Source organism: Channa argus, chromosome 7 (assembly GCF_033026475.1).
Source record: "Channa argus isolate prfri chromosome 7, Channa argus male v1.0, whole genome shotgun sequence".
NCBI lineage: Eukaryota > Metazoa > Chordata > Actinopteri > Anabantiformes > Channidae > Channa > Channa argus.
Window position 1 is genome coordinate 25,233,059 of NC_090203.1, and position 56,914 is coordinate 25,289,972.

The 56,914-nt window shown below is 38.9% G+C and overlaps 2 protein-coding genes across 6 annotated transcripts; both read right to left on the reverse strand.

Moving 5' to 3' along the window:
* Positions 1 to 20,895: 20,895 nt before the first annotated feature.
* On the reverse strand, positions 20,896 to 48,698 carry hace1 (HECT domain and ankyrin repeat containing E3 ubiquitin protein ligase 1). Of its 5 annotated transcripts, none has more exons than XM_067510988.1 (24): positions 48,389 to 48,698; positions 46,870 to 46,924; positions 46,569 to 46,658; positions 42,826 to 42,930; positions 42,536 to 42,611; positions 42,257 to 42,388; positions 40,201 to 40,283; positions 39,867 to 39,963; positions 39,511 to 39,612; positions 39,294 to 39,391; positions 38,406 to 38,556; positions 37,433 to 37,737; positions 36,058 to 36,126; positions 35,838 to 35,925; positions 34,171 to 34,282; positions 32,269 to 32,366; positions 32,069 to 32,156; positions 31,820 to 31,969; positions 31,440 to 31,636; positions 29,811 to 29,942; positions 27,082 to 27,180; positions 25,880 to 25,950; positions 25,681 to 25,794; positions 20,896 to 23,177 (listed from the first exon to the last, which is right to left on the reverse strand). In XM_067510988.1, the coding sequence occupies exons 1-24, from the start codon at positions 48,477 to 48,479 to the stop codon at positions 23,075 to 23,077; spliced, it is 2,706 nt and encodes a 901-aa protein (XP_067367089.1). In that variant the 5' UTR covers positions 48,480 to 48,698; the 3' UTR covers positions 20,896 to 23,074. The 5 variants fall into 5 exon arrangements, 4 of the variants coding, with proteins under 4 accessions (XP_067367089.1, XP_067367088.1, XP_067367091.1 ...); XM_067510987.1 differs by having other exon boundaries at positions 39,294 to 39,400; positions 48,389 to 48,697; XM_067510989.1 differs by having other exon boundaries at positions 23,143 to 23,256; positions 39,294 to 39,400.
* Positions 48,699 to 50,929: 2,231 nt separating this feature from the next.
* Positions 50,930 to 55,866, reverse strand: lyplal1 (lysophospholipase like 1). Its single transcript, XM_067511232.1, has 5 exons — positions 55,692 to 55,866; positions 53,930 to 54,029; positions 53,270 to 53,439; positions 52,696 to 52,811; positions 50,930 to 51,214 (listed from the first exon to the last, which is right to left on the reverse strand). The coding sequence occupies exons 1-5, from the start codon at positions 55,864 to 55,866 to the stop codon at positions 50,972 to 50,974; spliced, it is 804 nt and encodes a 267-aa protein (XP_067367333.1). The 3' UTR covers positions 50,930 to 50,971.
* Between the last annotated feature and the right edge of the window lie 1,048 nt (positions 55,867 to 56,914).

Below are 56,914 nucleotides of genomic sequence, written 5' to 3' on the forward strand. Positions count from 1 at the left end.
TAATCTACAGAACCATCGATAAATACTTGAAATACTAAAAGGATATGAAAATCGAACGGCCAATTTAAAACTAAAAAGGTGCTTAAAAAGGTGTGTTTTGACTTCTGATTTAAAAGACGTCTGGCGCCAGATGCAATTGTAATGGAAGATTGTTCCAGAGAGTACATGCTACTCCAGAGAAAGCATGGTCACCTCTTCTCTTGTATCTAGTGCGAAGGACTGCCACCAGGCTCTGCTCCTGTGAGCACAATGATTTAGATTGCCTATATGGCTTTAGGAGGTCGAATAAATAAGGTGGAGCAAGATGCCTTAAAAACAAAAGTTAAAATCTTAAAATCGATCCTGGATTTGACTGGTAGCCAATGGAGAGAAGATAAAACCAGGGTGTTATGTTCATGTCTTGGAATATTTGTTAGAAAACATGCGTTCTGTACCAGCTGATGTCGATTTGGAAAGTCCACTATATAATGCATTACAGTTGTCCAATCGTGAGCTGATAAGGGCATGAACTGCCTTTTCAAACTCCCCTCTGCTCAAAAACAGCTTAACAGCAATAAAAGCTGGAAAAAGCTGGATTGACAACAGTGCTAATGTGATTTTCCAGGCTTAGATTGCTGTCCTGGATGACCCCAAGATTCCTCACTACATAACATACATAATTAGCGAGGAAGAAACATTTCTATTCATCTGACCCCAAATAAAGTATATTCCATTTTTTTTTCATTTACAAAAAGGAATATTTGTGCCATCCAGGATTTAATTTTGTTTAAACAAAGAAGAGGAGATTTTGTAATGAGCCATTTTTTTGCTCCAAGTGGGAGATAGATTTAAATGTTGTCTGCATAACAGTGGAAGGAAAGGCTACATAATGAGAATTGGACCTAGAATAGATCCCTGAGGCACACCGTATTTCAGTGGGGAGTGAGATGATGAGGTATCTCCTATTGTGACTGAAATAGACCCTACCAGTCAGGTGAGATTTAAGCCACGTGAGCACATTGCCCTAAAAGTCCACCATGTGAGCAAGGCAGGAGTTTAAAATTTAATGACCTAATGTATCAAATGTTGAAGTCCAGCATTACTAAAAAACTGAATTATTATTGTCCAAGGAAAGCAGGATGTCATCATCCACTTTCAAGAAGGCAGATTCAGTGCCATGTCTTGATCTAAACCCTGACTGGCATTTTTCCAGGGTGTTATTATTCTCAAAAAGACAGAAAATGTCAGATTAGACATTAGAGCCTTACCTGTGTCCACCTACGCTGGTTTCATTAACACATATTTAAAGGCCTTTTCACCTGTGTTAAAAAATTAGAGCCATATGATCTATTCACATGACAAGCCTCCATCAACAACATCACATTGTGTAGTTATTTAAAAATGTACTAAAAAATTCAATGACATGTGAATTTGCAATATGACAGCAGCTAGAGTATCCATTGGAGGCCTTCTCACTACTACTAAATAATTCCAGTATTCACTAATTTATTACAGACAGTATTTATTTGTTGAATGATTTGAATTTGTATTCACAAATTCAGTATATTTGTTGGAAATAAAAAAAAAAAAACATGTCCATTTCTTAAACAGTTAGTTTGTACTTTCAGCCAGAAGGTTTGTATCCACCCTGGCAGTATAAAAAAACCCATTCAGGTGGGGAGTTATGTCAGCACTCCTGCTCGGTGGCGGCCGTGAGCAGGTGAGTGCGGCCAAAGCAAGAAATGTCACATCAAATCAGGTCTGAAATGCGGCAATATGCAGCCTTAATGGAGATTAAAAGCTTTCAGTGTCAGCACTGAAGAGCTCAGACTTACCTGTGTTCAACTACGCTGGTTTTACCACTCAACAACAAAAACATGCAAAAAGCCTCCAGCTGCTTCACATCAAGGCCATACTCAGGGTCATTTTCTCTTGATTTCCAAGAGTGAAATCATCAATACATCACGACTAAGGTAGTTTGACAGCTCTGCTTTGATCCACTGGACTGGCACTTCCCCTACATGGTATCTACTTTAACAGAGGAATTGAATGATCAGCCCGCTTGGATAATGTCAAATTCAAAAGTGACATAGGTATTTTTTCTGTGTAAGCTGTTAGAGTTGGATGTCAGTCAGTCTGTGATTATTAGAGATTTTCACTCCAGGATGCATTCAAAGGCTAATCAGAATAATTACTTTAATGACTCTTCTTTTCATAGAGCTCTGGGGAAGATCACGACTTCCTGTGTGGTCTGGTTTTATTCCGCCTGATGAGATGAGAGTGGGATGAAACACAAGGATGTCAAAAGAGTTTCATAATTTAAAAAAAATAATAATATGAACCATATGAATAATATGAACCATTACTTGAACATGAAAATTGGAAATACACTCTTTGCCCTTTAAATAAAATAAATATTTGCTAATCATTGCCAAACTGTATAGTAACCCTATGGCTTCGAGCTCAACAGTGACAGCCATCCTAATAATTCCCATACACGATGATCCCACAATGCATGATTGATGTCCAGTGTGCACATAGGAAACAGTTAGGGGGATATTTTCAGAAGAGGAGCTGGGGATCGAACCTCCAACCCTACGGTTGGTGGATGACCTCTGTAACTCTTGATCACAAGTTGCACTAGCAGGAGAACCAAACCACTACACTCTGGCTTCAGGTATACATTACAGTAAGAAGCTACAAAAGATACCAGTCAAACAGGAACTGTTTTGTCTGATTAGTCAGTAGTTGATCCTCACCCCCTCCCCACACCGAAGTGTCTCACTCTCTGTAGATGATGATCACACTAGCGAATAACCCAAACCAATTTTGCCCACTACTTTTAGGACCATGAATATGCATGAGGCTGTGAAGAGGTGTTACAGAATGTAACGCACATGCAGTTTGTTTTAATTTCAAATCCGTGGTTTACGGCATAACAGGCATTCTTTACAATCTTATAGGCAAAACAAAACACAAGATTGCTTGTTGTTATGATATGATATGACCTTTGCCTGTGCTTAATAATATCTGTAACCATTTCTCCTCCTCAATGATGCAGCAGAGATCTTTTTATTTTAGCCAGTACCAATCCTTTGAAATATGCTAGGATAGACATTAGTACCATTACTACCCTGGACCTCTGTAATCCTAATCAATATATGTATATTTCAACAAAAATATTAGTGTTTGACACTATGATACATTATATTTAAGACACATTTTAATATTTTATAACATCGAAATTCATTCAAGAAATGTTACTTTAATATGTCATCTCAGTAATGTGAAGATTTAAGAAGGCACCAATGGAAATTATTAATGAGAAAGCTTTTAGAGCATTTCTATCGCAGTAGATAGACTCTCAGAATTTCAACACTGGGGACATGAGGGGTACACTTTCTAAATTACACAGGGGTCCCAGGTACGTATTGCCCAGTGTGAGTAATGTCAGTACAACAGTAATCCAACAGTAATCACTGGCCCTAGCTGGAATTGAACTGTGTAGGTTTTTAGTGTTCATGCAATAACCATTTTGCTTCCAGGGTCCCCAAATCATCTTTTTTCAGCCATCCTACCAACTCAGATTAGGTATACGCACTGTGGCATATTTACATCACAGACTATTTCCACTACACTTTCACAATCATGGTCGCCAAAGGAAAAGTCTGACTCACTTTGATGGCCTTGTCAAAGGCCTGCCATCTACTCCCTGATTTTGGTGGTGTCCACTAACCTGCGCACCTCCACTATCTCAGCAACTCACCTGCCTGTTCCATCATGTCCATTCCGTAATAACCCTACTCTTTCATCTCACCTACTTGCTGGCTGTGGTCATCACCATACCTGAAAGTGTCAAGCAGTTTGAGCTTGTCTTAGCGTTTCCAATTTTACCTGGGGTTTTGAAATTTCATTGGCCACCCAACGTGCCCTGCCAAAGTGAGATTAGATTAGATTAGATTAGATTAGATTAGATTAGATTCAACTTTATTGTCATTACACGTGTACAAGTACAAAGCAACGAAATGCAGTTTAGGTCTAACCAAGAGTGCAATAGCAGCAAAAGCAGGATGGTGGTAGGTGACTGCTGTAGAACTTTCGGCACATGGGTAACTGACCAAATCTGAAGGTGAACTAAATCACTATTATAAACAAATACATTTTTATTATTGTTTAGATTTAGGATGGTTTCATATTTTAATACAAGGCTGCAATCAGGCAGATTAATCAATCGATGCATTTCAGCTTGTCCTGTTGGAATGTGTTCCGGATGTTGATTTGGCATTGAGAGTTTTTACACCAGATGCCCTTCCTGATGCAACCCTCCCATTTTATCCAGGGTCAGGACCGGCACCAAGATAGCCCTTTGCGGCTCGGACTGGATTCTGTCCAACACAGTACAGTACTACTGTACTTTGACATAAGAGCCTATTGTATACTTGTCACATCACTAATTATTTATTTATTTTCACTTTCGGCTTATTTTATAAGCTTGGGGTTGGCACAGTGGATCATGTGGTCCATTGAATTGGCACAGGATTTTGTGATGATGATTGTGATGAAGATACACTTCATGATACAACTCTCCCTATTTTTTAATGGGTTTCATTGGCTAGTGTTGGGCAGTTTAGAGGTCTGAGGGACATTTTGACATATGGCCATATGGTTGACATATGACACAAGGTTTCACTTTTTTTTCTATTTGTACACCAATGTGACATACGGCCACCATAGAAATACACTAATGGACTTTTGTTATGATTTACTTCAGCCTATAAGTACTTTATCTCACCCACCCTTTCAGGCCACTCAGCTCACCGCTAATGCTATTTGGACTGTTCCTGCTGATGTTAGAATTCCTCAAAAAAAATTAATTTTATTTACTTTTCCCAAAAAAAGTCAACATAAGACCAAGAACAGTGTTTTTCCTATTGTTTTTCTGTTCATGTCACTTCACCTCTTGCTTTTTTCATAAACTGCCTGCAGTATGAAGCTGAACTGTTGTTGGCGCTGAATGATGGCATTGTTCCAACTTTATGTAGGCGCCTGTAGGAATCCTGTGACCTGAGACCTGTAACTTGAATTTTGTATCTGGGGTATTTTTTTGTATCAATAATTCATTACATGGCCTTATTATTGCGATTAGAATGGTGACTTTTGGTCTATGTGTTGCTCTAAATCGTGTGATGGTGATGTTATTAACGAATTAATGAAATGAAATGAAAAGGTTTGCATCTCAAGGATGACTGAAGACATAAGAGAAAGGGGTATATATATATATATATATATATATATATAGAGAGAGAGAGAGAGAGAGAGAGAGAGAGAGAAGGGGGGGGGGGGGGGGGGGGGGGGAGACAGATAGATACATACATAAATACATATAGATACATACATATACATACATATAAGTCTATCCATACATACATACAGGCCCAAATAAAATTATTTCAGTTTTGTCTGAATTTAGAAGTAGGACATTTTAGAACACCCAGGCCTTTGTCTTTTAGTCATGCTTGAAGTTTGTCTATTTGATTAGTATCTTCTGGTTTCACAGATAAATATAGCTGGGTATCATCTGCATAGCAATGGTGGTTTCCTACAAATGTATTGGTCCTACTAAAGAGCCCTGTGGCACTCCATAACTAACTTTGGTGCATAGGATTTGTCATTGACATGACCAAATTGGAATCTGTCTGATAGATAAGATTTAAACCAATTTAGTGCAGTTTGTTTAATCCCAATTTCATGTTCCATGTTGTGGTCACTGGTGTCAAATGCAGCACTAAATGTCTAACAGAACAATTATAAAGCCAAGTTCACTATCCAAAACTGATAAAGAAGATAAGAAAAACTGCTGAATGGATGTGGATGTGGGTAGAGAAAGGAATGCAGACAAGATAGATTGGTAATTCTTTAATTATATTGTATTGTATATTTTTGCAATAATGGTGTACATGCCATCATACACACACAAGGGAACGCCGAGTCCATCATTTATCATGATCCTGTACCTGTGTTTAGTTTTGTACCGGTTAGTTTCACCTGCCCCCCTGTCCCTTTGAACCCGGCTTTCCCTTCAGTTCTTTGCCAGTTCGTTCTTTGTTGCTTTATTGCATGCCTGGTTATGCTGCACATGCCTGGACATCAAGCTCTGGATCTCTCCCTGTTTGGATCTGTTAGGTTCTGCCTGACCCATTGTTTTGGACTCTGTGTCTCTGGTTTGGTTTGGTTACTCTTTTATGTTGTTAGCTTTTGTTTAGCCTCGGCTATTAGTTTGTATTTTGCACTTATTCACTGTTTGAGTTGGAGTTCTGTATACTAGTCCCTGTTAATTTACCCTTTTACTAATGGGCCTCTCTTAGTTACGGTTCCGTCTGGTCCCTGGGTGAACACTACTTTTAGTTCTGTCTAGTCTTGATCCTGTCTGTCTAGTATGTGTGCACCTCTTTTTGGTTAGTTGCCATTTTTGTCTGACATTCTCCCAGTATGTTTACAGTCAGTTTCCTTGCTCCCCCGGCACAGTCTCAATTTAATTTGTCCTTCCCTTTTGGGTATTTAAGTTTACATTTTCATTATGTTTGGTAAATGTTACTTTACTCTGCGTGTAATTCCTTGTGGAGTGATTTTAAGTTGTGTTCACCCTCCGCTATTTCCTTAGAATAATCACCCCATTTACTCTGATCTTCTTGCAGTCTCCCTTTCTGGGTCCTTAAAAGCAAAATACTCAACGTGTGATATCATTACCACTTTGTTCCCTTTAATTACTGAAAAATATGTGCAAACAGTAACAACGTGTTCTAAAAATCTGCATTATGCAATCTGCACATAAGCTTTTGCTATATAAGGTTGTTTCTTGGTACAATAAGTCATACAACAATAAGCCACAACTTTAATACCATCTGGTAGTGTTATTGTTATGGTGGACAGGGGCCTGGACACATGTTCTGCATGTATATTGGTCTAACTATTCACCTCTCCTGTAACCCACTGTGCTTTTTGCGGAGCAGATGAGGCTTTTTAAATATATTCTGGTGGCACACATCAATCATATGGCGATAGGAGATTGTGAGCTACCGCCAGATGATACAAAAGTTCATTTGTCCTGTCCAGGACTAAATTAATTATCCAATTACTCTTTTCCAAGTGACTGTACTGCCCAGATAACTTCAGAGCTATTTACCACAGACTGCCTCACCAAGATAAAAGTGTCAGTTGCTGCATAATCACTTCACATGGTTAACAATCAACATGATACTCCTGAGACTGCCAAAAACTCCCAAACATTTGAGAAGCCATCAGCAGATTCAACCTTTTTCTTTTATGCTCACTGATTATTATCAAGTAGTGATCAGCAATTCACTTAAAAACCCTAAGAAACTGAGAATAAGACAAACCACAGATAATTAATAAATAACTTCTTGTGTCCCACATTCATTCTCATGTCCATCTTGAGCCTATCTTCAGCCACTTGTTTCATTACTATTGCAACAATATATTTTTTTTTATCTTGCACAAAGCCGTGTGCTCCCGGTATCTAGTAATAAGGATATTTCTCTCCAGAAAACAAGGAGGGAAAGAGGTTTATACATCTTTTCACTGCTTGTAAACAAATGGCTGCTGTCTTGTTTTTCATGGAGAGCTGTTATTTTCTTTCATATACTATATATATATATATATATATATATATATATATATATACACACACACACACAAACACACACACAGTATGCTATAATGGACATCAGTGCCTTGTGTTTTTATTTTTTACTTGAAATGTCATTGGAGTTGTAAATATTAAAAAAAGATTCATTAGGTTGGGACAGCAGTGGCACAGGAGATGGACTAACCACAGGTTAAGCCATTGAATCTCCAACTCCACATTAAAGGGCCCTGACTACTAAAGCCGAAGTTGCCTCCACAGCTGAAATGGCATTTATACCATAATTAGTACGTCTTAAATTTCCACAAAGGGCCTGTAAGGTACAATAAATAAAATTTACACAAAAATTACATATACATACATTTTATATATATTAGTATAATAGTATTTATTAGTATGTTTTAGTATAATTACTGCTCTGGTCTGCCAAAAAAATGTTTGTCTTCCCAAAAACTTCCCAAAAATTCTGTCTGGTCACTGGTAAGCTAGTCATTAAGCTGGCAACACTGATGGTGGTAGCAGGTACATTGATTTTGCCTGTGAGCTTCTAACCCTGATGGTGACCCTCTCTCAATGGTTAAAAGGATGAGCCTCGCTCAAAATGAAAGCTGTTCCCTTCAGCACTGCTGTTCAAAGAGACTGGGTCACAGGAGCCCTTGACACCATGTCTCCACATTAAGATAGTGTAGAATATTTCAACTAGAAAGTCACATACTCTTGCTTTAAGCTGGACCTCTGCCAATCACACGGGTGGAAGACAATTTGGCTTCAAAGGTTTTTGCAATAAGTGATTTCTTGACACAAAGCTGGAAATGGGGAGGTGTAAGATCAAGAAGGCACGTCAGTGGGCTGCAGGCCTGATGAACTCACCCCGAGGCCCAGTTCTACAAAAATGTTACTTACAGTTACTATACTGAAGGGCACTCTGATGAACTGCCGACCTCTCTGATGCGATCCAGCTATAATGTGTATTCATAACTGCCGAGCAAAAAGAGGCAAGGCCAGGGTGTGCGAGAATCCTCACACAGTGCACTCAAACAGATTACTGAGTAGTTAATCGTGCGCTTTGATGAACTTTAGAAATGGCATGCGAGGCAGAAAAAAAAAACATCCGATGATAACCTACAATATAACCCTGACCTCTCCTCTGAGACCAGAAGATGAGGCGGAGGAGGAGGATCCAGGCATGACAAAAATAACCCGAGGCATTTGCTCTCTCTATCTCTGCCCTCCAGTGTCCACATGAGACACTCGGAGTCAAGGCTTCCACCAGAAGATACAGCCAACTGGACTGTTTTCCTCAGTTGGCAGACAACAAGGAATCCTGCACTTTGTTATATTAAGTTTTTAATTTAGTTTTTAAATCCAACTTATTTATGAGGCCAACATGGCTGAGTGGCAGTTCTAATTCTTCCTTGGCCTCACGCAAACGGCAGCAAATGCACTTTAGAAGTCACAGCCGAGACTGTGTGATCCACTGTGTGGGAAGCAGCTGTGCACTGCACAATAAATGAGATGGGGTACGTAACTATTAGCAGCTATTCTTCAACTGTAAAGCCTTTTCTCTTGTAAACTTAAAAGTGACACAGTGACAAAGTGTTCAAAAGGATTTGGAGTGACCAAGGCCAATTCATTCGATTTGGGTTTAAGCTCAAACACAGATATGCTACAATACAAAAGTTGAGAATATTAGGTTTTTTTTGATGGTATGTAGAAGAGAAATAAAGCTATGAGACTTTCCTGAGCATTTCCAAAGGTTCCCAGAGAAAGAAACTCAAATGAGCCATTTCAGAGCTGAAAATGAAATACCACATAAAGGGTTGTTACAAGAAAAGTATGTTTTTCTTCAGTTTGCCCTCAGCTTTCATTACATTATACGTTCAAGTCTCAGAAGAAACTTGTAGATGATGAACCTGTCGAAATTATGCAGGCATTTGTGCATATTAGCAGTTTTCTAACGGCATAAATGAACACAACAATGGTTTGTTGGCCTGATGAGATATACAATTACAACAGTGATTTCCAACATTTCCTATTTGATCTACCCTTAAAGCCATGTCAGATGGATCCCCTCAAATGTGATTTGCATTTTCACCTTTGGCATAAAAGCATCAGCATACCTGTACCTTTATTTACAAGGTCTTTTTTTAATCGAGGCTGCCAAGATATTAGACATCCGTGATTGAGTTCAGAGCACATGTTCACATCACCACATCATAGAAGAGTCTGACTCTTTCCTGAGTCCCTGATACAAACTCTGACTTAGGGACAACTGTTAGTTTTGGGTCTGGATACACCCACCCACCTGTAAGGATTTAGGTCTTTGCTGGGTTTTGTTGCTAATGATGTTAATAACCGTTTCATTTTATGTTTCTTGTACTATATTTATGAAAGTCATCTGTGTCTCTATGATGACTGGATGAATTTATGAATTGCTCTTATTTTACAATGTAGTTTCTAATGTATTTATTGAAACATTTTTATATGTAATTTCATATGTAACCTCTTCTCAGGTCTGCCCTGCTAAAAGGATATTTAATCTCAGTGAGACTTGCCTGACTAAATACATTTAAAGGAAAATGTGAATATGATTTGAAAGTGTTTGATGTAAAATGTGCAAAAAGTGAAGGAACACAAAGTGTTATCTAGCTGGTTAGACCAAAATCATTTTCTGTTGTTCCTTTAACAGCAAGGTTTGGTGAGTGTCTACTAGTCAGATGGTTTTTTTTAAAACAGCCAATTGGCTTAAGTGTCCAAGTAAAGTTCTTCACTCAGACTTGATTCAGTGCAGCATAAAGCAAAGTCAATCACGTCTCTCCCGTGTAGGAATGAGGCTCAACAGGACAAGCAGAGAGGAAACGAATGGAAAGTGTGTGTATTGAAACTTTAGCTAGGGCTCCTGTGGACCAACGGGAGACTTTCCTTTGAGTACAAGCAGACAGAATGGCAAGCGCTCTTCAGACAAGCTGACACATCCTGAATATTCAGTGGGACTGACAATGCAGAGTTGTGGCAAAGCCTTTTTCTCTTGTTACTTTGTGGGGCTGTGAATCAGCACGCCCTCTGCCCCCTCACAGGCTCCATCTCTGAGGCCTGGCTGACATGGTTCTCAGTGAATTAATGAGTGAAAGCAGCTCCTGTAACAAGGATGCCAAAGCATGTTAAGGCTGCAGGCCGATCCCGTTAAGCAGCAGTGAGAGCTGCAGTGTGCTTCAATGAGGAGTGGTTGGGCTGGAGGAGGAGGACTGGAGGGACTGAAGGGGATAAAGCTGTTATCTACATCTGCCGTAAACACCACCTGTGTGCAAAGCACATACCTAACAAAGGGTTTGGTATAGCACCAGAGAAAAGATGTACTTGCTATGCTTTGTGCTCTGATCGAAGCTGAGCACTTACAAATCAATGTCAGCTTCATTAGAATGGCCCGTCACGTTATGAGTAAAATGTGTTCATTATTAATTTAGTTGTTTCTCGTTTTTAAAGAGGTCGTCTTCTGCACATTTTTGGTTTGATTCTCGGGCTCTAATAAATAGTTTATGTTGATTAACAATGACATAAGCAGTTTATTTTTCATTTTAGCTTGTCTCTTTAAGGCCCCCTTCCCCCCAGGTCCAGTCTGATTGGTCAGCTTGAGGAAGCCTGCCGGTGGGCCAAGCAAAGTGGTCAGTCAATGATATAAAATGAGACCAGGTGGCCGTGGCTGTGCACAATGTGGATGTACAGACCCAAAGTGAGGTGTGTTTATGGACTAACCACAATTATATGTAATACTGAGTACATTTTGGGAGTTTAGTTCAGTTTATGTCCTTGTTTTATGTATGATCTTCCCCTTGCAAAAAAAGGTATATCAAAGAGCAGTCTCCAAAGCTCCTTGTCATTGGTCGCTCTCAGAATCTTTCTTAAGCAGTCGACTTTGTCCATGTATCAGCCCCATATAGCAAGTCTGATTTTTTTCACTTGAGTTGAAGTGGATCTTTTTTTAAATGCAGCATTTTAATGCCAGATGTTTGTTTTGACGTCCACATCTGTACCTCCCTATTTATTAAGGACTCCACTTCTTCAAGTCTGCCATCTTCAAATGTGGTTTCATCTTCATGATCTTTGTTTTTTTTTTCCCTTGTGGATAATACTGTAAGTGTAATTAAAGATAAGTTGGCTGAAGTATTGTCGTCTTATCATGCATTTAGTGGCAACTATGCAACAGTATCACCAAGTAAGCAAAGTCTAGATCACCTACAGATGCAGGTACTGAAAGTATCGGTCTCCGCTGCGTAGGTTTGTCACTCTTACGGTGACTGCTCATCTTGTACAGTAAGAGTTACAGCACCCCAGTGTACGTGCAAATCAGTTTCTACCACTATGTACCGTACGAGTAGTATTGTATTTGCAGGTACTGAAGTAGAAGTTATTTACAGTATAATATACAAGAGGAATGAGAACAGCAAACTTTCGCAAAGTTTCAAGGAACCTAAATATGTTGTAGTTAATTTAACTTTATAAAATGATGCCACAGATAATTGCTATTGAGACATGATTGCTGTTTTTAATATAGGAGACTTGAGATATTTACATTTAGTCATTTAGCAGAGGCTTTCATCTAAAGCGACTTACATATGAGGTACAAGGCAAGCAACAATCTAAGTTGAGAAAGCAAAGTCCTATCAAAAAAGCGTTTACATTTCATGAAATGGCAGTGCAAGAAATAGATTTAAGTGCATAGGAAGGTGCAGAAGAGTTCTGTTTTCCGCAGTATTTTAAATATTGGGAGTGAGTTTGCTGAGTTTGGTAACTCATTCCACCATCGTGGGATCACTGAGCTGAAGAGTTTTGCTTGGTGTCTTCTGTGCGGTGCTGGGACCACCAGACGTCGTTCATTGGCAGACCGCAGCAGACGGGAAGGATTGTAGACCTGTATGAGGGAGTCGAGGTAAGCAGGAGCTGTCGAGTTAACCACCCTGTGGGCGAGAGACAGAGCTTTGAACCTGATGCGAGCAGCTACAGGAAGCCAGTGTAGAGATCTGAAGAGTGGTGTGACATGAGTCCTTTTTGGCTGATTAGAAATGAGGCGAGCTGCCGCATTTTGGATCATTTGCAAGGGTTTGATTGTGGATACCGGTAACACCATTAACAAAGCGTTGCCGTAATCAAGACAAGATATGACAAGGGCCTGTAAAATGAGTTGGGTTGTACATTCCGTGAGGTTGGGTCTGATCTTTCTGGTCTTTTAATAGTCAATTCTTCAAACTAAGAAAATTATAGCTTTTAATTTAGTAGGATGAACTTGCTCCTGTTGGAGACACTTTGTAAGTTAGTATGAGTAGTATAGTGGGGCAGGGACTGAGGAGCATTACATTGCACAATACCTGTGAACAGACTTGAAACGAATCTAATCCTAATTTTGACAATGACAAATTGTTCTGATGTATTTTTTTCAACGAAGCTAATGAATTTCTCAAAAGCAGCGTTTTTAAGGGCGGCTTTGTGTGACCCCATGGGTGATGTACAGTTTAGTTTCTCCATGTCTCTCAGTACAGCTGCAGTACCAGCTTCTGCTTTCTTTTTGACTGCGTTGTAGGATTCAACTCTCTAGGACACTCGCATATAGAGTCAGCAGAACTGATTTCAGGGAGATATGAAGGCGTTTCTGAGAGATTTGTGCTCCTTACTGAGACAATTGCCACTGGAATATTGTGTAAACAAAATACCCCTGGTGGCTCCCGGAAGATTGTCCTGGCCGCCTGGAACTGCTGGGGTTTGAACTCAATTACAAAATGTTGTTTGGGGACATTTGCAAAGTCAAGGAACATTGTAACATTTTACTATTTCATATCAGTGACATTGAAATAGAAAAAAAAACATGCCATTGTTTCCCTCTCAGAGAAAAGGAAAATTCTTAAAAAGATCAAGATATTAAGATTAACTCTGTGTTTTCTCCAGGAGTTGTCTTTCTCCTTCTCTGTCTCCCTCTCTCTGTCCCTTTCTGCAGGGTTGTCTTTTACTTGTCTGTACCCAGGGACCAATCTTTGCATGTTTTATCCTTTTTTTCCATATTTTGTAGAAATTAGAAGACAAAAAATATTAGCTTGAGCACTTGTCACAAAGTCATCACCTCACCAATCAATAAATGCACAAAGGGATAAAATATTATCATACAAGAAAAACATAGGACAAATTCTAAGAGAATGCATCATCATCAGGAAAGCAATGATATATGAGTTAAATGTCTGATTGTCAGTGATCCAGGTCATGGTTATATCAGAGCTATAATTCAGTGGCATCTAGACTTGCCTGAGGTTTCCGCTCGCATCCAAAAGGCTTCTAGTCAACAAAGTCCCCCCACTTTAACTCCCACACAGGTCGTCCCAACAGGACCATTTGATGAAACAGTGCCCCATGTAGGCAGGCAGGCCTCTGTTGAAATTGCACTCTTTTGGCAGCAAAACAGTAGAAGTAGTTGTCTTTCACAATAGAATCCAAATGGATCCAAAAGTTAATGCTGAGTTTCAGGAGTGCATGTCTGTGCCTTCCTGCCACAACAGATTCACAATGACATCTACAAACATGATAAAAAAATATGAATGTTATATATGCTGTTGGATGAAAAGTTAAATTGAATTTGGTTCAATGATAAATGTTAAAATCATACACTTATATGAATGGAAAGCACATCATATCAGATACATTCACGTAAAAAAAATAATTATGACAGCAAGGCCAATTCACTTTGCTCCCTACTTGACCCAGCAAGGGGTCAAAAAAATATAAAAATATAAAAAATACTTGGGTGATAATACATAGGAAGGGATTACTAAACAACATATACCACATAGATACATACACAGATGTATATACATAATGTGGCTTCTGAAACTGGCTGGGTAATGTGTATTCCTTCCGTCTAGACAATTATTTCATTCATAACTGTACAACTCCTAAATAAACTTTCTACAGGCAAATGTGGCTAAATGTTCTATATATGCAGTAATGAATTCTGTACACTGCAACAGTTTTCTTTAGCTTTTTTTACATCTCTTTAGTTAAAGTTTTCTCAAATCCATAGGGATGAATATCTATTTTTTGTCAAAATAAGGTGTTAATCCACCTTCTTTGTCTTCAACCAGATACTTCTAAAAAAAAAAGCGACAGTATGAGAAGATAAACCTGGCAATGCCTCTTACCCGCAGACATCACTTTCACTTTTTGGCACTGTGAGACGGTTTGCGAATCCATGCTCTTCGTTTCCGAATCTGTGTGAATGGTTTAGTAATTCGTTTCCACCCATTGTCAATATTTTCTACCACATGACATCTAGGGGTTGCGATAATCTTGGCTGTACTCTGATGATAGAGAATATAAGACAAAAGTTGCAAATTTCAGCTTTTATTTGATGGTATTTAAACCTAGAAATGATGGCTGACATCAATCAGCCAGGGGGATGACGTCTATTTTTTATTGTGTGTGTGTGTGTGTGTTTGCGTGATGAGGGAATGCCTGAAGAAAAAGTCAGATCATACGATGAGGAGAAAAAGCCAGGACAAGGTGTTGTGCACAATGAAACGGTGTGATGTTGAGGTTGGCCTCAGCCTGAATGGATGTGTTCCTGGTTGTGAGAGCTTGAACAGATGTAATCAGCGTTTATAAATGCAGAGGCAATAACACCACATGGGGAAGTTGGAGAATCTATATCTAACACGAACACAAGGAGCAATCCAAAAAAAAAAAAAGCAGATCACCAGTCAGCAGATCAAGAAGCATACATTTAGAGTTCAGATCACCTGTGTGGGATTTAAATCCAGAGAGGAGAAGGTGGGAGCGCGATGATGGTGATGTGGCGAGCAACGTTGCCTGAACAGGGTTCTGGGTTTCAACCTGTTTTCAAGCATGTGTAGGATTCTTGAAGTTATTTCCTCCCACAGTCTGGAAAAAATGCAGGTTCAGCTAATTGGTGACCCTTGACCCTTTACCAGGATAAGTGTTGTAGTTGATGCATGGATGACCAGATGATAATACATGTTCAACATAGAAAGAGGTATAAAAGTCAAAATACTGAATCAATGGGCTGCTCTTTTCCGTTATGAGTGGGATGTGGGTTTCATGAGGCTTTATTGTACACAATGTTGGAAGAACTAGTCAGATCACGTACTGAAGTACCATAAGTAAATTTGGAAAAGCTTTAAAACCAGCTGAATTTTAATTCTAATATTATCACCTACAGTGGTTTGTAAATGTCACCAAGATGAGTGTAGTCTGTGTTCGTAGTCTGATTAGTACCTGTAATGTTTTGGAGTAAAACATGTCCAACCTACATGGCTTGATTGTACTGGCTCCTTATGAATTCTTCTGTGGTGGAGGTGAAATTTGGCTGAAGGGCCCCTTTTGATAGCTACTCTCTGAACGGGGCCAGTAGTCTATAAAAGTTAATTAATAAAGGGCCAGATTAGGGGAGTTCATAAATTAGATTATATGAAGAGTATGTACGATAAGCTAGTTGATTATGTCTGAAAGCAAGTGATGTCCTCTGTCACTTGCTCTATCAAAGTCACCCAAACTCTATTTCTTTGTGAAGACAGTTCATTAATGGGGCTCAATCACACTGCTAGTAAACTAGTGTCCAGACTGGAAAACACACCAAACAGGTTACTGTTTAGTTTATGCTCTTATTAGACACTTCCAAGAGGAATCAAGAGTCGAACCACCGGCACTGTGGTTTGTGCTTTACCAACTGAGCTACAGCTCCAGCTAAAATGGAAAAACGTTGTACCGCCTTTCAGACCTCCAACTGTGCAACTTATCTTATCCATATCCTAAAAGGGTGACTCAGGCATGTTAGCAGTAAAGTTCTCTCTTCCCTTTTCTGGCTTTCTTTACACCTCTAGCATCTAGACCACAGGGCGCTCATTGTATCTCCTATGGGCAGCCCCAAGGTGTGTTCATCTTGGCCTCATCAATGGGGTCTAATCGCATATTCTTCTTAGAGTGATCTTCAAAGTTATTGGAACAGCAAGTTTAATGAATCAGTTTTTCGTGGTCTAGCTTGAGAACTAATGTTGGTTCATGTTCTATCTCTATACCCAATTCACAAAATGCCAACTCGTCATTCTCAAGTCTGCATGGCAGGAGATGTTGACTTCATAGTTCAGAGCGGATGAGGGAGGGTGGGGGTGGTTAGTGAGGAAAACTGGCAACAATACACCACCTTAAGTAGCATGAAGTACGATGAAGCAGCCCTCACTGCAGTCTGGGATGCAGCCTGGGGGTCCACTCTGTATACCCCACATTGCCCAAATATAAATAGTTTCTGAGTGCAGAGGCAGGCACAAATATGTAACCTAATGTGTTTGCTGATGATAATGGTTTAACCCAAATAACTGTATAACATTACTGTTATTTTTTTATACACAACTTAATAAGAACACAGCTATTTATGATAAACGGATATGATCACACTTTTTCAGTCACAGGTTTTATTAAATGTACATAGTACATGTAACAATAGTGTACATACAGTGTACAACACTCTGTACGTAGTGCTGCTAGTGAGTCACTTTTGTAAAAAGATAACCTTATATTGATATTGGTATGTTCCTCAAAACCGTGATAATAAAAAATATTTAGCTCAAATAAATAAATGATATTAAATTTAACTTTTTTGGCCTCCTCTTTGTATATAACTCATTTGGAATAAAATCTAAGATGTGATTAATTTGACTTACGAGATAAAGCAAAAGATGTTGGATGTTTGTAGTAAATAAATATTGGAGAGGATGTTCAATATCTTGTAAAAAGAAAAAAACTACTGGCCTTCTCCACCAAATGTAGAATTCCAATATATTGCACTAAAGATTGGAGTTCAGTGACTTGCCCAAGGAAACTGTGGCATATGACAGGAGGAGCTAGGTATCAAACCGTTGACCCTGTAATTGGTGGGTGACTACTCCACCTCCTGAACCATAGCCACTCTTACCATTCAGAGAGTGTACACTTTTACCTTTTTACTGCAATGTTGGATTTAGGAAGTGGTTAAGTGGGCCAAAGACTCTAACCTCCATCTTAAACCTAAGAACCCACAAAATCCCTGCACCATTTTGCTGTCAAAGATGTCTGACGATGCACATTGTGTTCACCTTCCAGTGCACAGTGTTCTGCTAAAGAAACCCAGCTGCCAGCAGGAAAGGCTGTGACCATGGCAATACCAGACTAATGTTGTGAGAAACTTGTTGCTATGGAAAGCATCCTATGTTTAAAGGAGAGTGCAGTCCATTATTTTTGAGTGGGAAGGGTTGCCATAGCAACCAGGTGCTGTGGTGGAGAATAAGGTTAGACACATATATGGGTTTGCCCAGCTTTTTCTTGAAAAGTCTTCCTGGTCACACAGACCAAACCCTGCAGAGCAACGCCCTGATTACAAACCAGGGTACATTTCCATTTTCTTTATGGAGGGTGGGGGCAATTTGAGCACGGAACAGCAATGTTACCTATATTACTACACTAGCAGTATTTTCAGGTTTGATAGAAAATATTTTCAACACTAAAACCAACAATGAACCTGCCAAACACACTGCTGCACTTGGATGTTTCTTCATTCTAAAACATTTGGTGAAGTATGTTTTAACACAAGCTCTGATTCACCATCAGATAAAAGAAACGTGTCAGCCGGTGGAGTGGTGTGCATGGCTGATGTGTTTTTAACAGTTTTGAACAACGGAGGTCCACAGTTCAGATGAATACACTAATCCACACTGACACCAAACACGAGATAGATTGAGAGAGATCCATTGTTGGTGTTTGTGTCCATGTGGAGACTGTTGTATTATCTTAATGTGGAGAGGGGCAGAAGTCGCCTCCTTTGACAAAGACTCACTAAACTGCACCAGCGGCAGAGCAAACATATTCACTTCTAAAAGCATTTTGAGTGAGGCTCAACCTCCTGCCCAGTCAGAGGATTTCTGCTTGCTTTTAACCAAAGCGCTTTACAGTTCACATTCACCTGTTCACACAAACACAGGTACGGCAGCTACCTGACCCATCGGGAGCAACTTGCAGTTCATGGTCTTGCAAAATGACACTTAACTACGTAGCCAAAGGAACTGGGAGTTGAACCACTGACCCTATGACATGTATAGGTTACAGTCTCAAACCCACTGCTCTTTTGTTTTTCTTTGTATGTAGGAGATTAAGGATTAATGAATTACAACCATAACCATAATCAAGTAAACAGAAATCTATGCCTTATTGTATGATCACATGTCCAGATGTTGTCGCCAAGTTTTAGCAAATTGTGTTTAATTTACTTACTTTATAATAATTTAATATTGCTACTACTGTTATAATAGTAATTTAAAATACATAATTTACACATGCAGTGCAACACATATGACACTTTACTCAGACTTCACATGGGTTTGCTGTTCTGACAACTACAACCTAAGTAAGACCCGAATATTAGTTTTGCACCTGCGTTGGTCACTGGGTGAATATGTGAATACTCAGGTATTTTCAGGCTTTCAGAGCTGAGGGAAGCTCCCTCACTAGGCAACAAGATCTCTACATTTAGGTGCATGCACACACCTCTGGCACGGTCAGTGCTTCTGACTTTATCTGCTGTCCAATAACTGTGTGTCTGTTTGCACCATTGATTAGTAGGTCAGTGCTGTGTTTTTTTTTTTATTTATCATAGGCTGTTTTTATGAGTTGTTCCCTGCACTTACAGTACAGTATACACTCAGAGGCCACTTTACTAGGTACACGTGCACTATCTGATGCAATCCAGCTCTGCCTTAAATTCTACTTTTACAGGTTCGCAGTTTTTTAGGTGGAAACTGTCAGAAAGGGGGTAATTTTACTGTGTTTTTTATTATTACTTCTTGTATCTGTAATTTATTATTATTATATTATTTGATGCATTTATTAACTGACTTTTAATGACTGTGCCGTGATTATTTCACAGTAGATGAATCGTCATACTTTTCAAGTTGTTCCACAGCCTATAAAATTAAGAAGATGCTTGGCAATAGTCCCTGAAATCTCCGATACGACTTTATAATCCTAGACATTATGCAGTATCCCATTTGTAAATACTTCCAGAAATGTCCTTTAACCCTAGTTCCCAAAGTGAGCCCTGAAGTTGATGTGTTAAAAGGAAAAAACATGGGCAAGCGTAAGGATTTGAGCAACTTTAACAGTGGCCAAACTGCGGCGCCCAGATGATTGGGCCAGAGCAACTCTGTAAGTCGCTTTGCATGTCCTTGGTCTGCAGTGGTCAGGACCTACCAAAGAGTGCTCCAGGGAAGAAAGACTGGTGAACCGACAGGGTCACAGGTGGCCATTGTTTGTTGTGTATGGGGTCGTGTAGCTGCAGACCACTCATGGTGCCCGTGCTGACCTGTGTCCACCACCAAAAACACATATGATGTGAGCATAGGAACTGGACCACAGAGCAATGGAAGAGGGTGGCCTGGTCTGGCAAATCAAGTTTTCTCTCACAAAATGTGGATGTCTGGTCATGGAAACCGAATTTCCGGGATGGTAATGGCCTCTTTTAGCAGGATCATGCAGACAGCCATACTGCAAATACGGTTCAAGGATGGTTTGAGGAACACAACAATCAATGTGACGTATTGACTTAGCCTCCAAATTCTGAAGATCTGTGGCATGTGCTAGAAGAAAAAACTCATGAATCCGGGGATGGGCCCCAACATACTTTTAGAGGTCTAGTGCATTGCAACACTCAATGTGGGACCTACTCAATAATCACTGGGTGGTAATAACGTTACGGCAGACCAGCGTTTATAATTCATTTCTTACGGTGTCCAACTTTAGAGCTAACACTGTTTTCTTGCACTTGCGCATGCTTAAGATTTCTGGTTAAAGGCACTGATTGAGCTGTAGATGTTTCCTGGAGTGGTACAAAACTGGGCTTTGAAAACACCACACTGGACTGATACCGCAGCAGAGTTAGGAGTGAGGCGCAGGCTGCAGCCAAAATAATATGTTGAAGGGAGAGAGCAGCAGCAGATGTTGGACTTTCTGAACACTGGTTAGGGGCCATTTACCAGCAGTAGACCTGCTGCTCTAAACTGGTGACCCAACACAGCACTCACGCTGTGGCCACATATGTCTGTCAAGGCAAACACGCACACACCCGCACAAACACCAGAGGCTGCTGCTCAGCTGCTGCTCCTCATTCTAAATACAACTCTTTTTTTCCCCCCCATCTCCTTGCAAATATGAAATATGGCTTCTTCTGCAGCTCGTACCGGGCTTGTCAAAACAAGTTTAATTGGAGGAAATCTTAAAGCACAACATATATTTATGGTAAAATACAACATTTGATATTTCAGACATATACAGAATTATGTATAAAGCTTCATTTTCAATAAACATTAACATCTGTTTACAAAAGCTTGTAGGCAAGGCATTCAGAACAATACCAATAATATGAAAAACGTAATCAATATGTACAATCTCTTTACAAATGAAAAGAGGGAAAATTAAAGTACTAGTTTGTATGATACATTCAGGACATGATTCTTCTATCAACTGAAACACATTTTCGTCATGTTTGCATATTCAAAAATACTAATTCATCAACGTATTAAAAATACTGCAGTGGATTTCAAAGAATTTCGCTTAATAAACCACATCATTTGGAATCCACCACCTCCGGCCCAACTCACACAGCATACATGTCGTTCATTTAGTTACAGCTCATTTATAGTTTTTGTGAATGTATATACATGAAAGTCTAAATGCTGTTTTAACCCCTTCTCCACACAAGCCCACAGAGGACTCAAATTCTTTTTTTTTCCCTTTATCTTAAAGAGAAACTCTACAGATTTCCAACTTGCATCGTGTGGTTGTATTTTGTGGAGTACATGTATACATGCATGTATACTTAATTGCATGTATACTTAATTGTAAGTCACCCACCCCCCAAATTCCTTATAAAATGCCATGGGAACAATTTGGCCCGTGGCAAATGCTGACACACTGTGATGATGATGATGATGCAGGAAAAAACCCAGCAGTGAATGTGCAAGAGCTGTCATATACTGTAAACAAATAAGTATAATAATATTCAGGTGTTGACATTAAATGAACAGTAAAATAGTGCGGTGAAAATTGATAACTAACACCATGAAAAAGATAAAGAAAAAAAAAAAAAGTCCTTCAATTAGCATTGTTAACGTGTATCAAGAATGTAGCATTTTGACTTTGCTCAAACCTTAGACGGATGCAATTACTGCAAATGTCACACAACTTCATCTTTTCAAAGAGTTATATTTTGGGAATAGCTGCAGTTCATCACAGTTTACAGTTATTCACACGATGTTCATGTTTTGGATCAGAGCTGAACAGACAGCTACAGTATGGGTTGGCACATCTGATTCCAAGTCATCAGTTGGCTTTGGTAAATTGAGCTGGGACTGGAAAGTCCCCCCAGTCACACCGTCCAAGAACTGAAAACAGCTGCATCTAAGTGCACAACACTGCATATGCTTGGTCTTAGCTTCAGTCTCAATGATGTTTAATGAGGTATGTCCAGATTTAAATCACAGTTAATCGAATTAGATGTTTCGTGGTGCAAAATATTCCTGTCTTAACACACACACACACAAAGGGGAGGAGTAAATAGACTGGCTTGCACAGAGCTTCATCCAGCATCTTTGGGAGGAACACAAACACCTGCTCAGGGGGAATCACCCAGCATCAATGTTGGACAACACTGTTGTAGCTAAATGGGACCAAATCATGAGGAAATCCTGTAGAATCAGAACACGGAACTGGACTAGCAGCACACTGTGGTTTTGGAATGATATGATCAACTATTACACATAGCTGGAATGTTAGACCGTTCACAAACTTTCAGCAGAGAGATTGTTGTTTTACAGTATTTTGGTATGTTGTACTTGCGATGATGCCCAGCCCTGATGGTAGTGGTTTTGCAGGAACTAAGAAGAGTTCTAAAGCAGGTTCTAAACTTCCATTTTCAGGATTGTTCTGACTCTGGTGTGCTGGAATTTAAAGACCCTGTACTGTAAACCTTTGATGCGGATGTGTCTATGGTAAACTTAACTGATTGCATGTTTGAAACTCATTTCTTTATGTGGAGTTTATGACTATATTTCATTATGATTAATATCCTATGTTTTAAGTGTTTTTTCTTAATGTCCGCATGAAAACAATTAAAGACATGAAATTATTATTGCATAAAAGACCAGCTTAAATAAAAAAAAAGGTTGTGGCACATGTATTAGTGAAGGTCCAGCACTAATGGCCTAGTTCAGTCGTTTTTGCTTCTCCAGCAGCCCATTAATATGAATCCTTCTATTGTCCAGCAAAAGCAGCACCTGACTCCAAAAACGTGTTTATGGAGGAGGGAGTGTTGAATGAGTCTGCAGACCTTCGCAGCAGCAGGAAGTGATATGATGTTCACGCCATGGTGTAACCGTAGCTCCCACAATGCAGAGCAACCAGCAGCCGGTCTCTCAGGACCTCCTGGCTTGGGTACTCTGGGAGTTTTAGCATGTTGATACTGCAGAGGGGAGACAAAATGGCAGGAATGGAACACTGGTCAGAGAGGCTCATCGTTGCTGTAGGTGGGGATGTGTCGCCTATTCAGAAACAACATGCAGCAATGTGAATTTCCTTATGCACATTCCAGCATGCAGAGCTCGCTCCATGTTTTCACAGTGAGCCAGTGGTGTTTGAGGAAGACACTGACACGGTGCCAACGACGCTGAAGAGACATACTGCCCTCTAGTGCTTTGTCATTTTTTTTACATGGCCCTCAGTTGAGGCTATAAAGTGACTGGTTCTTACACTCCGTCTTTTTATTTGTTTCTAAGGGGGTTTTCACATAGAATCCCTTTAAACAAACCAACTTCCCTCCTCCTAAAGGGGATCAAAAAAAGTGAACCAAGAGAAAAGCGATAGTCCTTTTTATGGCCACGATGGGAGTTAATCAGAACGAGGATTTCAGCTCTGATGGGGCCTCAGACCTTTTTCTGTTCACGTTATAGTTCGTTAGCCCTGTAAGGATTGCAGCCTCCTCTGCTGGCAGGTGTGAAACAGTGCAAACTTTATTGATCAAAACAAATCTCTCTTCATTTATTTATGTTTAAAAATATATTTTTTTTCTTTTTAGATAATTTATTCTAAATGCCGAGGGTGCATTATTCTGCCGTGGGTCAAGTATAAATACGTTTCATTTGAAGGATTAACATGACACAAAATGTTTTGTTCTGCTTGGTTGTATTTACCTCAGGTCACAGCTTATGTGTAGCAGTAAAAAAATATCACAGAGCTGATATATCGTCACATTACATAATCACCCCAGTAGAGGGTGATGTGCCGCATAGTTTGGCAGGCCAGCGGGGTGCTAAATCTTGGTGACGGCGAGTCGCTACATTTCTTGTGGTCTCTGCCCGATGGCTCCCAGCAGGTAAATAGATCAGCACCATTGGGTTCCACCATTTTACAATAATTAACCAGCTTTAAAGGTGACTGCATAAAAATAATGCATCTCGGTTATAATTCAGACAGCAGTTTACAGTGGTTCATCGGTCTGGTTTCTAACTGAAAAGATGTTGCACACTTTTACCAATATCACATATGCAGGATCCACTGCTTAAACAGCACTATTTAAAAACAACTCCGAAGCCCTTACCAATAAAAATTTGATTAGTTTGCATTAGATTATTTATAATGCACATCAAGAGGCACAGCCTATTATAGACATTAAAAATACAGTTCAAACTGTGCATCACTAAAAATGTGTCCATCCAATAATAATTTTCCTCTCACTAATATTTCAGAATTATCTAAATTCCAGGTTAATGGAGAAACAGCTGCGCACACGATGAGCCTCTTTTCCAAAGGCCTTTCAAAGCTCCGTCTTTAGTTACAGTACAGGTAGCCACAGGTTAAATGGTGATATGTTGTGATAGACAATGTTTGGGTTAAATTTGACTAATTATGTCCTCAGGAAAAAAGTATTATTTATTATATACTATTATTTGGCCGGTAAAAATATAAAATCCCAAAATACATTCAAAGATGCAAAGGTGTTTAATATACCCATTAGTCCTTTCTCTCGAGGTGATTGGCTCAGAAGGAGTATGAGTTTGTTTAGGGGGTTCACATAAGCAAGAAATGCTGACCTTTCAGTCTGAGTTTGTTTTGAGGCCAGAAAGGGACAGAGTGTGAAATCATCCTTGATCTTAATCTCAAACAGGGCTGAGGGGAGAAAGAGAGATCACCACAACGCTTAAATTCAACTCTGACAGAAGACGTACTGTCCGTTTGGGCTTTAGAAAACTAGGAAGAGTGATCTCATCAAGCATTGTGTATACAAACAAGAATTAGCTCATTTAATGTAAATTTGTTTAAACTTTGCAGTATTTGCTCAATATAACTACAATGAATAAAAATAACATTATGTTAGTACTTCAGTAAATAAACAGGTGATAATCCTGTGCTCAGCTGTATGCTTCATCTGCCAGAGTGCTGAGCTGAAGCAGAAAAACTGCTAAGAGGAGAAGAAATTTTACTGCACATAGTGAATTGTACCTCATATGTTGTTTTTTTTAACTGAATGCTACACAGAAAGTGTATCAGCTGCATTTTTGAGACATGTATGTTACACAACTCCTACGCTCCTATTTTAATAAATCCAGCTGTCTACACTAGCCGTGTGTTGGCACGGAGGTCAGTCACACTATGGGTTTAACTTTGACCCAATTTGTTTCATAAAAATTCTCCACTGGAAGCCACAGACAAAACAGAAATTCATCAAGGAGACACAGCTAATGCAAATGATCTACCTCGTCTTACACCGATGCTACTACTACACCCAAACTTCACAGAAGCCAGGGTTATAACACAAAGATGCATGAGACTGTGAGTGTGTGTGTGTGTGTGTGTGTGTTTTTACACTCTTTTAAACTGGAGAAAAACAGAAAGATACTTAGTGAAATACTACAAGCTTAAATAGGCTAGAATAGCACTCAGCCAACAGAAAGAAGTAGACTGATTACCAGGTACTAGAGGTAGGCAGTAGATTGGGAGTGTATGGCACTGCTGCAACAGTGAACTTCTGTAGACCGCTGCCACCCATTAAGTAAGCAAAGCCACCATGAGGAACCCTGGAACTGATAGAGAAGGAAACTTTATTTGAATAGAAATTTGCAGTTTTTATTTTGAATATAACCTTTAGTCAAGCTCCAGAAGACAAACCTTCCAGTGACAAACTGCAGCAGAAGAACCCGTTCCTCCTGGGTCAAGCTCTTCACCACCTCCCAGAACCACTGCAACAGACAGACAGCTAACTCAGAAGCTGACTTTGTTGTGTTTGGTCTGGGTATTAAGAATTGTTAGGAAACTGTTTCTCCTTAATAACCTTTGTTCTTTATCATCGTTATAGTCGTCAACATTTTTACCATCAGCCTGATCTTGACAACACAGGTTGGAAGAAGTGTGTCATGGCTCAAACAAAGAAGATTAAAGAAGACGGTAGCAGAAGAGTTGTTTCTGCTCACCAGGCTGGAAATAGTTATAAAATAACTAAAGCCGACTGTGAGGCAAACTGCATACAAATAAAGAACATTCAACATCACCTTTCCCTTTCCAAGAAGTGGTCGACCAAAAAAAGATCACACCAAAAACATGGTCTATTAATTCAAGGAGGTCACAGGGAACCCAAAGATAACGTGAATGTAAAGGCCTCTCTAATAGTGGCACATTTAAGTGTTCCTGATTCCACCATTAGAAGAATACTGAACATTGCAGAGTTGCAAGAAAGAGGCTGTTGGAAGAATGTTCTATACATAATTAGACCAAAGTAGAAAATTTGGCTTGAATGAGTCTCAAGTCACCAAACATAAAGAATTAATCAAACTCCCCATTTCAACAGAAGAACCTTATAAAAAAAGTGTTAAACATGGTGGTGGATGTATCAGGCTTTTCTTTCTACCAAACAATGCTTAAAGAAGAAGAAATGTAATGTTTTGGAATCGGATTTAGTTTATCTAGTTTTAGGACATGTGATCACAGTTTAGGTCAAATTTATGCAGAAACAGATAAAATTGAAAAGAGTTCACAAACTTTCAAATACCAAACTATGTACAGAAATAAAAGCATTTCAAAGTTTGTTCACAGATTGGATCAGTTATGACATACATAATTCAGCACAATTATTTAAGAACGTATCAGTCAATTGATCTTTATAATTTGACATTATAAAAATTGAAAAAACAACAACTCCAACATGTAACATTCTGTCCTTGAATATCTTTCAAAGTAATCCATTAATGCACTAAGGTAAAGTTTAGACAACAGCTAAACACAGATGTTACTACAAACCCAACTGACTCAAGTCAGACATCTTGTCTAAACTGAGAGGCTTCAGTTCACATCTGGCTGGAATAAGAAGAGCCCACCTGGATAACTGGCTCCTGAGGGTCATAACCACTTGTGTACTCAGTGTTCTTGCACCAATCCTGCACATCGATCTCTGGCATCCCTGACAGCAGGAGCTCCTGCACACACACACACACACACACACACACACAAAAAAAGACACAGCATGAAGAAAAACTACACACTGAGATACAGCTGTATACAGAGAACTGCTAAACATAGGTACCATAAAGCCCAGCCAAATCAGTCATCCCACACTGTCGGTTTACTAATTCCATAATATCCTGTCTCTGCAGTGACACTGCAGTACTTTGGATTAGTTCTGCCTAAATTGTCACGTGTAAAGCTAGTTATCAAACCTAAAGGATTTCTGCTACGGACAACATAGCTTTCACGCCTGTTTATCAGAAGCAGATGTAAAGCAGTCTGCTGTAATCACATGTGCTATAAATACAGTATGTTTGGACAGGGAGATGATTTTCATCATTTTGGTCTGTACACGAGCTACAAGGGTAGAAAATCACCTTTAATGCAAGGATTTGGTCAAAAATACTGGTTTAACTGTGTAGGAAATAGATATACTTTAATTCATAGTCCCAATTTTCTGTTTTGGTCATTTGTAGTCAGTAATTGCCTGAAGTCTGGATCTCACAGACATCACCAGATGCAGGGGTTCTCCCTTGGTGATGCTCTGCTAAACCTTAACTGCAGCTCTATTCACTTCCTGCTTGTTTTGGGGTTGTTTTGCCTCCAACATTGCCTTCAGCAAATTAAATGTAGCTCAACTGGATTCAGTCCAGGTGATTGACTTAAATTAAAGCTGACAGTCTACACTTTAAGTACAGCTTTATTGTTGCATTACAAAACCACAGTGGTGGCATACACAATGATGAACAGTGAATTACTGTGCAAAAATATATGGACCTGACTGTATCAAACAGATTTCTGACCCCAATGTCTGCCTCATTCCTTATTGCACGATATTAACACCACATTTTAATATGAAAAATATTATCAGCTAATAAATCCTGATGTATCATTGTAGGTTAACTACCTGTCAGCACATAAAGTGGTTAAAAATTAGCTGCTCCTTTACTATCAGTACTATCAATAAATACTGTACATGTTTTCTCATAATTATCATCGGTATTGTTTAGATTACCTTATTTTTCTAGTATTTTTACTTTCATACTTTAAGTAAAATTTTAAATGCTGCTACCTAAGATTTGAAGTTGTTCTTGTAGTGGAGAATTTTCTCAGGCCAATACTTGTACTACCTCTGCATACAGTGTATGACAACTGTGAATGGGTATGGGGCTGTGTAGCTGCAGACTGCTCAGAGTGGACACGCTGTCTCTTGTCCTCTATTAAAACCACTAGTAGTAATGTTGTGGCTGATCAGTGTCTACAAAAAAAAAAATTAAAAAAAAAAAAGAATTTTATACACACACACACTCACACGTAAACTTTGAGAAGTAGAGGAGCTTAAAAAAAGTCTCATAAACTCATAATCAAAAGCAGAAATTATTAATAAAGTTAATGCTAAAATGAATTCCATGTGTTTGAAAAGAATAGTTCACAAAACAATACACGCCAATCAATTTAATCAACCATCCGGGAAGAATTTGCCTCACTGTTGATATAAGACAATTTTAAATATCTTTTTTATTTATATTATACATCTATCATCATCATCTAAATGATCATCACCATACAGTATGCAGTGGTGTCTGCCGATGCTGAAATAATAAATATACAAGCCCCTAGCTGATTGGTGTGTGAGCACACATTTCTAAATGTATATGGTGTGGTAAAGAATAATGAATTGGTATTTTTATACTTCAAAAAGTAGTGTGAAAGAGTTAAATGTATTATCTATTTGAATATGTTCAGACTCAGAGGAAAAACAGAGAACCTCACATTTATAAGGTGTTCTGGTCTCTGATATTAAACACTAACTTCCTGACCTAGTGTGAAGAAATGACACAATGTGACATTTACATTCATCTTAAATTAAACCTAATTGGAGGTAAATTTGTTTGATATAAAAAGTGGCAAAAATAAAGGTTTCACAAACTGTGTGACGCGTTTGATGAGGGAAGCCTTGAAAAAATTTAAATTCTGAAAATGACACTAAATTTTTCTCATCAGCAGATATAAATAGATAGATGGATAGTTAAAAATATTTAAAACTACAGATACAAAACTGTTTAAATTTTTTTTTTTAGATATCATGGATGCCCAATCATTGCTAAACAAAAGACAATCCAGGACATTATCAAAGTCATGAAATAAAAAAAATCAAAACAATAATAAGTGAAAATAGACTGTTGCCAACCTTGTCCTTTAAAGTCTACGTATATTCCCACTACTTAAAGCAAGTGATTCAAATGAGAGTTGTTGTGCTGTGAAAACACAGTTTAGTTACCAGTTGTCCTGCAATGACAGCATGACCGAAGCATGCCTAACAAATCCAGAGAGGGATAATCATCATGCTACATTATTGATGCGGACATGAAATCTGTCGACACACAGGAAAAAAAGACCCTCTAATGGAGTTGGAAAAGTGAGGGACTTCAAGGTGACCCTAGCATCCTGTCAACCCCCCACTCAGATGTGGTTAATCAATCCCTGCATCAGGGCCGAGCGGGCTGGCGAGCAGAGAATACTACCTGTACTATGAAAGACGATGGATGAGAGGAGGAGGAAAGGTAAAGAAAGATGGGGAGGTCAGAAGAGAACGACAAACCAATTCGTATTCGTCGAAAAGCTGGATGAGCGAAGCAGGAATGAAGGTATGAAAGCCTTGCAGGAAGGCGTTTATCTGCGGCTGGATGGCTCGTGTCATCCTCAGCTCCGTCACTAGCTGGACATACTCGGCCTGAAAGAGGAAACACACACACACACGAAAACACACATGCAAAGAGATCAAAGTGCTCATGAAATACTGGTGGACAAGAGAAAGAGACATAGCTCATGCATAATAAGTCCTTCAGCTACTGGGTGACTGTTCTGTGCTTTACAAGACAGTGACATCTGCAGGACACCAGAAGCACTGCACTCTGTAATTAGGACTCCTCCAGGCAAAAAACTGAAGCTGAGAGATCAATTGCTCATAGGAGACCAACTATGGATGAATATACTAGAAGGGGACAGTCATTAATATCACCCCTTCAGCCACAGTGCTGCAGCATGACACTAAAAAAAAAGGCTTAAAACTTCTGAATCCTTAATCCATAACTAAAATGTAACGCCCAATGTTCTGCTCAACCTACCTTCTAGCATTGAAAAAAAAAGAACAAAAGAGCAGGATGTTTTTAATGAGTCAATATAGAGCTAGATGATATGGTTCAAACCTTTGTCACAATTATAAAAAAGTAGTTACAGACAAATTTTAAGGGGCAAGTAAAACAAAGTCACATTAATGCATCGGTTTTTTTAAACAGCATACATTTTAATGTGACTTCACTAGAAGATTAAATCAAATTAAAATAATCTGTTTTTAAGATTGGGACATCTCAATGCATCGTGCATCACGAAACGAAGCACAATGCATTAGGTAAAGCTAAGGTTACATTCTTTAGATAGACTATTATAAACAGGGTTCAGGCTTTATTACATTTGGGTGGATATGGTTACCATGTGCATTTTCTGCTGGTTGGTCCCAGTATGAACATTTCACTACACATGAATTTAGCTCAGTCCTATAGTTGGCTTCAGTTCTACAAAGTACAGTATTTCATCATTAATAATATGTAAGACTGTGATGGGGTGGACCTTTTGTATAAAGGTAAATGAGGCCATACTAAACAATAATAATTATACACAACACTGTGCAATATAAAAATGAAGAAAAGATTATTTTTGACTCCATGTGTATGTGTCCAACTACTTTTAATCCTAGAAACTGAAAACACTTAGTTTTAACAGGCTGCCTGTCCTGCACTATTCTGTTTATACTTTAATAAAAAAACTACTAATTTTAAAACTTTAATGAAAAACCTACTCATTTTGAAACGTATTATTTCTAACAGTAATTATTTTCAAACAGAACAAATGTGTAACTGTCCGATTACTTTCTGTCTGGTTCATATTTCAACGTGTCGTACTGAAACAGACAAAACATGTGATACACTTATACACATTAAGTTTTTAGTTTATGATTGATAAGCTTTGTCTTTTATGTTCTTGTCATAATTTCGTAACTCGTGTTTTATTATTTCCAACCCAAAACATAGTATTCATAATTAGTATTATATAGAGCTATTTCCAGGAAAATGTATTAACTATATAGCAGCTTTCCAACTGGCACTGAATTTAGTCTTTTCACCAAATTAACACTTTCTTGCATTAAATGGCTGTGTTTGTGATGCCTCACCTTGTTGTCTTGGGTTACCAGAATGCCGGTACCTCCGGGTTTAAGCGGAACTTCCTCCATTGCCCCAAACACGTCCGTCTCTACAGAGAAGGTCAGCTCCAGACCCAGATCACTAATGTCATTGTCCAGGATCCACTGCAGATTCTTAGCATACTCTGGATCAATGGAAGACACGTCCTGGTAGTTCACAGGAATACCTGGAAAAAGCAGACATGCACGCACGGACACACCGCTTTAAACCGGGAGCATTTTCTTAAAAATAGCTTTTAAAATGTGTTAAATAATGATGAAGAGTTGAATTTAAATCCGTTTACTGCATCAGCAGATCTTCCATTACTTAATGAACACACTGGTCTACAATTATGCCTATGTTCATTTACCGAGTATGTGCTTGTAGAAGGAGCGGGTGAAGTAGATGTTGACCAGCTGTCGGTGGTACAGAGCCAAACCCAGGATCTGACCTGCAAACCGGAAGTAGTTCAGATGGTCTGGGTTCACCGAGGAGTTACTGTTGGGCTGAAAAGTGGTGCCTGGAGATCATACACACACATAGAAAGAAAGACTTTTACTCTACATGAGAACGTTGTGCTAGTTGCACTGAATGCTATAACAAGAAAAGTATCATCTACCGTCAGCTGACTGAGTAAACAAAGCATAGTCTGGGTTAATGATCTCATTGGAAAGGATGTCAAACCACTCCCGGACCACGCCCTGGCCCTTAAAAAAAAAAAATAAGAAAAGTTCACCACAAAGCACAAGACAACTTTGCTTTGGACTTTGGACAAACAGTCCATAAGTTTTGCTTTATAATATCAGTTTAGAAACTCACCATCCCCTCTTCGCCATGGAAGCGAACAGCAATGCCTTGTTTGAGTTTTTCGTTAGTGGACTGTGAAACCATTTCACAGCTACTCCTGAATATGGAGTCTATCGGTAGGATAAAAACACAATTAGCATGAGCAGAAGAAGATGAGGACAGATGGAAATATGATGAGGGCTGGAGCTACAAGGATTTGTGTTTGCTCAAGCCTCTTCTTCATCACTGTACAGTAACTTATTACTATTCGAGTCACTGGAGTTCTATTAAACAAAAAAGAATGTTTAAAAATAAAGCTGTTCTCTCCCTAGTTACAATTCCCAAGATGTTCACTGTATCCAAAGGTATTTTTGGTATTAGTCATGGGGTATTTCCAGCTATAGCTTTTTGGCATATTTCTGTTCTGTAATTTCCTTTGTTTAGGGGTCTTCCTTGTTCCTTGCGGAGTCCAACCTTTCCCGTGTGGGATTAAACCTATGTGTCCACACAGATTTGACAGGAAATAAGCCTGGGATGTGACTCTGAAGAAAAAGCCAGTGTATGCATGCATTTTAAGAAATACCGAAGACAACAATGAATCCTGTATTTTAGCAAGTTGCAGCGCTCAGCGGTCATTGGTCTTTTTAACAGCTGCGGACCCTAAATTGTATTTATGCCATGCTCTTGATACATGTGTGAATAGGTGTCTATCAGTGCGTTTGGCCCTCTAATAGTCCAGGGTGCACCCTGCCTTTTTCCTAGTGATATCTGGGGTCGATTCCAGTGCCCGTGACACAGTACCCATTACACTAGCCAGTCAGCATTACAAACCTCATGTTCAAAAGAAAATGGGATCTTAAAAACTAAAATCTGTAATTTGTTAATGTACTTCAACCTATATTCATCTTTTTTATACTGTAACCTTTCTATTTTAATTGTTTGGGAACTGAGGATACTAATTGTCCTAATAAGTGGAACATTAGCCTATTGTTGCTTGATACAAGACTTTCGTTGCTCAACATCATCATCACGTCGCATCAATAGTGCCTTCACACATACACAAGTCACCTATGCCGTGGGCACGGATGCACCCACATACCATCATGGGTACAGGATATTGTACCTTTCACTGACAACAGTATGAATGGTCATGCAGTTTTTAGAAAAACAAGCTGAAACTCAGCCTTGTCTGACCACAGAACAAGTTTACTGTCTTTCAGTCCATCTGGCATTAGCTCATACACAGAGAACTTGACATACAGTACTGCTTCCTTCTTGTATAATGGAGTTTCATGTTGCATTTAAGGATGAACGCTACACGCTGCAATAACACTGAAGAATTTCTGTGTGCCTTAGTTAGATAAAGGGTTCTCAGGTGATCTGCCAATTTAGATTTTAGTTTTTCTTCAAATTTAGAAAAGGTCCAATATTTTCTGGAAATGGGGTTTGTAATGTTGGAGTGCAACTGACATAAGTATATAGACAGTTGATGTTAAAGGACCCCTTCACTGATTTTGAACCTGCTTTTTTTGGTTCTACTTTGGGTAGTAAATGTAGATGAATGCCATTAAACTTTCCTCTGACTATATTAAAATATCTCTCTACATCTATCAAAAAAAATGCCTCCAGATGACATCACTTTCAGGAACCTTTATTTCAGATCATGTTGTCTTGTTACTCTTACTATGGAGTTTGTAATCGTGGTCAACCTGCTTTTCCAGAGCTGCCCCTAAATGACAGGATCTGAACTCCTAATAATAAAAACTCCTCCGGGTGATGTCATCTGGAGGAGTTTTTCAGCAAGAAGCAGAGAAATATTTTAATACAGAGAAGTCAGAGGTTAGTTTAAAAGCATTAATATATATTTATAGCCTAAACTACTGCCATAGAAAGCAAGTTGACAATTGGGGAAGTCGCTATTCAAGAGTGGTGTACCTCTATGGATGAGGAGAATGTCATTTTCGTTTACCGGTCGATGAACCATGTCTGAGTCTGGCTGGCCGGCAAGCAGATGCTCGTAGAACCACTCACAGCGATCCTTAAAGGGCTGACAGAGAAAACAAGACTTCATCCTACGTTCCGCAGCACTTTTCCAAAACTAATTACCACTTCGCTGTGCTTTCAACTCTCAAACTGTGGATTTTTACAGTCTCAACTGACAGCTTGGAAATCCTTCTGCACTAAAATACTTGTCTGTAACACAGAGATGAGGATGGGGTCTATTTGCATAATATATGCCTTTGTTCTCTAAGCACTGGAGGTAGAGTGTAGGATGAGTGTGGAATAGAAAGAACAGATTTCCCGTTGGGGTTGCGATGCATACGGGGAGAAGAATTGGGAAATGAAATCAAATTCAGCAGGTTAAAGTCTGTAATTAAAATAAGGGCCTACTCCCATGTGTACCACAATCCATGGGTATTGAGGCTCAAATGCTGTAGCTCAAATCTAAAATACTGAAGATTGAGTGAACAGCACACAACTCGGAACAGCAATTAAAATTTATGATGCCGTATAAAATGGTAAGACAAGTGTTACTGCCATGGATCTAACACTATTAAATGACGTGAATGTGAAGACAAGGGATTTTCAAAGTCACTCCCTATAAAGTTACAGTCCATAAAATCAGGTACTTTTCAGAAATAAAACTAGGAAAAAATAATGTAAATACATTTGGAGCCACATTGTAGCTTGAAAATCAGCATCTGCTAATGAGACAATCTGATGTATTTATCCCAGCTTGGGGGATAATAAATGATGGTTGATTTCAGAAGGCGCTCACTCTCGGTTATCATGACAGAGTACAACAGAGAACACATTTCCTCTTTTAAGCTGTATTTTACTGAATTTCCCATATTAGTCCTCAATGTTAAGCACGCTATTTGATATTGGCTTTTTGTGTGTATCTCAAACTGTCATAGATAGACGTTCAAACAAAATCTTACATAGCACAACGCAATCTAAGCGAAGACAAATATAATTTAACAGTGATAATTGTGTTTAATGAAGCACAAATGTGATGTAATACCTAAGTCACCGATGTGAAAAAATAATCACCCCGATCTTAATTAACTAGTTCATTGTCTGGATATTGAATAGACCACTCAGAAAATTATATCGTTTTTACCCCATGTCTTTTAGATAGTCACTATCACTAAGCTCTATTGAGGTGAGCGAGGCCTGCAGTTCCTATGGATGTTTTCCTTGGATCTTTTGTGACTTCCTGATTGAGTGGTCACCGTCAGAAACGTCTGGAAAGGTTCACTATTGTATTCTGCATTTGTAGATCATGTCTCTCACTTTGGAGTCACTTCCCAGAATGACAGATTTCAGACTGGAAGTCTTTGGATGTAGAGAGAATACTGTATTAATACTAGTGGGTATTGCTTCAATAAATAAAATTATCACTAAAAAAAAACTGTATTTAGTGTTTTCTCAGGTTGTTTTTATATAGTGTTATAATGTCAAGATTTAAAACTGTTCAGTATCAGATACACACAAAAAGACAAAATATCGGGGGGGGGGGGGGCAGTATTTATCTACAGTACTATACACACATGCAAAGTATACACTTTCTGAGGCAAAAATGATAATTTATGGCATACCTGTCCTTTAATAATATGCATGAAGCGTGACATTAACTCTGGACACTCAAGGAGGAAATGGAAGTGGTTAAAGATGATCTTTGGATTCCTGATAAAGAGCAAAAAGATGAACGCAGGGAGAAAAACAGACAAAAACTTATAGAAAGAAATAAGGTGCTGAATCAATACCCAGATTCTGTGTGCAGAGGCTGATGTGTGGCAGAGGAACGCACTGACTCACCTGGTTACAAAACACTTGAGAACCTCATCGTGCTTGCAAACAAACTCTATGAAGCGAGGGGAAGTCATTCTGGGTGAGGAAAAAGGGATGAAAGGAGTAAGGACAGAATGAGAAAGAAAAATAATTAGACAACAACATCATACCGTATGACTTATTTCTATGAAACGGTCAAATATCTATGCTGAAAAAGATGTTGGATTCATAATAGATGAAATCAGTAATCCAGAATGCTAATGGGAAGTAGGTTAAAAGGGGTAAGCAAAACAAATACGGCAAAAAAAACAGCTCATTTCAGCAGGCATGCCAATAACAAATCCCTGTTGGTTGTTAATTAAGCATAGTTAATGATCTAATTGTGTATAATTATGAAGCTGGAGAACGGCTTAAAGTGAGATTCATGTGAAAGCAAACAGGAGGGAACTGAGACATGGCTGGTCACAGTAGGAGCCGTCTGAAGTTGTTGCAACCTAAGTACTGAGTTATACCTTGTATTAGCTTCATGTACAGTACTTTTCAAAAGTTGTAGGGAATTTTGATTTTTAGACTTTTACAATCATGTGATACTGTTAGGGAGGTGGGTGACCAGCTCTCCTGTGTAGTAAGAAGAATTAAGAAGAGACAGGTAAAATGTTGGTCACACCAAATGAAGTAATGATTTCAGTTTTTTTTTATAGATTATGTATTAAACTAATCTAATCAGTCTGATCTGTTATAAATATATAATATATGACTAATGCAGAATTTAAACCAAACAACACTGGTTGACTATGGAACATATTGAAGTAGCAGATGTAGCAGGAATAACTGAGTCAACAATGAACCTAGTTGCATGTCTTTTGGACTGTCTGGGTACACCAGAGCAGTTGGAGACTCAAAGAATATTCCACTCAGAAAAGACCACACCACAGTTTTTGAATTTAAAACCTTCCTGCTGTGATGCGACAATACTAAAACTACACCAACATAGCACGTTTTAGAAAAGTACACTGATCCTATGAGGTAAACAGGGGCCAGCAGGGGAAAAAGTTTATTGCTGAAAATGCTTAACAAGTTTCAGAACACAGTGCACCACAACTTCCTGTGTATGGGGCCGTATAGCTGCAGACCAGTCACCGGCGTATACTGTGTAGAAGCCCCTTTGGCAACTGTTATAGCTTCGAATCTTCTTGGGTAAATCTCTACAAGCTTCTTCCACCTGGATTTGAACAGTGTATCCCATTCTTGCTGACATGCACCATCAGACTGGATAAGAAGCGTCTATGAACCGAGAACTATGTACAGGTCTCTCAACATATGTTCTGTGGGGTTTAAGGTGAGAGGCCTTAAACCCCACAGAATTTGTTACACAGGTAACAAATTGAAGCGTTGCACTCACCCTTGTGGCATTTGACATGAGCAACACATATAGAAGGCCTGAATCACAGCACTGAGCCGATTGGCTGTCATAGAAATGACGTCCTCCCCTTCAGCATACATCTCTGTTTCCATAATTATGTGAGGGTCCAGCAGGGAGGGTAGCTTTGCCATGGAGCTGGTGTGGTCACCTTCTCTCTGTTTGAGAAGCAGAGAGGCTATCTCACTGCTGGAGGAGGATGAAGATGGGTTCTTCTTATTGCTGTCCAGCTCTGTAGAGATGAGCACCAGCCACTCTTCCAAAGAGTGCCACAGCAGCTCCAGTGGCTGCAGAGAGAGAGAGAGAGAGAAAGGAAGTGAGAAGCACATACTGTGGGACTCAGTAAAAAAAACTAAGGGAGTGATGCATAAATACATTACAAAACACTACATTTAACCATCTGTGTCTGCAAAGCTTCATTCAAGACCTAAAAGACCTTAACACCTTAATATTCTTGTCTGGGACTAAATTTGGATTAGTTTCAAAGAATCAAAATGGCACAGATAATGTGTTACTAAAGATTACTTTGCTACTGTTTCTGAAGGCCCCAAAGAGAATGCCAAAACACAGAGATCTGCCAGAATAGTGTTACTACGAAATCAAATAAGTAATAATTACAGACACAGGTTCACAGTTCCGCTTTACAGCAATTACGGATTTCCAGGTTTTGTCAGGTATTTAATTGATTTCTATTGACTTGATTAGCCCAAAGGAAACAGCCTTATGTAGCAATTACAACTGTAAGACATTTCTCATTTAAATGTCCAAAGGTGCTGCATCTGAATATACAGTTGTGCGGTTTGTGAACCCTTTCAAATGTCTATTTTTGCTATATGACCCAATACATGTTTAGACTCTAGTTTTTGGTCCATTTTTCATGTGATGTTCAAGACTTGAAAACAGGGCAGGTTTACAGCACACGTGGGAACTCCGTGTCAAAACACATCCTACTAACCTTAAAGACTTGGCTGCGGGGCGTCTTGTTGCCATTGTAGCCCATGTCATTGCCGTTGTTAGGTGATGAAGGCCCCAGACGAAACACGTGGCAGAAAATACGAACAATTCTGAGCAGACTCTTCATCTGAGCTTCATAACTGCTGGATAGGCTGAGGTGGGACAGAGGGAAGCAAGCCACAGCAAAGGGGAAGGAAATTAAGCCAAACAGAAAAGTGGGAGGTTTGATAATAATGACAAGTAGTCGCATTTCAATATTTCAACAATCTAGGATCTGTACATTATTAAAAAGAAGCTTTGTGTTTTAAATAATTCCTACATACACTAATTTGAATAACTACAAATAAATTATAAAACTAGGAAAGAGATCATTTTACCATAATTAAAGTCATGTATAACAAGACCAACATAATGACCCCGAGACCACTACACATTTACACACTTGAAATTGCTATCATTCTAAATTGAATAACCTGGAGTGACAAAGAAAATGATCTAGCACTTATATAGCACTTTTCTACCTCATTATTACCCAAAGTGCTTATACACCCTTTCATTATTCACCCATTTTCACACACACATAAAACCATTTGTAAAGTTTTGAATGTTCCCAGGACTACAGTGGCCTCAGTAGTTGAAGGTGAAACTTTGAGCAATTTACATTTTAAATAAAATACCAACGAAAATGTAAAATTAAGATTGCCCCTTATCTATAAAGATTTACTCTCTGTACACTGATTGGGTCAAAGCTGCAATTTTTTCAGTTTGAAATAGACTTTACAATGAAGTACAATGTGCAAAATGTTAAGTACTTCGAATACTTTCCAAAGCAACCATATAGATAAATACACACAATGCAAATATGTGAACCATAAATGCACAATTATACCTGAGCAGCTTGTGTCCATTGGTAGTAGCCACTTCAGCAAGACTGGTCAAGATCCTCTGGTAATGGTTGTCACTTTGTTGAGAGACATGCTCTAAAACCTGCCTGAGCTAAACACACACACACACACACACACACACACACACACACACACACACGCATATCAACAAAAGCACATATACATGAAGTCTCAATATATAAACAAAACAACTGGTCGCACCATGTTTTCTTTAATTTCGTCATTCTGTGTCATCTGGATGAGGGTCTGGAACAGTCTGCTGTGGTGCTGGATGAGGATTTCACAGGTCTCTCCATATCCACCCTTAAATAAACCAGACAGTAAACGCATGAGTAAGCTAAGAACTAGAATTGCCGTTTGTAGGATTATGCCTCAACCAACCAGTCGAGTTGTAGTTTCCACACATGTCTGGCCAGAATTATATTATATTAATATATTATATTAATGGGACTCATGGGTGTTTGAACAAACTACCAGAAAACAACCCAAAAGCTGGCGATGGCACAAAGATATAAAATGAATGTGTATGAAATGATAAAAGGTGGTAAAAAGCGCACCTGTACACAGAGCTCCAGAGGAGTAATTCCATTCTTGTCAGGGAGGTATTTGGCACCTCGGGATAGTAGGATCTGTGCGGTGTCTCTCTGGCCATGGCTGCAAAATAACACAATGTGAGTTTCTATACAACTGGATAAATGGAGTTTCAACTGTCAACTGACCCTGACAAGTGAACTTTGGCTATTTTGAAAAATTCAATACCTTGATATTTCAGGATATGTCATATAATAAATGTGAAATCCCAAATCCTGACTCATGACCTATTTTCTGGATGAAAGTAAAGAGGCACAAAACAAATCATCAACAGGACAATGACATTACTGATGACATCACCTGCAGGCAAAGTAAAGCGGCGTGGCCCCAGAGACATTTGGACGGTTGATGTCAGCTCCCCTGTCTAGAAGACACAACACCGTCTGGGCAAGGCACACACACACACACACACGCGCAACACACTCATAAACTCACACTGGTAAAAATTTGACTGACACAAGAAAATACAGTTGCCATAACCAATAAACAATATTTAAGACCAAATACAGTATTTGAATACTGGTGTTAAGATTTATGTTAACCACAGTTACCGCTGAGATTTGGCATAACATAAAGTTCAAATCCTGACAAGATTTACGCTGTAAAATGAAGCCACATAGCCAAAGCTACAGCCACAGCTGTAGCCCAGCTGTGATTATGCTCAGCGTAAGGGCTCATGTTGCAAAAACGAATGTGAATCAACAGAAAGCCGATACGAAATAAAATTTAGTTTTTTTTTTGGAGTTGTAGTTCATTAGTGGTGACTCATGTTTGGTCACGCGTTATTCCACACGCTAATCGATTAGCATGTGGCTTGATATAAATATGGCCATAACTCATAGGAATCACCCTGACTCCACCCAAGATCTGCAAATATACATTTAACTGGCTGTGGTTCAAGGAAATGCCAATAGAGAGTGTGTTGGCCAACGTTTATTAAAAATATGTCAGCTACATGTATGAAATGGACAAAATCTGAAAGCAAAACTTCCTAATATGGGAGAATCATTTTACCAATTAAAATTATTTTTTGGCCTTTAAGCTATTTTCTTTTGTCATATTTTTCATCTCTACATATAATTTCAAAATAGTAATTCAACTCAAAGTATTCATCTTTATATTTCAAAATTTTCCATCTCTAAGAAAGTGCTTCTTTGTTTCTTTTGCCTCTGACAGTAAGTTTCTTAAAGTGATCTTAGCTTTTATTCTTAGGAAAGAAGTTTATAAGTATTCCAATATTTTTAGGCTATATGACAAAAAACAACATGTTTCTCAATTTTGAAATTTCCTTCAAATTGTTTCATAAATGCTGGATGTAATTCTTTGAAGTACAATCTCACTAGTATGATGAATTTAGTAATCGCAACATAAGTCCACAATAAAACGTGACATTCATTAGTGGTTTCTACTGGAACAGTTTTAAACGTGTGTAAAAAGGTGGAAATCACAACCAGGTTAATTTTAACAAAGCAATATTTATTTAAAATAGTTTTAACATATGTGTCAGTTATTATGGCATCGAGTTTGGTTTAGAATGGATTTTTATAAATTAGTAATTTTTTAGGACTTTTTTATTCTGCCCACCTGCTTTAGGCTACTTTCTTCATGTTGCTGAGTTTTCAACTGATTGTGACACAGGGACCACTATTATGACTATGAAGCAATCTGAGGACCAGAGTTATAGGTTGTGAGCCACAGGTTGCCAATGATATTTTGGTTAGCACTACTTTAATCCTGACACCTTGGCCTTTCAAAATAATATATATTTGCATACATTTAGACATATTTCCATGCATTCACAAGCAATAATTATTACATAGAAATGTGTTTTCAAATATAAAATAAAAATATTTTGTTTCCCACCATGTGAATCTACATTACTGAATACATGGGCAGAGGCCACCTGCAATGGGACCCCCAGAGGACCACGAACCAGTAATAGAAAATCCCCATTGTAGCAGCCTGCCTTTATCCCCTAGTTCTGTCTCCTCCTCCCTTCATTCATTCTGTGGAATATAAAAATGCCTCACTCCTTAAAGTGCATCAAGCTGCACTTGTACATGCGGTGTAGAAACTTAGTTATGGTTACTCTACTTGTGGTGTGAATATCGATGTACCATGTGATTTTTCAGTAGAGGTTCACTGCTGTTTAATACATATAGGGGAATCCTTTTTCCTCTTCCCTTCGGAACCCACATCTCAATTATTTGGCTTATACACTCTTAAAAGCAAAACCCTAAAGCAAGTCTCAGACCAGCAGCTTTAAAATAATTAGGTACGATTTATACTCAATGTAGTTACATGGTTATTTAATACATCCCACAGAGAGCAAGTATATTTTTTCTTATTGGCTCACAGTTTTGTGTCCATTCTGACAGGCTACATGTAACGCCGTCTGGCCCATGGCATCCTCAACATCCACGTTTGACACATGCTGCACCAGATCATGGAGGAGCTCCGTCCGACCATTCACTGCCAACCAGTGGATCTGCAGCAGAGGTTCACATGCACAGTCAGTATCCTGACTGCAGGAGTCAATTACACACCAGTCACATAGATGACGCTTCAATCATTTGATGAGCAGTAATAATTACAATGATTTGAAGACCTTAAGCACCACATGAAGTCTACTCACAGCAGTCAGTCCCTCGTTGTTGCAGATGTTGACATCTGCATTATATTCCAATAATTTTGCCATACACTTCTTCTGTCTATAGATACAGAGGAGAAAGTGTTTAGTATAATGCAATACATCACATTAGTCAAGACCATGAGTCAGGCCTGTTTTGCAAGTGGACTCACTGCATTATTTTGCATTACGATACACACAGCAAAATGACTGAAACACAAACTAAAACCAGTAGAGAAGGGTGATGGAAATATCTCTCACAAGACCCTGAGTTACATACGGAATGATGTTCATACCCATTACGAGCAGCGAGATGCAGAGGTGTACAGCCAGAGATGTCCTGGTAGTTTGGGTTGGCTCCTCTCTTTAGCAGCAGGATCAGACACTCCACTGATCCACAGCTGTATAGGGAAGAACACAAGCCAACTAAGTGTCAGAGCAGTGGGCAAGACACCAAAACTCCCCTCTGCTAAGTATCTGAAGAGTAAGTAAGACTGAAATGTTTTCCTTTAGCATGGCTTTCAAACTAAGTAACTAAAGGTTTCATTAAAACACCATGGAAAACATGTGTTTACCAAACATGTTCTTCTACCACACTGAAATTAAATAACCGAACAGTGACATGTCTTTCCAGAGACACAGATGAATACACAGATAATCCACTGGGGATGTTTTTCATCATTTGGATGAGCTGAAACTTCGGTCCATTTCTAGTACTTTTTCTTTTACCCACCTACATTTATTTTACAGCTTTAGTGTAGTTATTTTTGGCACATCAACATTTTTAAATCAAAAGAAAATAATATTTTTCTAAAGGAAGTTTTATGAACTAATAAATAATGATGTAGTATCATTATAGACTGACCACCCATCAGTACATGAAGTGGAAAAAATCTGCTTAATTGTTTTGTTTCACAGGACAGCAGGTACCAAATTTATTACGTTTATTTTCTATTAATTACTATACTTTTGTTTGCTATAATTTTTCACTTTGTCTAACAATTCTGAACTAGATTTGTACATTTATGTTATTAAGAGCATTAAATTCAATAATGTTTAAAGTACTAAGTGCTTTCTTAGTGGAGTATTTTTACTTTTGTACTTTAAAAGTACATATGGAGTCTAAGTGGGTAAAACCTATTAGTCTTTTTCAGTATTTTTATTTTGCATTTCACTGTTTACCGCTGTTAACAAAAGGAGTTGTGTTGGCTTTACAAACACCAGCTATCTATATTTTGCTAATAGGAGGTGAAACAGAGCTGGGTTTTTATTTCTGCAGGAGTTGAGTGCAGCAGGTTAAAGTATGGAATTTCAGAGCTATCTCTGTAATGACACACTTGGTCCTGTAAGCTGATCATTTAAAATAGGTTTATGAGGAGTTGTCAAAGCAATGTACTGACAGGTGCCAGGAGTGTGATGGGAAGATGGAAGGAGAAATTTGAAGAGTTGATGAATAAGGAAAGTGAAAGGGAACAAAGAGTAGAAGAGGTGACTGGTGTGGAGCAGGAAGTAGCTAAGATTAGTAAGAGTGAAGTGAGGAGGACGTTGAAGAGAATGAAGAGTAGAAGGGCAGTTGGTCCTGATAACATACCTGTGGAGGTATGGAAGTGTCTAGGAGAGGTGGCAGCAGAGTTTCTGACTAGTTTGTTTAACATGATCTTGGAATGTGAGAGAATGCCAGAGGACTGAATGAGAAGTGTACTGGTACCAATTTTTAAGAACAAAGGAGATGTGCAGAGCTGTGGCAACTACAGAGGAATAAAGCTGATGAGCCACACAATGAAGTTGTGGGAAAGAGTAGTGGAAGCTCGGCTAAGGGCAGAGGTGAACATTTGTGAGCAGCAATATGGTTTCATGCCTAGAAAGAGTCCAACAGATGCAGTATTGGCTTTGAGGATGCTGATGGAGAAGTACAGAGCAGGTCATAGGGAGTTCAATTTTGTCATCGTAGATTTAAAGAAAAAGCGTATGACAGGGTGCAGAGAGAGGAGCTGTGGTATTGTATGAGGACATCTGGAGTGGCAGAGAAGTATGTTAGAGTGGTGCGGGACATGTATGAGAGCTGTAAGACCATGGTGAGGTGCTGTAGGTGTGACAGAGGAGTTCAAGGTGGAGGTGGGTCTGCATCAAGGATCAGCTCTGAGCCCCTTCTTGTTTGCTCTGGTGATGCACAGGCTGAAAGATGAGGTTAGAAAGGAATCTCCATGGACTATGATGTTTGCAGATGACATTGGGATCTGTAGTGAGAGCAGGGAGCAGGTGGAGGAAAATCTAGAGAGGTGGAGGTCTGCTCTGGAAAACAGAAGAATGAAGCTTAGCCACAGTAAGACAGAATACATGTGTGTGAATGAGAGGGACCCAGGTGGAACAGTGAGGTTACAGGGAGCAGAGGTGAAGAAGGTGCAGGACTTTAAGTACTTAGGGTCAACGGTTCAGAGCAACAGAGAGTTTGGAAAAGAGGTGAAGAGGCGAGTGCAAGCAGGTTGGAACGGGTGGAGAAAAGACAGGAGACAGAGCTGGAGGTAGCAGAGCTTAAGATGTTGAGGTTCTCTTTGGGAGTGACGAGGATGGACAGGATCAGGAATGAGGACATCAGAGGGACAGCTCATGTTAGATGTGTTGGAGATAAAGTCAGAGAGGCCAGATTGAGGTGGTTTGGAGAAGAGATTGTGAATATATCGGTGAAAGGATGCTGAGGTTGGAGCTGCCAGACAGGAGGTGTAGATGAAGACCAAAGAGGAGATTTATGGATGTAGTGAGAGAGGACATGAAGTTAGTTGGTGTGAGAGAAGAGGATGTAGAGGACAGGGTTAGATGGAGGCACATGATTCGCTGTGGAGACCCCTAAAAGGGAACAGCCGAAAGGAAAGGAAGAAGATGATGAGATGTCAAAGCCAGGACAACTTCAGACTTACAGCTGCTGTAGCTCCTCCAGTGCACACTACCCCAACTCACAGATCCAGCTTGACATAAATATAAACCTGGGTTCCTCTCTCTAAATCTGCCACTCTCCCTCTTCTTCTCTGGTAGAACACTGTAACACTTACCATAAAATTACATTTATTAACAATTGATGCTATATAAATAAAGTTACAATTAAACAAATTGAATTAAAACCTAGTTAGTGTGGGTTAATAATTAATAAGTGAAAAAACAGACACAACTACAAACACTTCTGCTAGAGACCAACACTAGTATGATTACATCCTGGTATCGACAGCACACTTTTACAACACTGCGATGTGAGTGCAGCGACAGGTCAGCTGTGGTTAACAGTGGCTAAGTCCAGTCACTCAACAGACAACTTAAGTCACTTCTCCTCACTCCACAACTCAACTTTCCAGTTACTGATGTACATAACTTCTCCTAAAACTTCAGTCAAATCTTTTTTTTCCACAAAGTTCTACAATTCCTCAAAAAGATAACTGTAAATGTCACTGCACTGTATGTATAGATACAATTTTTAAACTTCGATTTCACATAATTTACTACATTGTGATTCACAGAAAGATTGGGAGCATGTACTGTACTTACCACCTTTGAATGAAATATAATAAAAGTTTATTTATTGTAATATAGAAATGGATGTATGAACAAACTAGAATTACCACATTGCAGTTCTATGCCTCCACCAGTTTACATGCCTGTCTATCGACACTCATATTCTAAACAGTTCACCCATGTATTCAAGTGGATGTTTAGATGACTTATTTAAATTTAACGTGTGTGTTATTCCCTTGTTAGGTGATTTACGAGTCAGAGGATTTGGAGATGCTTTAAAGTGCTGCACTTGGAATTAGCTGTTGTTAATTGTTAATATGAAGACCAAAGAGATGTCAATCAGAAAAACAGTAAAAACATAAAGTGTGGAAAAATCAATTATGTGATACCACAATACATTAACTGTTAGCTTTCAAATGCAGGAAATTAGAGTTTGCCAGAAACATATTAAAGAATATATTAAACAGAATTTCTTGGCTTTGCTTCTGGTAAAAGGGAAATCACATTCTGATTCTAATAAGAATGAACAATATCCTACTTGGCAGCAATGTGCAGCAGACTTCTCTTCACCCGTCCAAAGGCATAGTTCACATCAAACTTGGAGTTGAGCAGCAACTCTGACACTGACCTTTAAGAGACAGAAAAGAAGAAGAAGTCAGTCATTTCCTCTGGAGATAATACGACCAGTTCACTAGAGCTCTGCAGTGGAGGTGTATAACACAGAAAGTTAAAGTTAACACTCTACATGCAATAATATAGGCATTGGAAAAAAAACCTTACTCTCATTGAGTCACACTGACTTACTCATGTACATAATGCCAGTATGCTTGGAGGCCTACCTGTGCTGATCAGCCATGACCATTGGCATGAGTGTGTACACTGCTGTTTCATTGTCTGTGCAGGGAGAAAAAAGAAGAATGAAACTGCCAAAGAAATTTTGACAGAGTAACACAGTCAAGGCTGCATGTCCTTTAGCAGCACAGAGACAATGACAGTACATAATGCTGGATGACTTGGAGCCACCTAGTTGGCCAATATTCTTAAGCATCTCCTACAGTGTGGGGTAAACTAACAGAAATTAAGATACAGCTTTAATAGCCGATTCAGCCTATCAGCTGTAAACAAATAAAAAAACATTACATCCAACATTATACTGTAGCTTCTCTTTTCTTTTTGTTGCTCTATGTTTTTTTTAACTGTAATATCTGGTGACTTATGACTGTTGAGCAGATAAAGCAAAAAGTTTAAAGAGAATAAGCTTTTATAGTTAATTTTTTCAGCAATGTTCTGACAATTTTAGCTACCTTCTCGAGATGAGAATTACACTAATGCAAAGTAGTAGGGGAGTCTAGCCTCACCCACAAAAGCCAACCCAACCTTATTAATGAACTGCATATTACAGTCTTCATCAGGGATTTACTCAGTTGTCATGGAGACCGTTTTCTCCAAAACACCTATAAAAGCGTTTTTTGTTTGATGCTTCTAATCTGCATGAACCTCTTATAGAGCTGAAACCATTAGACCACTGATGAACTGAAGGAAAACTGACTGGAGAACTGCTTTAAAATCTATTATCAATCTGAGTAATTCTTCCTGGGCCAAACAATATTTGGTTCAGCTTCTCTAAAGTGAAAATTTGAATATACTGTTGTATACTATAGTAAATTCAATATTGTTGGTTAATTGGGTTTTAGAAAATTTTGATCAAGAGTGATACAGAATGTTTAATGGTATTTTGCAAAATGAAGACTTTATTAGGGAAAGATTGATAAAGAATCATTAGTTGCAGCTGTAGTGTGTTTTATTCATATGCATCAGGACCTGAACAAGATCACATACAGTATATGGTTAATGTTACCACAATGTCACTTATTGGTCATCCCATTCATTAAGATTAGGCTTGTATTTTTTAACCTAAGGAATGTGAAGAACAGTATGTTTATATTAAGCCTAGAATAGTGACAGAAACCTCCCGTGTGATGTCCAACTCTTCTTCTTAGCCTGGTGAAAGGAAACATCTGCAATGAGTCACTTTTGTTCCTGGTTCCTCCTATGCCAGTTCCTGTGAGCTTGTGATATTTCATTTTGCACAGGAATCTGTTTTCCCCCAGAATTTCCAGTATTCCAGTCAAAAAGCTGAATCACAAAACAAACTCCATCTGACGGTCTGCTCCTGTAAGCTAGTCTACTCAAATAAACCCACACACGTGTGTCCTGCCTAATTTAACAGATAGAACTCATCATCATAATATTAAGACTGTGTTGGCTGACAGTTACAAAGGCCGGGGCAGGTGCTCCGACACCTCACAGTGACTGCATTAGCACGTTTTTAGCTAAAAAAATTCTCATCAATTTTACCTTCCGGGAGTTCCACAGTCCGAGCCCGGCGGAGGGACCGGGTTAGCCGGTTGAGCTGTACGTTCAGCTGCTCCATCGCCCGTTCCATCATAGGTGAACGGAACCTAGGGAAAAAGCCTCGCCCGTGGGGTTTATTTGTGCCTTAAGGATTCGTGGAGTCCCTGGGCGGCGTCCATGGACGCTAGCGTGAGGGAAACAGTTTTTCTCTGCCGGACAGTGATTCACAGTTACGCCACACTCCCTCTTATTGCCACCCTGTTCTGTTCATACACCTTGGATCACAAAGCCTCTGCTACTTCCTGTTGTGATGACGTTGAAACGTAATGCACTGTGGGTGGTGTAGTTTTTAAAGCTAGGAGCTCAAAGGGTATCGCCAGTATCTGCATTTATTGAACAAAGCCAGGAGCCGATCTAGAATTGTTTTCCTGGGTTGTCCACACTGGGGCACATGCTCAGAAAAGGGTGGCACATTCAGAAAATGATTTAAAAGGTTTCAAACTCTGAAAACTTCACATACAATAAGCTGTATATTAATAATAATATGTTTAAGTGGTTGTCTAAGAAATATCGAATATGTAAGTTATGTATTTTATGCAGTCTACTATTTTTAACTCCAAATAGTCATGAATAATAAAAGTTGTCCCTAGTGCCGATGTCTGGTGTAAATGCCTCAGTCATTCCACAGCATCTCTGTGGGTTGAGTTTGAGGGCCACTCCAAAAGTTGGATTTTGTGTCTCTGAAGCCATTCTGCAGTCGAATTACTTTGCTGTTTGGGATACTTGTCCTGCTGAATCATCCAACTTTTTCACCCAGCTTCAGCTCGCAGACAACCACCCTGACATTATTCTGTAGGACAACGAGATAAACTTGGGAATTCCTTAACTTTAAGTGATCTAGCTCCAGGGGCAGCAAAGACAACTTAATTATGATACTTCCTCCTCCGTACTTTACTGTCTGGGATGACGTTTTCATGTTGGTATGCAGTTCTCGTTTTACAATACACATAGTGCTGTGTTCTTCTTAAACAATCTACTGTATCTTTGTTTAATTTGTCCACAAGACATTTTCCCAGTAGTGTTGTGGAGTTTGGACATAGATATTTTGAGTGTCTTTGTAGTGATTTATTTGTTTTGGAAATGTTTGTGTGTTTTTCCTTTGTTGTGTATTTATGGTCATTTGACGTGTTTTTAGGCATTTGTTTATTTTGGATGTCTTGTTTCTGCTTTTGGTCATTTTGCACCTCTTTGATAGTTTTAGGCCTTGTTTATCATCACTGTGCTCATTTTGGTTTTTGAAACAAGCTCTTTCAAACAGAAAATATTAGCAGTAACTTTAGAAGCTCTGCCCCATGGGCCCCTTGACATTTTGTGCCCCTGGGGCTTTGCCCTGTATACCTACTCAGTAATCTGCCTTTTCCTTGAGTGAAGAAGCAATTGACAAGTTTGGATTTCCTGCAAGTAAGTACAAGGTTGTAATGTTGTGTTAAGCATGACAATGCAGTTAACATACTAGCAGCTAAGGGAAGCATAGGATATCCTCAATCAGCTTTCCCAGGCACCGGTGTGGAGGCATTTCAAGCTGCCGCAGCATATGAGATATCGAGGTTGATATATGACATGTTTTACAGACTGAAACTGCAGATAAAACTTTAAGTGCTTGTACTAGATGCACAGAGGAGTATTATAGAGAATCTGCAACAGCAACAGCAGCTTCACACATTACACACCACATCAGCAGCTGTTACAAAGGTCTGTGTCTTTGGAGAACACAGTGTTTGTTTTAGACTCTATGAGAGTGGGATGAGGCAGCCATTCGGTGAGAGAAGAGATTGTCAGGTATTTTTGGGGAACAACTTCTGCCTAAAAGTGCAAATTTTCTAGTTTTAAACTTTAAAGCTACAATGTGCATGGATGGATTAAGAGAAAATGGGACCCTGTCTGCACCTTTTTTGGTTAGTTCTAGGCCTTATTTATAATTGTATTCATTTTGCATCTTTTCTGATCATATAGTTTCTTTTTAACTGATCTCTTTCAAACTAAAACTATGAACAATAACATACTGTAATATATGGGCATAGGCCCCCTGAACTGGTCCCTGGAGTTTTGCACGTTCAGTAATTCATTCATGACAATATGGAAAATTCGTAAATTAAGCGAGCTTGTAGCATGAGAGAAAAACAAAAATCTACTCAGGGCACCAAATCCTGATGTTGTGTCAAACCCTGTGGCCTCAAAGAAACACAGGGTTTCTTTCACATCACATGTGACGCACAAGGTTGGACTGTCTCTGATTGGTCAGATGGGTAAGGCCCATTCATAAAACTCTAGAAGGAAATATCTCTGCACTGCTGCCAATGCTGCTCTCTGAGTGAGCACATCTATTAAAAACATCTGGAGAAAAGGTTACTTATTGTAGTTTCAAATTTTACATATTAATGTACTTTTATTTTTGTGCTGCATTTTACAACGACTACTGTAGATGTCAATATAAAATACATTTAAAATTATTGGTCAGTATAGATGAAGAAAAATGTACATAGCAAACATAAAAACCATTTATTGATTTAAAGGAGGCAGCGGGTGTCAGGAGAACGTGTTGCTGGTGGGGAGCTTGTTGAGGATCCAGCTTCTCAGGAGTTCCATTTCGGGTTGAGAAAGCTGGTGGTACAGGCCTGGGAGGGAGTGGAAAGTAGTGTTCATGCCAGCTGACCTTAGCAGCAATGATGTGTCCTCTCCCCACTGATGGAGCACCAGCTCGTCACTGGTCCCATGGCACTGGAACAACTCAGGGATGGGGAGTCCTGCCCTGCGCCGCTCCTCTACTGCCTTCAGAAACAAGATTCAAACACATTCAAAAGTGGTCTGAATAAGTGATGAGCATTTTAATCTCAGTGTCATTGTAATATTGTCAACTTTTAATAATCCATTACTGCATTTAGTCGTAACACGGTTTAATTACTGCAGACAATAACTTGATCAGCATGATTGGTCACCAGTACACACCATTAAACTGATTAATATACAGCCAACAGGATTCAAAAGGAGAATTTCTCCACATAGCCACACCCTTGTTTACTCTGTTAAAGAGAACGCTTTATTTTGAGCCAATGAAGCTCTTAACACAAGTTCAATAGGAAGAGACCCGTCACCCAACTCTTCTCATCATCACACTAAGGCTCCACCTCTCTACTATTATCTAATAATTCACTAGTTCCTGCACATCAGAACATGTCTCATCCAATTATCATCCTAGCCAGACACCACCTCACATTGTACTTTGTTTATGCTGCCATTGAAGTCAGTGCCGGATCAAAGCTTTACCCCTCCACCACCCCCAATGTCAAGGCCCCATCAAGGATCCAAGGGGGGATTTCGACTTCATCTCTGTTCATTCGAATTGATGGGGTCAACATTAAAATCTAAGCAGCTAAAAGCTTCCTATTTGAACTATGCTAGCTGCCATTCACTGTCACTAATCAATATTTATTCTGTGGCTAATGTCGGTTTGTGTGTCTATACTGCAAAGATCAAGTGTGGGGAAGAGCATCCACTCTGTAACACAAATATGCAATAAAGAAACCCACCAGCTCATCTCTAACTGTGCCTGTCTGCTGTTTGCTAAGCAGACCCTGGACAGTGATTGTAAGAACTGTCTGCCTGAAAATAGCAGCTCCCACGTGCTGGTATTAATTTATTACCATGGAGCTTTACAGGCAACAGCCACATGCCAGTGTTTTTGCATATACTAACCCATTCAGCCCACTTCACCTACAATATAGTCCTATCCTTTTCTGAAACTACATTAGAATTTGACTGTAAGTCTTTTAATGTGTTTTCCTACCTCCTACATACTAGCTGCATCTCACTTATACAAAAACCTCCCTACAGCTGCAGTATGCAACCTAAGCTAGTGCTCGCGTGAGACTCAAAATCAATTCTCTCTGCTGTGCTATACTTTTATACCATCTGTTATCCTCCACCTTGCTCTGCTCAGGCATTCAGTTATTAGTCATGATTTGATTCAAATTTGATTAAATAAGAAGCTGCAAAAGTTACTAATCAAGCAGACATTGTTGAAATTCTGATTGGTTGCCAGTGCTGTGATACTGACTTCTTTGAAAGTATAGACATCACCTCTTCACAATGACATAAGATTTTGGAACATAAAAACATATTAGTTACACACCATTTATTTAAGTTAGGTTATCCATCAGAGTTACGTAAGACAAATATAACACTATGCTCTTTGAATCTATTTGAATGTATTCGGTTTGAATCTATTCCTTATTTTCTCAGTGCTGATGTACCTGATAAGTGACAGAGTCCTTGTTGAGAAAACTGGACAGTGCAAAAACCCCTGCTACATCAGGATTGTACCGACATGCCAAGTGGAGGGCCATGGCTCCACCCATTGAGAATCCACCTGGAAAAAAAGAGAAAAGATTAACTGCTGCGTCAATGTCAGAAAACAATTCCCATCCTACACAAATTCTCAAGCTCACAATTGTGTTAATGTAACACAGTACTACTGTACTCTCAGAGACGCAGTATCTCCAATTTCTCTACAGCTTCTCTCATTACAACCTGTAGCTGCTGTAGCCAACATCACTACAACAGCAAACATTTCCAGACTAGCAAGACACAGAGCATGAAAAAAGAGCTCCTTAATGATCTGTGATCACCCAGCTTGACTAGTTTTGTCCTCGTTTACAGAACCAGGACAGTCCTGGTTTAGAATCAAGGACAATACCAACAATATCAAGGTGCACCTATTTACTTAGGTGGAGATGTGTGCAGGATTTTTTTTTTGATGTCCGCATCATACAGTCAAGTTTAAGATTTTAACACGGAGCAGATAAGCAGCCTCAGTCAGAGTCATACCAATGAGCATCCTGTGTTTCGGGATCCCAGCATTAACTTCTTCCTGAATGATGGAATTTAAGGTGCTGCACATGGCATCTATGGACTCTAGGTGTTCTGGGCAGTCCTGTGAGATCTTGTAGCGGTCAAACCAGACAGTGGACAGGGCCCCTCTCATGGGTGTATAAGGCCTGAACGGCAGAGATGAAGGTTAGAGGTCAGCTACATGACTGCAGCTTTATTACTAGTTAGGTTCTTGTAAATAAATGGAAGTCCGAACTAGTTTTTGCTTTCCCAAACAATGACAAGAGCATTGAAGAGAAGGCAGTTGCAAAGTGAGCGTATTACGGTAAACTTATACAGTTATTGACACGTGACATTACTTTGCATAATATGAATATTCTAGCTGAGTGAAGGATCCAGTATTGCAAGACTTTAACATAAAGAATTAAATTATGATTGATGATGCTCTGTTACATAACACCGGACTAGTTCAGCTGCAGATAGGCTAAACCAGACCACTGTAAACTAGAACTTCCACCGGTTCATAAATGAAACTGTGTTCACTTCAACATTTCACACTATTTTTTTATCCACATTATTGCGATTGTGATATAATAATGTGATTTTTTTTACCAAATACTACAGCCCTAGTTTCATGTGACCCAGATTCAGACCTACCTAGCTGGAGCCGTGGGGTAAATAACTCGGATGTGGCTGAAGGCCAGATCTGGCACCAGGACATCTCGGACCCAGGCTCTGAGTCCCTGTCCAGTGTCCCCTAAACACAAATTTAAAACATGAAAGCATGTACTCAAAAACTGGTTGTGTTCATATTTAAAAGGCATGATTTCTGTTTTGGCAGGTGGTAGACTGTCACAAACTCAAATGAATGCAACCTGTACCCATATGGACATTACTTAAATAATTAAAGATTTCCATAGAGGTGTTTCTACTGTTATTATTGTGTATCAATCATATCTGTCCATTCTGTATAAATTTGACATTGCTGTAGCAAAGAAAACACAGCCCATGTGATCAGCCCATGTAAAAAGAAAGATCCGTGTTATATTAATAATTTATTTAGCCTAAACATTATTTTCTTCTATGGCAACTCAAAGACATCCTTTTACACTCCACTCATGTGTAATGAAGCAATACAAGTTAATTTGTGCACATACTGAATTTCTTAGATGCTCTTGGTCCATACATTAAGAGATCATCATGCATGTCAATGTAATGTTTGACTGACTGTACATATACTAGTTAAAGCTGGCACTGACATAACTCAAGCCGACATCTGGCAGATTAATAGTGCTTGGCTCACATGACTTGACTCTCAAAACTACACAAACGTAGACAACAATGTTCATTGCATTAAAAGCATTAAAACACAATATAAAGAAAACTTCATGAGCAATTCACACGCTTTAAATCTGGAAGGCTGTTTGTGTCGGGATTAACTTGACACAAACTAACTCAGTTTTAACAAAAGTACATTTACTTAAGTCCTGTACTAGCAAAGTGCAATTTTGAAAAAAACAAAAACGTATTTTCTGCTATTTCTTGCACTTGCTGCCTTGTACCTCACTTGTACGTCGCTTTTGATAAAAGCATCTGCTAAATGATTAGATGTAAATGTATATTTTGAGGTTATTCTATTTTCTGCTACATTTCAGAGGAAAATGTACTTTTTCTCCACTCTTTATAATCTAATTAATAATTATAGCATAATACAGTTGCCTGTAAACATCTGACTTTATTGACTTATAGAGGGAATTTTACAAGCTAAGTGATTCAAATTGTAATTATTAGGTGAAATAAGTAAGGACTTTGAGAATACTGCAACAAGACCATTGTTGTTTATTTACTTAAGGAAGGAAATAGTGTGAGTTTGAAGGTTAAATCGTTCTGTAGGACTGGTGGATTTATTTTAATTTTACAGATACTACAGTGCTTTAATACTTACTATTACACGTGTGAATTTGAATTGCTTAACATATCCCCGTGGTTAATAGTAACTATAGTTCCTACCTGGCCTGGGTTACGGGGGACTCTTGTGAGTGTGACACGGGAGGAGAGTGGTGTTCATTAAAAACAATTTGCAAGTGAAACTAGCCCATTTATTAGCCTACCCACAGCAAAGAGGCACTGGAGAATCCTGCCCAATCCAGAAAAAAAATAGGGTTACAATCACATGAATCACATCCTGTGCATCAGCATCTCAAGGGACAGAGAGCGGATAAAGCTCAGGTCAGTGTCCGACATCAAGAGGACAACAGTAGCTGACGTCTAACGCTAAGACGCCGATGATTGGTCAGTAAACGTAAAGTTAAACTAGCTGAACTACACACGTGATGACGAACTGCTCAGGAGTCTTTTATCTCTAAATGACTGGTAAAATGTCCAACACCCGACCGAAGAATAAGAGACAGCTGAGCACCTGAACCGTGTAGGAAAATAACCGAGGCGGAGTGTTTCCCCGTCGGAGATACGGCACACAGCTGAAGCTTCCTCACGGCAGCCATGACGACAGCTAGGAGGAAATCACTGGAGTTCGGACACGAACAGTCAACCCTCGCGAGACTTTGTAGTTCGAATGTGTTGTAGATTTCCATTTAATTTAGTTTTTTTTTACTTTTATCATTTATTTTAAACTTTAAAAATAACAATAATGACAAAAAGGAAATACATATTTTTATATGTTTTTAAATTATAAGCTAAGTATTTATTGTTCTATAAAATCAAGTTTAAAGTTAGGAGCATGCTCTCTTTCCATAATCTGACACTGACAGAAATTCAAAAAGTTTTTATGTTAATAATGTCTACATTACAAGTTAGAAATGGAAAAAAAGACGTTTACAAATTTAACAAATGAAATATATATTTTAAATGTTCTCAAAGTATATATGTTATAGTTGTTTAGAAAAGGTGTTGAATATGCATTCATGTGTTATCTGGATCTATGATTCATTTGCAAAATGAAATACAGTTTCTTCCTTTATATGGTAACACTTCAAGAAGAAAATACAGAAAGCAGAACTATGATAATTTATGGTTCTTTGTTTCTGTTTATTTTTTTTAATTTCCTTGTTCACCCTTAAATAAGGTTCGAGGAGGCACACACACTCACACACACACACACACACACACACACACACACACACACACACACACACATCCTTTCAGTACATAAAAGAATGTGTTACTAGAGCTGGACCCAGTCACTGTGAACACTCAGCCAAATTCTGTGGTCACTTTTGGTAATGTAACTAAAAATCAATACTATCGCCCGAAAGTGTTTCCCCCACCCAATGCAATAATAAAAGAGACATCTGTAAAACAGTTGACAAGGTCAGTCATTACTCTTGTTATATTTTTAAAACTTTCTCAGAGGAAATTAGCATTTAAGTGAAGTACAATACCCCGTCAGCTTTCACTAATATAGAAATGTCATGGCCATACAAACAGTGGTTCTCAAAAGATGCGTAATTTGGACGACAAAGATTCTAAGGTGTGCACTAAGGCCCAGATATGGTTAGCAATGGTTTGAAATGTTACAGTGGAACCTTCTTTATTCCGTTTGTAAATGGGGAGAAACACAGCAACCAAACATAGTCACAGTAAACTGTGGAAGACAAGCATGATAATATTCACAGGAAGCTC

Excerpts from the sequence above, each read along its gene's own strand:
- hace1 (XM_067510987.1), bottom strand. The coding sequence starts at position 48,479 with ATGATGGAACGGGCGATGGAGCAGCTGAACGTACAGCTCAACCGGCTA. Across the intron at positions 34,283-35,837 it reads TGCATATTATTAAAGGACAG|CCCTTTAAGGATCGCTGTGA; the intron begins GTATGCCATAAA and ends TTTCTCTGTCAG. Across the intron at positions 25,795-25,879 it reads CTGCAGTTTGTCACTGGAAG|TTCCAGGGTTCCTCATGGTG; the intron begins GTTTGTCTTCTG and ends CTTCTCTATCAG.
- lyplal1 (XM_067511232.1), bottom strand. The coding sequence starts at position 55,866 with ATGGAAATCTACAACACATTCGAACTACAAAGTCTCGCGAGGGTTGAC. Across the intron at positions 53,440-53,929 it reads TACCCCACGGCTCCAGCTAG|GCCTTATACACCCATGAGAG; the intron begins GTAGGTCTGAAT and ends TCTGCCGTTCAG. Across the intron at positions 51,215-52,695 it reads AGGACTCTGTCACTTATCAG|GCAGTAGAGGAGCGGCGCAG; the intron begins GTACATCAGCAC and ends TTGTTTCTGAAG.